The following is a 72,089-nucleotide window of genomic DNA, read 5'->3' as shown; positions in this document are numbered from 1 at the left end:
TAACTTAATAATTTGAAGATTTGATAAAGATTTTACGAGCAATAGATATTTCGAATTGATTTTTTGATAGGCGCATCTTTCTGCATTGTCTTTCAACCTCTCGCCGTAGTTTTCTGCAGTGACAGTACATTAAATATCCTCCAATTTAATTATTTCCAATGCAAATTTGGAACACCGAGGCATAAAATAAAAAATACTCATATCTATTGTTTCAGCGTCGAAAATATTGTCACAAATATTGACATTTTTATCAATAGCAACGTAAATTTTTACGTTTGATATTTCATAAATGCAAAGTACTGAAAACGATATTATGGCGTGAATAGCGTAGCCTCATCTGTCTATTTAAGTGGAATAATTATCCATGGCCCGTGACTGTGAATTACTGTCAAGCAAAGAATATCAATTCCAATATTTGTTTTATTTGAGGTTTCAAGTCGTGAGCTGTCGAGTGATAACTGTCCTCGCATGTTTAATTCCTGACGGTTCAGGTCAAGTTCTCCCGTTTTATTACGCTCAGAATCTGAAAATTTACAAAAACTTCGTTAGGAAAAAAGTTAAAACATTTTCTTACTCTATTTAGCCATTTTTAATAAAACGCATACCAAATAAAATTTCCTAAACACAAAAATGTGTTGTTAATAAGCCGTGTCATAAATATCGTCATTTGCGATATACTACAATTGAAACTCCATGTAAACGCAAAACTTTAAGCCCGAGAAAAGAACCAAAGAGAGTAATTTTGATGACTAGATATATAAAACTGTTATAAGAATGCTGCGAAATCCAAAGATGTGATTGTCAAAGATCTGAACATTTGATAGACGTAAATTAAGAACTGTTAAAAAAAAAGTGAAAGGTAATGGGATGTTGAAGGTTGTTATCAGCTGACGAATGCTTGGTAAATGGGGTTGAGGAACAAGAGCGGAGGTTTGCTAGATAAAATGAAGACAGGCAAAAGTTTCGAAGAAATTAATAAAGAAATAACGTAGGGCAAACAAGAGAAAGATCTCGGCAATCGAAATAGTCGTTGGCTACCGTCCGAAACCTACCTGTGATGGAAAGAAAATCTTGAATTTATCCTCACATATGAAGAAAAAATTTGGGATTATCTCTGTCAGTGGGTGAGTAATACAGGTTCAAAATCAAACCGAGTGATTAGAATTGCCTACATGAAGAAGGTCCCAGCTCGTTCTTTTTTTAACTCAAAACAACGCAATATGCTAATTATGTATTTTTGTTAGGGCGCCAAATGCAAGAATTAATTATTTTTGAAAAACAACTTCGGCCTTTAAATTTGAATGCAGCTTGAACCTGATGCCAGTAGTAGTAGTAGTTTTGAGGGGAGGCGACCGACAGCTAAGGTCATTTCGCCATAGGGGATGGACAGGAAAGGATGAAGGGTGGAGAGAAACCCGGCGTCGGCATTAGCCTACTCTTTACGAAAGGCGCCAAGGGGTCCGCAGTTTAACGTCCCATCCGACGGACGGCGTACTCCCTCAAAGTGCCCTCCACAAAGCACCTCAAGTAGGGATCGAGATACCTCTGAAAAATATTCAACACCGCCGGGATTTGAACCCGCGCCCTCAGGGTGGGAAGCCAGTACGTTAGCCCCCGCACCATCTCGATCCCCCTGATGCCAGCATCAAACTTATTACATGCTGACTTTGGATGGCCACTCTTTCGGTTTGAATTCTTGATGGTGTTGCTTTGGTCCTTTGTGAATGGAAAACATTTGAGCTATCCTTCAGTGCACTTGGAAATAAAAATAAGTTTCGTCAGCGAGTATTCCCTCATTCCTTCAACAGAAAGAGGACGGCCGACAGGGCGGGCAATTCAGCTGCATCAGTCGCAGGGGACAGAATGGGTCAGGATAAATTATGAATTTAAGTTTTTTGACGTATTCCTGAAACTTAAATGAACCGGAAGAACTCTACATCTACATCTAATTAATACCCCGCAAGCCGCCGCAAGGGCGTGTGGCGGGGAATCTCTAAAGGATGAACTTAAAATCACTTCGCTTAATTCATTGTGCTTGGAGATTTAATTGGTTTCACTTAATTGCGATCTCAGAACTGGAAAAGATGCGTAACAGCCATGATCAGAAACCATTAAGTTAGTTGAAGACACACATGAAATATAGTAACCCTGTTACCAAATGCCAATGTTTCCTTTATCAACATTACATTAAAATATACTCACTCAAATGCTTTTACTCTATGTGCATCATTTACGCAATCTTTAGCTTTCCGTTTGTTTGGACTCGATAGCTCAGCTCAAGGGTTGTCCGGGATAATATGGGGAACATCCTAACATCCTCAAGAACAAAGGCGAACCGATGCGATACCCCACTGTTCTTCTCGTTTTGAAAGCGAGATGAGTCCCGCTCTTGTTTGCAGTCTTTTGAGGAAAATGTCGAGGTTGCACACATCGCAAATGCAATTCCGCGACGGAGATGATGGCGCAATCGACGCCTCACCGAGGCGGTGCCTTCCTGGAGGCGCCAGTCAGGTACTCCGCGACAATCCCACCTCGGAAAGTCAGAGGACCACGTGACGTGACGGCGATATTTCTCTTCTAATTGGCGCTGTTCCCCCTTCCGCTCCTATTTAACGGAGGGCCCGCATCCCTAGGTGCTCGTATACATGGTCAAGTCTCCGATCGATTCAGTTCCTTCGGTTTCTCTTCAGCGGTGAATGGCACTCGAGATGGCTTCCGCCCGTCTAATCCTTCTGTTCCTGCTGGTGGCCCTGTTCAGGGCCGGGCCCTCCAAGGCCCAGGGTCTCGGCGATTTCCCTCCGATGCAGCCCAGGCAGCCGCATGATTTGATCCTTTGCGACAATAAGGTGAGGGAATGGAAACCGCTTTGCTTGCTCCAGAACGGCGCGGGGGAATTACGCCCAAGAGTTATGGCGATACAATGCACTGATTTCAGAGTGTAAAAATCAGTCGCCTTTACCGGAATTCGAACCCGGATCTCGCGATATCCGCCCGAGTGCTTTAGCCAGTTAAGCTATCGAGGCGTCCTCTGACACTCCAAGATTTAGGGGGCTCTTAAAGGAACGAGATGTTGTAACGAAATACCGCACATACGTACTATGTCACAGGCATTCGTAGTCGTGCGCGATGATCCACGAGGTTAAAGCCAACTTTTAAACGCTAGAGGTGCATTACCCTTGACAAATTTTAAGAAACTTCGGCAGATGTAACGTGACAGTAACTTTTAACAGATTCATCCGTAATATGCGCATTGCAATGCAACAATTTCGGAGTGTTCGTTGCGCTGTGATGCATATTAAGCGGATGACTCCGTTTGAAGATATTGTCACGACATCTCTCGCCAGTTCTTGAAATTTTTCTCTACAAAAACATTTACAAATCCCGCATTTTATTTTTTGTTTATTTAATTAAAAGTCTTCCCTACAGTTTCAATTTAAAGATATGGCAGCGGCCCCAATAAAAAATTCGAAAACAAATGAGATTCTAGAAGGCATTATTAAAGTCCATGCATTTATGAGCAAAATCAATTGAAAGCCTTATTACATTCATTTTTTTTCCCGGGCAAGTCTCTGGGCGCCTGCAGCTCCACCCAAGCTTAAGTGATTTTTCGGGTACCAGATCTTCCTGGGAAACCATAACCGGCACAGGGAAAGGAACTGCCCCCCCCCCTACCCTGATGTGTGAATTTTCATACGCCGCATAGGGCTTAGTACTGGGCGAACTCTACCATCACCTACCAAACCGAGCTTCGGGTTGATTACTCGGATTACTTCGGGTCGGTTCCTCTTTGTCTCCGTGTTTAAAAATAGGTGGTACGTCAGCTGTTTTCCAATCTCCGGGAACCTTGTGATCTACCAGCGACTTCTTAAATATGATTCCTAGATAAGGCGCAATTTCCGAAGCTAGATCCTCTAATACACGACCGGGTATTTCATCGGGCCCGGAGGATTTATTAGGCTTAATATTTTTCAGCTAACGTTCTCTAACATTATATGAGATTTCAATGTTGGCATCGGTTGACCGGCACGATTTGGTAAACTATCGGGGGTATTCTATGAGATATTAGTGAAGACGCTTTGAAAGAAGGAATTTAATAATATACAGGGTTCGTCCGGAAAATAAGTGTACTGAGCTCAGGAAAACAAATTTATTACACTTTTACATATCTTAAGCTAATATTCCTCAAAATAGGACCCTTGTGAGTCGATACACTTGTTCCAGCGGCGTTCCCATTCCTGGAACGCTCCCGCGAAGGCATCATCGGGAACCTCTCGAAGACTCGTCGTCGACCTCTTCTCTGCCCTCCACGAACATCTTGTGCCACCGAAAGATCATGTTTCTGGACATGGCTGACTCCCCGTAAGCTTGGTTAATCATACCGACAGTTTCGGTAGACGATTTCCCAAGCTTTACCGCAAATTTGATGGAATAACGCTGCTCCAAAAACTTCGGCATCGCGTTCCGTGACGTGGGTCGAAGCGTGGAGGTTCGCGTTAACAGAGCTCCTCACTACACCACAGCTCAGAGCCGACTGTCTTTTTCAGCGTCGCTTGCCAACATACCCCCCTCCAAACGCAGCCCGTCAGAGCGGTGCTGGGCGCGCCTGGAGCGGCGGGAAAAAATCAGTAGTCAGTACACTTATTTTCCGGACGAACCCTGTAGCTTAATTTAATAATGACGCACCCGCGCGCACGTTCTAATGTCACGTTTCCCTCTTCGTTTTCCCCAGCCAGGAGACTTGCTGCTGACGAGGACCCAGGTTAAGCAGAAGGGACAGTTTCTGTCTTACTTGGACATGGACTTCATGTACCCGCCAGTGGCCGGATACGAGTTCACCGAGGTCATACATTGCATCAGAGTCATGGACAAGGTGAGCGTGTGGTCTCCGAACATGGGGTTCGCCTTTTGACCTGTCAAGGAAGGTCATGGCAGTAATCATTCTACAAATGCATCTTCCCGTGAAAACCACCGCGAGGGTGTGTGGCAGGCGATGTTAATTCACCAGCCAATTAGGGCAATTGGCAGTGGTACACCCTCCGGCTCCTACGCTGGTTACCCGGTTCCGGAGGGGACAAGTGGAACAAGACTCCATACTTCCCATCCCTCCCTCCTATCCCGCATCCCTTCCAATCCTGCCCCCCCCCTTTCCGACCGTCACCTCTATATTGCCATGGACACTGACTGACATACCGTATAAGGTGTCGGCCGTATCAATTGCTCTTACCATCTTTATTAGTTTGGCAATTATGACTACCGGCATCTAAATGCTCTGTAAACTTTTATGCAATATGAAGATTGAACTAAACGGTCTCTGAAATAACTTAAGATTTTGCGTACCGTGCATACGTAACTGTGGCACTTTGCAGAAAGGTGTACTTAAATCCATCCCAATCCTTGCTCAGCGAAGCATCTTCCTCTAGTCGTGAAGAAACCATCCAACGAACTACTATTCATACAGGAATCGTAAGTTTTCCTAGAGCTAAACCTGTTTCACAGTCCTGGCTGGCCTTTAAAGTCTATCACGACTTAAATTAGTTTTGTCAGTGTTATACTTGCGATATTTAATTTTAGTAAAGGTGATTCTTGGTTTGTATTATTATTATTTTAACTGCTTCCGGTGCTTAATCGAACTTCTTTATTCTTTTCCTGCATTTCATTTTCTTATGACAAATTTGAAAATGACTGTTTATGCGAAGGAAAGTTCAGAAAAAGGTCACCTAGCGCTATTGAAAATACTGGAATTAATTATTATCTGAAGAACATTATTTTATCTTTCATCTTAATCCTCACCAACATTTAAACACTTCCTACTACCATCCCTTCATCAATTTCATACCAATATGTATACACTTATCCCGTCACTTTGCTTCCCCAAAAACTTGCTTCATAAAAGTGTTTCTGTTGTCGTCGTTATCCGCACGTTCAAAATCGCCGCCATCCACGAAATGTTTGCCATTAAGCTAAGTTTTCAGCGGACCAAATAGATGGATGATCAATCGTGAGACTAAGAGAGGTGTCCAAGAGGTTGTCACCAATCAATCACGCCATCAATTCTCCCCCGGGTTGACCGAGCCGTGCCTCTAAAGGGTCTACTGAGCCAACGTGCCCTCCTTGTCTGCAATTATCATTGTTGACTTGACTGAGAATAAGCAACTGAGAGTTGGACTCTGGGTAGTTTGTTACTCTCCGTCATCCTAATGTATTGTATAGGTAACTGTAGTTTAGTTCAAGTCAGTAAGAATACATGCACGCGTTCTTGTCGGGCAATTCTTTCTGAGGGGCCTCTCTTTGTCGACAGGTGAGTGACAACAATGGCGGATACGCGACCATCAAGAGCGGCGGACTGAACCAGAACGCTGTGACCATCAACCTCCGCTCGCAGCTGGGCAAGGGCATCGAGTTCATCATTGAGATCTACGGCCAGGACCCGACGGCGTCAGCCGCGACCACCAGCGGACCCTGAAGGCCCCACAAGGGAAAAGAAAGGAAGACGGCATCACGAACGGCTTATTTCACACATTCTTTGTATCCGTTGCAATTAAAAAAAGGAATTGCATACAGTATCTATGTATTTTTAGAGTTGGATGGAGATTCCTTTCATCACAGGTTATCCACATATTCAAAGATAGGGTTCGGACGTCGCCTAGCAACTTACGAGGTGTTCAGAAAAAAACTGGTATTTTTAAATTTCACGGGGTTGGAGAGAACGATTGTCAAAATGTTTTTATCATGTTGGTATACATGCCCCTAAATTATGATAAAATTTTCAGCTTTATTCATTGTTTACTTTGTCTATGACTGCCGCTAAGGTTAGACGTGTTTTTTATCAGCTCGGCGATTTGCGTTTGCTAAAAAAATATGGATCAAAGAATTTGTATCAAATTTTACGTATAAAATTGAATAAAATGTAACAAAGTGTGTGATATGTTAACATAGGCCAAAATAGTGAGTCTGCTTTGAGTAAAACAAGAGTTTACGAGAGGCGTTTTCCACAAGATGGCCAGGAAGACGTTGAAGATGAGGAACGCCCCAGCACATCAACAACCGATGAAAACGTGAAAGAAAAAGTGAGAGAAATGGATACGAAATGGATCGCCGAATCACAATCAGAGAATTCTCTGATGATGTTGGTACGTATGTTGATTGGATCATGCCATGAAATGTTGAATAATCGAATGTTTTGGGTATGACAAGTGTGACAGCAAGATTTTTTCCAAAATTGTTGAATTTTGAACAGCGGCGAATGGAAGTTGCTCAATTGAGTCACTAAATGAAGTTAACGACGATGCAGAATCACTGAAACGTATTATAACAGGTGAGGAAACATGGGTTCATGGATATGACGTCGAAACTAACGCTTGATATAAATTATTCGATCCATTTCTTTTGACAAACGGAAATCGCCGAGCTCATAAAAACACGTCTAACTTAAACGCGGCTGCCAAAGACGAAGTAAACAATGAATACAGCTGAAAATTGAACCACACTTTAGAGACATGTATATCAACGTAATTAAAAATATTTTGGCGACTGTACTCTCCAAACCCGTGAACTTTGAAAATTCCCGTTATTTTCTGAACACCCCTAGTAAACGTTTTCTGTTTACTCAGTTGTGTACTACCTCCAAGTTATGCTAAACTTTGGTTTCACCGAAATTATTTTTTCGTCAATTCCTCATTTCTTAGTCATAGTGTCAAATAAAAACCTCTTCTCTTCATTCTTCCCTTTACATACGTATCTAGCCTTCCCGACAAGGAGTTCTCAACTCCATTTAGAATTAAGGTGGATCATCCCACCCAATTGGAATATTGAAGTTACATTTTCCCGTGTGCCGCTCTGCCTGCAGATCTTTGGTTGCTAAGTTTATCTGGCCAGATCTCTCAAATTGAAATCCACCATGCGCACTCCGAGATTCAAAAGAACGTAAGACCGACGCGCGAAATGGATATAGTTCGATTATTTAACTTCATCTCTCTTCTTACATCGTTCCCTAATGGAATTTAAGTTCAACGGTTGAAAAAATTCATTCAGGAAAACTACCGCCACTTCAACATTTTTCGGGAGAAATCTGTATCTGTAATCTATCATTCATCTGTATTTTATTTTAAGTCGTGTGAATTGATTTTAGTCGTAATGATGAGCGTAATAATATATTTACAGGTATGATTACATCGAAGTACCGCGCAATTCATCAAAACTTGGTCGTCACATAGCGATAAACTTCCTACTGATCATCGTAAAAACCCTTTTCGGGCGTAGATTATATCAAGTTAATGAGAAAGTTGCGTTTGAATGATGAAACCTTCATTCCAACGAATCGCACGTGATCGAAGCTACCCCGAAGGAAATTAATTTGATGAAGGAGTTTTCACACAGTGCAGAACGTAAAAGTATGAATACACGTACAATTATGGTGGATGAGGAAAGAACTATGTATAGTCGAACAGAGCAGAGTGAAAGAAATAACCAAGAGAGAGTGAGTAATTGTTTATGAATGATTGCTACTCTCTTCTCGAAAGAGTCTCCCTCGAAAGGGAACGGCCTGATGGACATTTACGACGTGCATGCATGAAAACATAAAACAGAATTTCGCAGTTTTACGATAAATTTGAATGGACATATATACTCATATTTCTTCCATTATTCCATTACTGTGTTCCATTATTTCTTCCTCCATTTACAAAGACGTTCCCTATTTCTTCCGACGAGGGTGGAGAAACTGCGGCTATTGGGCTGTCGATCGTACACTTATCGTATACCTCCGTAACTTGGCAATTTGTTTGCTACGACTGCAATCATCATTCCAGAAAACACAACAACAACGATGAGACAGCGTTTCTTATGCAGACAAATTCTCCCTAATGGAAGGAAAATAAACAAAGAAAAAAGTACCAAATTTATATGGAAAATATGAAGGTATCTATAGTTATTAAATTGACAAAAAATACGAAATAATTTAGCGGAAATGCCATAAATAACTGAATTCTATACGTGTATGAGACATAAGTTTGACTAGGAATACGCCTAACAGACTGATAAATCAAAAGTTCAGATGTTCAGACACAAAATTCAATATTTATGCAAGAATAATACACGTAGATGTAACTTCTACATAGAGTGCTTCAGGGAAGCGTTCCCGGGCCACAATTTTCAATGATAAGAAATCAGGACCAAAGTTTAGACGCTAACAGAAACCTTCAATTATTTGCAAACGACTCAGGATGGTATAGATGAAAATAAGAACAATGGTTGACGGTGGGCTCTGACGATTTAGACAAAATATCGGAGTGGTGGAGGAATGGGGGTTAGAATTAAATATCAAATACTGTTGTGCACCAAAGTTTTGGAACAAAATAAAAGATAAACCAGACGAAAATAATAAAACAGATGGAATGGAATTAAGCATCTCAGGACAGGTGGAAATACTTGGTCGTTACACCTACTTGAAACGCCTTAAATGAAGTACACACATCAGGAGAATACGCGGGTTAGCCTTAAAGAAACTAAGTTTTATCAGACAAGTTGTAGGAATAAAAATGTTAGAGAGAGAGGTAAAAAGGAATGCAAGCCAAGTGTTTGGGACCCATGATGAGATGGTTAATTAAGATTTTGAAAATGTTTAGAGAAATTCCGCTTTATTTGTTAAAAATCACCACGAGAAGATGGTAAGCATGGCTGGCATGTTTGGGGGTTTTGGGCGGAGATTGATTCGCAAAGAGAGCAGCCTAGATTGAGATCTTTAGATACATGGTTTGTATGAAAAGTATCGGGAAAATTTTCGGAAAAATAGAGTTATTTAAGATGTTACGCATTTAATGCCTCAAATTTCTTCAAAGTGTATCATTTGAGCGTCGAAACACTCTTGCCATGGTGGTGGTGTCCTCTGAGGGAGGATTTCACTTTTTGGGAATTGGACATAGTCTACTGATGCCACGCTGTGACTGTAATGGGGTTGGGGAATCGTCGCGATGCCGTTGCAGAAGGTCTTCGCAAGCAGATTTTGGTCGTCCGTCCAAATCTTACGTCGTCCGTACAATCTTCGGGGCGAGTTTAGAGCAGACCTTTCTTATCGCCCCCTTGTCAGTGACAATTGAGTGAACTGTCATCTTATCAATGCCAATATACAATATCTGCGATCATGGGCGCACTTGACCGACAGTCTGAATTCTGCACTTCACGCACATGTCAGGAAAAAAGTGTTACCGGTACTTTTTATACAAACCTTGCAGGTTTATTTGGGCTTCAAATCATATCTACATCTACTTAATACTCCGCAAGCCGCCGCAAGGGCGTGTGGCGGGGGGTGTTAGGATACCACCCGTAATTTAGAAAAGAAAAGAAAAAAAACCGCATGCAAGAACCACAAAATCATATATCCACAAAAAAACATGGCATACATTCATGCATGAACACTTACACCCCACGCACATGCAAACACTCAATCTACATCTTACATACACATGCACCTGAAAGTATACCTAACAGCTTTGCAATGTTTAACTTTGCTCCGACTTGTAAATTCAATGTTTTCAATATTTCTAAAGTGACTTCGGTTTCTTACTATTATCATTTCTGATTGTTCGGGGGAAGAATGAGTATTTGTATCCATCTGTACTGGAATCTATCTCCCTTAGTTTATCTTTGTGGTCTGATCTACCTAAGTAGTGTGGGGCCATTATAATTCCTTCGGTGTCATAGTTAAACTCGTTTGTTCTGAACCGTTCTAAAAGTCTAAGCCTCGCTTTTTCTCTCCGCACTTCAAGTGGTTCCCAGCCTAAATCCCCCAAGAGACCTGTCACACTTGTGTTCTTATCATAACAATTTTTAACAAATCTATCGGATTTTCTCTGGACTTTATCTAATTCTTTTTGCCAAATTTTCTCCCACAGATCCCAAATACTTGCGGCATATTCCAAATGAGGTTGATCGACAATAAAAGAGATATCGGTTGATTCGACAATAAAAGAATGCAATAAGAGAGATAGACGATGTCAAAGACTTTCTAATACTCCTTAGCTTGCATAAACATCTACATAATACCCCGCAAGCCGCCGCAAGGGTGTGTGGCGGGGGGTGTTTGATCACCACCCGTAAAAGGGAACAAAACCACATTCAAAACCAACACATACATGCAAACCCATGCCCACAGTGGCGTGTAGATTCATCCAAAAGTCATTTCATTGTACACGCATGCAAACCTTAGGAAGCAGTAAGAAATGTATCCAATAACATGTAAACTAGAAATATGAAAAGCATGAAGGCGAAATTCCACTACCACGTGACTCTGCATAAAGACTAGAAAATCGAACCCAAGCACCCGAATACATTTACTCAAAAGAGGGCAATTCTTTTTGAACTAGTAAAAACAGTAATTTTTGCATAGTGTTTACAGCAATATATATTTACATGTTTTCGAGAGTTTTTGCTTCTGAGCAAGTGTACGTATATCCAGATTCATGTTTGAACTAATATTTTTGAATGACTGGTGCACTAAAACGCTCCCATCCCGATATGCCCTGGCGGCGGCTTGCGGAATATTGCTTTTGTGTGAAATAATTGTTTGACCACCGAATGAGAAGTGATCGGAATAATTGAAAAAAAACGACTAGGCTAAGGGAAAAATGTCTTCCTTCATGCTAAGTAGCATAGGTAGATGAGAATGTTGCAAAGATTTAAACTAAGCCTTTACTTTCTTGTCACTAGCTGCTCGTTTCTCACGTGCAGAGATTTAAATTCACACTTAGATAACGTAGTGCATATACCTGCAGTTACTATGATCTACATCATGAAAAATATTTTGCATATTTACGGGTAACCATCGATTACTCAAAAGTTTATTTTCGCAGTTAATATTCATGTCTGGCACTGAACCACGCCCGGTCACATTGCTTACCGGTAGCTCGGAGTGTATAGAAGTAGAAAATTCGGGTCTTGACTTGAAGCACCTTACCTCAGCCCTCTCCTTTGTGCAAATCTTACTGACGCAATTATTCTCTTTACGGCATATTATTTCCTACCGGCATTATTTCCACTTTCCGCCCGATTTCCTCCAAAATACTATCACCATATGCCCAATAATTCAGCTTGACTGGTAACAATTTCTCCCCCTGAAATGTATAAGGAATCATTCTCAATGATTGTGAATCTAACATGAAGCAGTACTGATTTTTAAATCATTCTTAGTAGGTATAGTATAGATTCACAACCCTAAAGTATTGCATCGCCTACACTTCAGCGTGCAAGCTCTGGGGTTTTTGCATAACTCAGCATCCCCTATTCTTGAGAATCTACGTATACATCTTCAAGGGAGCCTACAATTTACCCCCGGGGTCTTTGACAGGGGGCAAGTAAGTCCAGGCATATAGCATCACAATTAAATATTGCTCACGAGTGCCTTGCAAGCCACCCCACCCTCTCGATCGACATAACAATATGGTAAATGTCATTTCCAAATTATGGAAATGACTTTTATAACGATTAACAAATACCCAAAAACATAAATTTCCACCGTCGTAGTCATAAACTGATGAATTAGAAATGAAACATCAAGTAGTAGACGCACTAGAAACTGAGTCAGGCCGCAAAAAACGTCGTCTCGCCTATCGCCCGGCGTGTGCACTCTCCAATGGCCTTCCGCGAAGAGAGAGAGGGAGGGGGGCGCTCCACGCTCTTCCATTGTTTTTGTTGACATGGCGACCTCCCTCGAAGAGAGACCGTGGCCCTCGTCCCTAAAAGCCCTCTCGCGGCGACAGGGAGCGAGCCCCTGCCACGCACCCCGGGGTGGGAGGGAGAACACGATCGAATAAAGGGTCCCTCCCCCCGTACGCGCCTTCGTGCTTTCCACGTTAAAAAAAGATCCTCCTCTCCCCCCCCCAACTTCCCTCCCACTCTCCAAGCACGCCGCCCTTCCCTGTCTCCTCCCGCCGCCCGAACGTCGTCCACTCCCGTCCAAGGCGTCCGTCCCCTCGCGTATATAAGGGGCGTCGCGACGGTGGGTAAGTGTCCACAGTGTTTCCCGCACCGCTGAGGCTCGGGAGGACAATCATTCCCGTCATCGTGGTCGTTCGTCTCTCTCTCCTTCTCTCTGTCCCGCATTCCCGGGTGACAACCCCGAGGGCAGGGCCGGCACACAGGCACGAGCGCCCCTTCCGCCGCCGACCCGGGAGCTAGAGATCCCTCGAGGGAGGAGGCGAACAACAGGTATTCGTGCGTGGGTGTGACGCGGGAATGTTCTCCATTCCCGTTCGTCACGATTTCCCGTGATTTTTTGAGGTGAAAACTTCTTGTGCGAGGTCCGCTTCTCCGGCTTTTCTAAACGGGGAGTGATTTGGTGAGAGCTGCGTGACGTAAGACTCGGCTGCGTGATGTTACGCGGCTGTTATTATCCCCACCCCGTGGGCCAGATCATGTCAATATAATTGGTGAGATCAAATGTAGAACAGACAGACTTAAGATATCATTTTTCCCACGAACGATAAGGGATCAGAATAACATTGCGCGACCGCGGTAGGGTCATATTCGAGTTAAAATTAATCTTGTGTGTATTCACTCCCTGCCACACACCCTAGCGGTGGCTTGCTGGGCACTAAATTACCACCTTTGATATATATCAAAACGGCGGCGAGAGCGATAGCTTGGCTTGGTTCCGGAAACAAACATGGCATGCCGATATCTAATGTTGCTTAAATTAGCATGGATGGCAGTTAACATGAGGACCCTCGTGGGTATCACAAGAATATTACGAAGTCATTCCTAGTTCATGCGAGAATTCCCTTCCCCTTAATTCTCCACCATCAAAATGATTACAATCAAGTCTTAATGATAATGTTAAAAGGGTACGGATATTTTAAAGATTTAAGTGATCTATGTTCCCCTTGAGTAATGCAATAGTTACTATATGCGCGGAATAGAGTATTGATGACTCAAGGCGAAACTTCTGGACGAAACGTTTTCCCCTGAAACGAAAGCGTTTCATTCTTTCAAACGTGTGCACGTGTCACCGGTGTTTGTCGTGTTTTATGATTTTAATAAATTTAATTAATAATTATTTCCTGACGGACGGTGGCGTGGTAGCTCCAGTAGGTGCAAGGTCTTTCTTATGGATATCATGACCCGGGTTCAAATCTGGTTGAAGACACTGGAAATCAGTATAACGAGTATAATGGAGAATTAGGCTCTTTCTACTACATCCAATGAAAACTAAGACGGCGTGCGGACGGAGACGAGAGAGATTGTTGTCCCGCGAACACTGAACACATGGTATTGATTGAATAACGGGAAATGATCTCTGAGGGAAGGGAGGTGTTGGGGACATGGGGTCGTCGGCGTTACGTTGCCCGCCGATATTTGGAGCAATGCAAATTGAGGTTCATCGCACTCTCGTCTATTTTCCCTTTCCTTCCAAATGTATTTGAATACTTGCTTATATTTTTGTACACATTGATTTATATGAATGTGAAGGATGGATTGAGTTGATCTCATTAGCGAAGGAACTGTTTAGACAAAATAAAATTGAATGAAACAAAGGACTTTTTCGACAAGTTTCCGAACTTTTAAGAAGACGAAGATTAAATAGTAGTTAGGGCACTAGACAAGAACCGCTCTAGGACTAGGTCAAAGAAGATTGTATCATAAAGAGGATGAAGTTGATTTTTAAAATGTCTCAGTTGAATATGCAAAGAAAATTATTCTATGTAGCGGATTTTTTAAAATAGATTCAGAAAATTTGTCGATGAGCCAAGAAGAGGACAAGCCTAGATTGAAAACATTCAAATGTGGTGTGTAATGCCAATGGATCGGGCCAAATAATTGCTTAAACTCTCCGCGGATTTAAAAGTCAATTAAGTTTTTTACGACAGCTTAATTGATAGAGCAACGACATGAAAAGTCGAAAGTCCGTTCAAAGATTAAATTCTCTTTCAAAGACATAAACTTAGTTCGCTCGTGATCTGAACCTTCCCACCATCCCCTGCCATCATTACGCCTGTCTTTTATTTATGTTTATGGTGTCACTTCTCCTTGTATCTGAATAAATCGCGTTTCGCCACTTACAGGATGCATTCCGAAAGTAATGCAATTAAATTTCCTGCGCCATTACAATTAGTCGGATTGGGATCGAACCATTTGGAGTAGGTGGGGAGGGACGCTAAGCTTTGCCGCAAACCAGTCTTAGTGCTCTCCAAGCTGTGGAAGTGGCAAAATGTCAGTTATTGTAAACCGCTGCGCACCGACCCTGCCACGAAAAAAATGGAATCGAGCAACTTTACGCGATTACTACGTTTCTCCACATAGCCGCCATTTCATTTGACACGCAATATACGTATATATGTAAATATGTATCCATCCGCAATCCTATTCCTCCAACAGGTCACTCCAGACCACCTCTCCAGCCGGTCCATCCGCTCGCAAAATGCAGCGCTCCCGTCGCGAGCACCAGTCCGCCATTTCGTGCACCAGCATGCGAAGAGGTGGTGCGAGGACGGCCAGGTTCCTGGTGCTAGCGATGGCGGCGCTGTCGTCCTTGTGTGCCGCCAGCGGCCAGGAGACGCCAGGGCCTGGCGACGAGGCGTGCGAGACCCTGCCCTCCGAGATACACATCATCAAAGGCGAGTGAAAGGGGAGAGAAAGGGGACGACATAAGCCTCAAGTACACACCGAGTGTAAGGACCAAATCTCAATAAAAATAAAGTAAAAAAAGAACGCGACTCGACATGGATTTGAGCGCCAGGGAAGACGCGCTTAATCTAGAGCACCAGGCTGAGTAACTCGCGTGTTTCAGCGGAATGCCCTGGGGTGTATGGCGGGCGTTGTGGGGGTGCCGGGATTTGGAATAGAACTGCGTCGGCGAAAGGAGCATATGCGTGAGACGCAGTCAAGCTAGGTAAATGTTAGATTAGCAAAGTCTTTGCAGGTTAGCGCAGAGATATGGTAAATTGTTCACCGTAAAGAAGGCTAATAATCCTAAAGGAATATTCAAAGTGAATATCCACCAAGGTTTTAATATGAACCAAAGGCCAAAACTCTGATCTTTATGGCGAGAAGATAAGCGTAGGTTAGGGACTTTTGAGATATAGGTTTGGCGAAGGATGGAGAGAATGATGGAAATGCGATAAACAATGCTATTTGTACGAGAAAATCGATTTTTTTTCAAAGAAAATATTTTTCTTTCTAAGTTATTGAGCGAAAGAAGCATTTGTAAAAAAAGAATCAGTTGCGCCTGGGCAAAAGTGGAAAAAAAGATGAGCTCATGAAAACTAAAAAAGGTTAGGAATGACATTTTTTCACGAATTACTTTCCTCTAAATCTGTGGAAGGCACACTTGAGGATTTGATCGGATTAAATGGGAATAAGGAATATAGGAACAAAAACTGTCTCGGGTGGAAATTTCGCAATAAATTATGGACTGCGTCAAGGAAGATGAAGATTTTCTCGACAACGTCATTACCTCAAAGGGTAGCTCAGAAGGAGCTCAAAGGATATCGGTTCGACTCCATCGGTTCAAGCGACGACGACAAAGGCTCTCAACAGTATTCCGGAAACCGACTTCAAGCTGACTTTTGACAAGTGGTCGACGCGCCGAACTAAGCATGTATTGATGCAGGAGGAATGTATTTTGAAAATTATTAAGTAATTGTAATGATAACTGCAATACATTTTGGTTTTTGGAACCAGTCCCGATACATATTGTACGGACCCAGTAAATATCAGAAAATGTACAACGCTGAAGTTTTAGAATAAAGAGAAAGATAGATTAGATATAATCATAAAATGTGTGAGAGGCTGATTTAAGTATCTCAGATCAGGTCCAATACTTTTTGCCAGATCAGGTCCAGAGATTTTGTCCCCTTCAAAGCACTCTCCATTCGTAGGCTATGCACTACTTATTCCATCTTATTTTCCACTGTTTCAAGCACCCTTTCCATAGTCCTCGGCCGTTAGACTTTTTAGTTTTCTCGTCGTTTCTTGCTTCATTGTGTCCACATCTTCCCAGTGATGTCCCCTCATCATATTTGTGCATTTTGGGGAAGAGTAAAAAAGCTAACAGTTTCAGGCTTAACTTTGTGGAATTCTTTGATGGTGAGGGTGAAAGAAAGAGAAAAAAAACCAACTTTACACTTTCGTACACTTTTAATACAACACAGTTAGTGTCATATTAATAGTGAGTGGAAGTGCAAAGTTGGTTTTTTCCTCTTTCTTTCACCCCCTAAGAGTAAAAGGGCGCAGGGGGCGAGTTTTTCAGCACAATCAATGCTGAATGTGCAGGTGCATTGCCATGGTGAAGGATCCTTCGAATCAGGTTCGGCTAAATAGTGTGCGCTGTTGATTTTCCTAAATTCATTTCATCAGCTATCAATCGGACAGTTTTTTGAGTATCAGTAAGGACAAGGGACCGCACACGATCAATGTAGTCGTCAACACAGGTGGTTGAAGGTCGTCCCGGCCTCCTTGCATCATCCGTGGCCTCTTTGTCGGTCATCTTTAAAACGCTTAATTCCAATTGAAAACGGATGTTTCCTTCAGAGCATTATCACCGTAAACAACTGTCAAAATTTCAGTCATTTCTTCATAACTTTTACCGCACTTCACCAAAAAAACTTGATGTTGATTCGTTGCTCCGTGATTTCGTCAATTTCCATTTTCGGCAAAGAGTAAAAATAAGGACAACAGAAACTAACATAACTGGCACCATACGCACAGCTCGACGATCCGCCAAGTACAGACGGCTCATTAGATCACAGGCAACTAGCGCCGCTAGTGGTTGTAATAGGGCTATAGTCCCCGTCATGGCCGCCAGATTGCACCAGTTCGCGTATTCATTGCACAGATCACGTATGCTTGTAGATTCGATGACGGGTCAAAATAAGAGAGGGAGAGAGATATACACCATCACAGACAGGTTCTAGTACACGTAACTTTAATTACCTCATTGCCTTTATTTAGCATAAAACACGACCTATGACTCGTATAATATTTACATCATTACGATACACGTTAGTATGTAGATGTGCTACGAAACGTGTTGGGCCAAATGAATTGTATGCGGAAATCAAAGTTACTCGGTTCGTATTCAGTTCACTCTACTAATTCGTAAGTGCGTGATGATTATGAGGCTATGCTTGTCCATTTTGAGTAAGCGCTAAAGCGAGCGCCATTCATTCACGCAACGGCCGTGCATTGTACCCACTCCCCCCATCCCCTTGCCATCACCTCTCTCTTGTGCTCCCGACCGAGAATCGACGAGTGTTTCTTCGCCTGACCGCCTTCTTTTGTCTCCCCAGAGGAGTTCGATGAGCTGGGTCGCCTGCAGCGGACGTGCAATGGAGAGGTCGCGGTCAACAAGTGTGAGGGCGCGTGTTCGTCACAAGTGCAGCCGTCGGTCATCACGCCCACGGGGTTCCTCAAGGTAAGGAGGTCACGGCGGAGGGGGGGGGGCTTCGCCATAGACTTCGACATGCTGCCTTCATTGCAGTAGAAAGCATATCAGATGCTCCCCAAGGAAAAGCCATCGGACCTTCTTTATATTAACGACATTACAAGCCGTGGTGAATAGTTACACACTCTTATTTTTCGACGACGCAGTGGTTTACGGTGCTCTTCGCCATATCGAGGCCGGAGTAATATCAGCGGATGATCTTACAACACCGGTGTTATAAACAATAATTAGAATTAAACACAAATGTAGTGATGAATTTTTGGAATAGGAGTTGTTCCCTCCTGAACGTCTACTAAATCAAAAATGCCGAGATAGCAAGTACGAGGGTAGGATGAAACGTAATGTACACATGCCGGTGGAGCGCGAACAAAAACAAATAGCTAGATCGGGCAAATAGTACATCAAAGTACAGTCCTTAAGTTGCAAAATCATATATTTATTTTATTTCAACATAGTCACCGTTAAGGCTAACACATTTCTCCCAACGGGTCACGAGGTTTTTCATCCTGTCACTGAAAAACTCTTCCGACTTTTCTCGAATCCAGGACTTGACATCTGTCTTCACCCGATCGTCCGAGGTGTAATGATTATCCTTGAGGTGTCTCTGAGTTGAGAAAAAAAATGAAAACCGCAAGGCAAGGCAATCGCCAAGCTGCCTTTCACACGACAAACTCGAGTTGGTTTGCGATACGCTTTTGAGTGATTCGCCGGTCATTTTGAATCAAATCTTCGACGAGTATGCGATGTTTATCGTCTGTGGCGGTGATCGGACGTCCTCTGCGTGTTTCATCAACAATTATAGCTTTTTCAAGATCGCAACCACGAAATTTTACTACCCATCGATTTACAGTAGACCTATCAACAGCATTCTCACCATAAACAGCCTTTAAACGGCAAGGAATCTCAGTAGGAGTCACTTTTTCAGCAGTTAAAAATTCGATAGCGTCACGCTGTTTAACTCGCGTTGACATAGCACTAGAACACGTCTCACGTCAATAGTTCTCAGCCCACCCTCGATAAGATAGTATTTTATTTAGTAAAATACATCGCACTTATTCCCTCGGGAAACATAAATGGTGGAAACATTTTCGTGGAATCTGTGGTCAAAGTAGCAAAACATTAGAACTTATTAAAACAATACTGGAGAAATGTGACGCGGGGGTAAAAGAGCGGTACTATCCTTTACCACCCGAGCCTCATTTACAATATTCTGCAAGTGTGAATGAGGCTCCCGCTACATCGGTCTGTCAGCCGAACCCCGGATCGTGCGCAGCAAAGTGGAGCTAAGTTTGTAAAAATTTGATATCTCAGTTGAGTATCTAGAGCATCAGAGAAGCTAGATGTGAAATTGCTCATAGAGCGAAAGTTAAGTCACATCGAAAACTCTTGCATTAGTTGGAATCGGGTCTTCTTCACGGCGATGTAAAAAATGTATTACTGTCCTCATTGAACTACTGCAGGAGAGATCGTGGAAGTAAGAATAGAGATATAAACTACACGACCATCAGATTTTGATTATCATTTTCTCGTGAACGATAAGGCTTCAGAGAAACTGCAAGAGATGGAGCTGAGAATACAATTTTTATATTCTTCGTAGCCTGGTTTGTGCTCATTACTTCATCATATTGTTATTACATTTTTCATCTTGTTATCAGTTTGTCTTGCGTGCCAATGTTTTTTACACTTTGATGCCGTAAAGAAGTAACCTGCCGTAAAAATCATATCAATGATTGCAATTGTTAAATATTTATTCTGGCAAAAAGCATCCAGCAACATTTAACCTTGATGTTACATACGTGGTGTGGTATATTATTCTTATACACACCCTAGAAGTAGATAGCAAGGCATGTCTTTAATTAATTTGGTTAAAATTATGTTACGGATTTTTTAAAAGGGATACGGTAGCGCACGAAAGAACGATTTTATTTCATAATTTTCCGCATACCTATTTTGTACCATTTACACGTTCGAATCCTGTTTGCAATTTCAACCTTTGTGAAAAACTTGAAAAATGTGGAAAATAAATCTCTGATTTTTCTCTAGATCTCTCTCCTAATCTAATAATACGTACCGGCCCAAGTGCCGACGGCCGTTGCTCAATTGTTCGCGCGATGTAAACAAAATTCTAAACCGTTGTGTTGTTTACGGTCACGTGAACTGGGACCGGGAACCTCATCCAAACCATTGACGAGTAAAGTTCGGCGTGGTTTTGATTCGCGTATTAAACGCGGATGGCAGTCATTGTCCGCGGTGAGACATCGTCCTCGTTCTCATCCCAAATGACAACACCGACATACCATGATAATTGTCAGACATGCACCAAAAATCCCAAGAATGTTCACTTTCTTAATACTGACATACAGGGTTCGTCCGGAAAATAAGTGTACTGAGCTCGGGAAAAAAATTTATTACACTTTTACATATCTTAAGCTAATATTCCTCAAAATAGGACCCTTGTGAGTCGATACACTTGTTCCAGCGGCGTTCCCATTCCTGGAACGCTCCCGCGAAGGCATCATCGGGAACCTCTCGAAGACACGTCGTCACGGCCTCTTTGACGGCGTCCAAAGTCCCGTATCGCGTTCCTTTCAAACTCCTCTTTATCTTCGGGAACAGAAAGAAGTCCGGTGGTGCCAAGTCCGGGCTGTAGGGCGGGTGCGGCAGCGTTGCCACGCCGTGCTTGGCCAAGAAGTCCGACACGACAAGCGCGGTGTGAGACGGCGCATTGTCGTGATGCAGCCGCCAGATGTTTTTGATCGCTGGCCGGACGCGGGCGACTCGTTTTCGAAGCCTGTCGAGCACTTGGACGTAAAATGCAGCATTTACAGTTTGTCGTTCAGGTACAAATTCGTAGTGGACGACTCCCCTTTTGTCAAAAAAGAAAAAAATCAGTACACTTATTTTCCGGGCGAACCCTGTATTATGCTCTTAATCCACCTTCACAACACAGTCTATGCATGATTACAATGAATCCTAAGTCATTTTCTTTCCAGGCATAAAAATCTGAAAATACCTAAAAGACAACACCAGAGACTAGGTTTCCATCTGCGATAGAATTTACATTTTCTAAACGGAATACTATGGAAAGGAAGCTTTCATGAAGTAGTATGTACTACGAATCCATCTAGATCAGTAACCCACTGCCTACATGGCGATTCTAACGCCAACAGCCCAAATATCTCGAGGGAGGAAGGCGCACCCCTTTCGTTGTAAGCCCCTGCCCTTCCGATGGCGCCCTCTTCCTTGATGCGCCAAACCGGCCCGAGCAGTCCCGGACGCGTGTTTTGAGGGTAAGGACTAAGTGCTCTTCTTCGCCTCTGGTCCACGGAAGGGATCTTTCAATTCAAGACAAAGAGGTCTGACGATTATCGTAGCTTTTTTCTGTTACTCACAGTGCGATAATGTTCTTTTTCTTAAGGCTGTGTTCGCGAATGCATTCCAAAAGCACATTTTCTCTTTACTCTTTTCCGTATTATTGTCCTCCAGATTTGGACCTCGTCAATCATTTTCCAGGGTTCTTGGATGCCATTTTTGTAGCATGGGATTTCCAAGTATTGTATATACGATACATACACTATTCTCACTTTTCGTACATAGTAAAGCAGGTGCCAAAGAGGATTGGTACGACTGTTTCGTCCCTCTTCAACACCTGTTTTACTTTATACGGTCCATTAGGGTACGCGGCCCCAATTTCGACTTTTAAAGATTGTTTAAGTTAAAAAAAAATATTTCTTTGAATATTTTTCAAGTTCTGACTGTTCCTTCGAATATTCTCCGAGTGAGTTTTCTTTTCAGTCTTTAGCGAGTAGCGGGATTCATGGAGTTGGGTGGAATAAAATGCATGCTTAATATTGTCAAATGTTTTCCTCCTTCATTTCGCTCCTTCATACGCATTTCGTTTCTTGAATCAAATACGTGCGCGCGCAATCTGAATTATCTCTGCGCGATTGTTTTCCCATTGGAGATACGCTCGAAGTGTGAAGAATGCGATGGTTCAAAATGAAATCAAACAGGAAAGGAGATGGCATTGTTTTAAGAAAATGCCTGTGTTTGAAACAGGAGTTTGCACACAGGGCTATAGATTACTATAAATAGTATAGATTACTTATTTCTCTATTGTATTTTCTCATGTTCGCGGGGCTGTAGTCGCGATAAAAGTTATCAACTTCGAGACGTCTTCGAACTAGCTTCCTACACAGAGGGCCCGGGTTCGAATCCCGGCGGCGTCGAATATTTTTCAGTGGTATCCCGATCCCTACCTGAGGTGCTTTGTGGAGGGCACTTTGAGTGAGTACACCGCCCGTCGGATGGGACGTTAAGCTGCGGACCCCTTGGCGCCTTTCGTAAAGAGTAGGCTAATGCCGACGCCGGGTTTCTCTCCACCCTTTATCCTTTCCTGTCCATCCCTGATTGCGCAAATGGCCTCAACTGTCGGTCGCCTCTCCTAAATACTACAACTACATGGAGATGTATTCTTGACTTCATTTCGTCATCTTGGTTGCTTGAGGCTTTGATTCTTTTATTTCCTCGACGGCCAAAGAGCGTATTCCGTCGCAGGGCAAGTGACTGTGACACCAATCGCTACACCATATTTTTTCTCATAATTACACACACCCAAAGATTGGTTTGATAGATGAGTGTGGGGATTACTTAGTATAATCAAGAACTACGTATACTCATATGCGGAATTCACCCTGCAGGGTATTTAGGGGGGGGACTTCCTTTCTCTATGTCACCGTGGGTTTCCTAGGAAGAAGATGGTATCTAAAACACCAAAATACTTGGGTGAAGCTGAGAATGCCAGGGTCCCCTGGGTCAGTATCCCAGCTCTATACCCACTAGACTGCCGTATCCTATCTATGCATCTGGGCACGTATCTGGAGTATCTTCACGTAGGATATTAAGGGCAAGGCACCGAAAATTTTAAATCCCATCCAACGGGCGGCCTAAACGGGAATCGGAATACCAAAAATCCTACCACCACTGCGATTTGAACCCAAGACCTCGGGGTGAGAGGCAAGAACATTAGTCGCTGCACCATTCTGATCACCACCACATACACAGGCATTGATATTGCTGCTCTTAAAAGCTAAAAACGTTTAATGACGCCACGCGATTCCCACCCGTGCATCAAACTTGTTTGATGCACGGGAACTATCCCACATTGGGAAATGTATCTGGGCCATATAATTCACCCCAGTGACCTTGCGTCCACAGGAGTGTTACTGCTGCCGCGAGAGTTTCCTGAGGGAGCGGGTCATCACGCTGACCAACTGCTTCGACCCGGACGGCGGCAGACTGCGGGGGGGTGACTCCGAGACCATGAACGTCAAGCTTCGTGAGCCGGCTGAGTGCCGGTGCTTCAAGTGCGGCGAGTTCTCGCGCTGAGCCCCTGTCCAGGGGCGGCGGCGGTGGAGGGGGGGGGGAGTGGGAGGAGAGGGGGGGCATCGGGGAGATGGGGGCCGATCCCATTTCCCATCGGGGAGGAGGCATGTCTCTCCGGACATCAAGTGCACAAACATCACATTTTTGATTCATAACACGTACATGCGTCGTAAATAAAATGTTTTCATTTGTCGCCACACACGTGTCGCTCATTTCTCCTGCCCAACCGAAGTCTAATGCGCCAGCGCGTATACCTTACCTTTATCCGGCCCTGCAAGCCGCCACGAAGACGGGGGCGACATTGGGCACTCAAAAGACAAGGCCCTCGGGAGTAATTGGTGATCATTGGCGTGTAGTATCATTTCATTTTCCCACTGTTTGACGCCGATCGAGGTTTCTTTGAATGGGTCTACAAGGGCAGTCTAATGCCCTCGTGTCATCATTGTTCCTAACTAATGACACACCATCCCCTCGGGGTCAGCATTAAACCTTGCATGATTTTCATTAACCCTAGCCTTATTAATAATTCGAGGGGCTCAGGAACAGGCAAGTATCATATATAATTTAAGGTTGCTGGTAATTAGAAAATCAGTATCATTTATGCAAATGAGAAAAAAAGGAGACCTAATACTGTTCCTCGCCTACTTTCACAAAAATATGAACTGATGAAACACTTTATTTTAGCCGTTGATGAAGTAGTTTCATTGATAAATTTCTAGTGTGAATAGTTTTCCCAGCTTTCGGTTTTCATTAAAAAATGGGCGTTCCAACGACATTAGTTGTTATTGTGGGAACGGAAGTTGTTTCTCTCATCTTTTTTTTATTATTGTTTCCTATAATTTGCGGTGAGTGAACGCCCCTTAGATCCACGAGTCAGCGTCCTTTGATTGTCCCTCGTCGCACAACAGCGCTGAAGCTGGCAAACTCGAGAAGTATCCAGATTCGAGCAACCCCGACGACATACTTCGTTGGCTTCGTTCATTGTCCATTGCTAAAATCGACGAGAGCAGCTCACATCACTCCGCAGTAGCCCGCAAGTACGCATTTGGGTTAAGATAATTGCAATAAATGAGAGTTCAAACTCTAGTATGGAGAATAACAATGATTAGATGACAAGGTTAGCAATGTGAATGGTATCTGTTCCATTTCCACCATGCTTGTTTTTTCCCAAGAATGAGATAACAATATGAAGGTTGAAGACGAAGATTAAAGATAGACGAGAGTCCTTCAGATAAGTGGGGAATCCCACACTGGACCATATTGCGTAAGCCGACGTGCGAGATATCCGAACGTTGCAGATCGGAAAATTGGCGAGACTCATTTTCCGATTTATCGTCGACTGATGTTTGAGATGTATCGCCACATAAGTAATCAATCTAGTGGGCAATGAAGTGTGTATAGCACATTTGTGACGCTACAGTACAAGACTATACATACAATTATGTGCATGTTAGTATGTATATATATATGCATATATATACATAAATATATATATATATACATATATAATATATATACATACACATGTATAATATATATATATATATATATATATATATATATATATATATACCCTAAACACAGCAATCATCCCGAAGGTCGTTGATGGTAGAGTTCACCCAGTACTAAGCCCGACGGCGTGTGACATTCACACATCAGGGTAGGGGTGCCAGTTCCTTTCCCTGTGCCGGTTATGGTTTCCCAGGAAGACCTGGTACCCAAAAAATCACATAGCTAGGGTGTTTATATATAAAAAATCACATGGCTAGGCTACGTTTATATATATATATGTATATATATATACATATATATAAACATATATATATATATATATATGTATATATGTATGTATATATATATATATATATATATATATATATATATATATATGCGTATAAGCTAGTGATGGGTAGGTTTGATATTCTTAAAACACGCCAGAATTTGTGAACTGACCATCCAGATAAGTAAAATGGAAACAATTTCCATTTTTCACCTTACAGAGGGACTTATTTCAATAAAGAAAAAACATAAGAAAGTGAGGTGCGAAATTTTGCGTGATTGCATCGAACGCAGAAGGTTTCAAATAATCCTCACGGTCGCAAGGTCCCGTTGCTATAGGGCCGTTTTGCTGCGTGAATGATGCACGATCTCGCCTCAAAACCCCTTACGTGAAAGCAACAGAGTCATAATAGGATAGTTTCCTTCCATGTTTTATTATGCCTCAACCCAATAAGCATAGTATCTCAATGATAAATCTGAAACTGTTCCAGCTTTAAGGCGAGAGCAATATTTTTTTTAGAATCAAAGAAGGAATGAAAAAAGAAAATGGAGAACTGCTGCCGTGAGGGAACGTAAAGGGAAATCGAGGATTCTGAGAGGAGGCCGGAATGACAACATTAATGGATCAAATTCATTGGTGCGCCGCAGAGCTTCGGCCTTTTAAACCGTTGAAACGCACCCCAAATATTTTTAATTTCAGCCTTAAAAAATGGAAATTAAAAGATAATGCAACGAAGGTGCTGGCATGCTTTGATTTTTCATATGGTGTCATTTAGAAATTACGCAATCAACTCTACTTGTTCTCGTTCTATTTTAAAGTTTTCCTCCGCTTTCAATAACATTCAAATTTTTCCGCTCATTAACGGGAAAGTTTGAATTCTTTCAACCTATTAACATCCAATTGTCTTTACAAACACAAAACATAGTGTCTCAAGCCAATCGTTCACATGAAAGACTGCAATATATAATCGCTAAGACATGAAAGTTGTGACAGCGGAAGATACGAGACGACTCGCTAGATGTTCCATTGCAGCGCACATTTCAACAGTTCGCAGGGTGAGGAAAGTATAGGAACCACATGCATACTATACCACATCAGGATGCGTAGACTGAGTGTAGGGACGTTTCAACACCAAGATGATGGTGGCTCTAACCCTACCCACCGCCACGCTAGGCCGAAACGTAAGTTACTTTGTTGATAGTTCTCATATATCAATATTTGCAGTTGACTTGTATTGTTTGAAGCACCCTTTTTGCATGTCCTAGGTAAAATGGCAAAAATAACAACTCACCTGGGCAACTGCGTTGAAAGAACTGCACAACGAATGTTCCAGGAGAGGGGAAACTAGCACATACCTTCTGCAATGGTTCATCATTCGTAAGCGACCATTTCTTTCAGCAAATTAAGGTTCAATTGACTCTTCACAGCCCTCTTTTATTGCCTTAGGACTCCCTCCGTCCCCTCCTCCTATGCCACCACGGTACCGCCCAAACTTTTAGTTTCTCCTCGTCAGACCTCGTAGGTGATGCGGTCACCAGTACGAGTAATACAGGCCTGTATGGCCTGCCGAAAGCGGAGACCCAATTCTTCAATATTACCATAATTCAAATAGTGAATATCACCTACGCTGTCCATCCACTTTCCCATCAATTCATCTCCGGCGTTCGCCAAGCATAGAACTAACCCAATCCAACTTCATCTATCTCAAAAAGTCTTTAAGAAAAATATCTCTGGCAATGTTTGGATGCAGGGATTCGGACCGCGTTCAAGTAAAGAAAAAGAAACATCAAAGGCCGACCTTTGGCCTAATAAACGTAGTGGCACAGTCTTGACACGTCACCTTCGCCACCTCTGCTGGCCCATTGCATCGTGTTGCCGCGGGTTGAGACACTTTCTTCCGTGAAGATGAGGAAATGCGCATTTTATGAATGTTTTGTGCCGAGATGTCGCTCGTTAACCTGCAGCGAACCACGAAAATCGTGTCTACCCGTGGCAATTTATGTACGCACGAGCAAAGAAGAAATTTGTGACCATTATAAGAACTATCGGCTAATCAATCGAGATCCTCATTCTTAATCATGTTCAAACCATTTTGACTTCGGTGTCATCAGAACCTAAGTTCTTTAATCGTAAATATAGCAGCTATGTATTTAAGCAGTTTGAGCAGGTTGCAGCAGTTTGTATTTAAGAACTACGTTTAAGTGCATACAATTTCCGTTTCAGTTTGAAGATGGTTCCTGAAAATGCATTTCGTTTAAAAAATCTAACTCCATCATTACATGCATCTCCAAGAGAGACGAATTAAGATTTTCAGACGTTTCTATAACCAACACTGGAGACATTTAAATCGCTGCGGGAACATTTTGTGGAAAAATGACTGGCTATCATTGGAATATATAATGCTCGAATATATAAATTCGAATATATAATATAGTGGGCACAACATTACATTTCTTTTGGATTACCCTGGAAATGGCTTTTCTTCATTCATTCGAAAATTACATTTTCCGTTTTATATGCGTTAAATACATAGAATTTTGAAGTGCTTCATATCCAAAATAAATCAATTCAGTGTTCGCTGATAAGAACTGAGAATATCGGTGAATTAAAGGGAAGTTTTTGTTGGCTCATTGAGGAAATATTTTCTTCGTTTTCCTTCGATCAATTTCTTCCTCCATGGCCTTTTCAGGCAAAACATTAAATTCCAAGAAACTGCGGGAGATGCCGCAACAGTAACTTTTAACGGAGTCATCTGCTAATATGCATTTCAATGCAACGATTTCAGAGATTTTACTTCGTGGCACCACTACGAATGCCCGTGACATTGTATGTACGGTATTTCGTCACATCTTGCTCCTTTAAAGCCCCCACAATTTCTGAGTTCAAGAGGACGCCTCGATAGCTCAACTGGCTCGGGCAATCGGCCGGACATCGAAGGATCCGGGTTCGAATCCCAGTGAAGGCGAACGATTTAAGCACTCTTAAATTGTTGCATCGAAAGGCATTAAATGTATTGGAGTTCCTTGAAATAATTACGTCGTCCAAAAAGTACGCGAATATGTTTGAAAAAAGACTTCGAAATAAGTGTGCCAATGAATGCATTCCTCCTTATCGTTCTCCGAAGCCTTCGAATAGGCATCCCCGCGTCAACCTCGGTGTCCTCACCCACTCTTCGGAATTGTTTTCCTTAAAACACAGAAGCACCCACGAGTCTAGCAAGACGTTGAGGGGTGAGCGAGACAGCAGGGGGGGGAGGGGAACGGCAGCGTGCCTGTGACGTGAACGCCAAAGTGTCTGAAATAAACGCCGAGTCAATCGAAGTAATGCAAACGTATTGAATGAGAAATTTCGTTTATTTTACCAGTGCGATCACTAATTTGGAAATGGTCGCCAGAATATCACAGTCTTGCCGAGATGCAATGCCCGCGTCTGTTCCGCATGTCCATTCGTAAGTCATGCGTGGAGAAGAAATGCGCTGATTGAGTGAGATGGCCACGGATGATCGATCTTCCGCTCCTCTGGCTTCTCCACTTCCGGATGGCTCTTGGGTCGTCGAAATTGAAACAAGGGGTGTGGTGTGTTCGGCTGCCAAAGACCCTACGCCTTCCCCTTTTGGCCTAAAATCTTGATGGAGAACGAAAGACCCTTGGAGAAGACCGATTCAAGGTGAATGGTGACGTTGGTGCTGCCTAGGGTGCCCACTGCGATGTTGGCTGTAGCTTCCAGCTCAGGTTTCTGTAACGATAGGAGTGAGGCGTTAGTAATGCATTAACACGGGTATCCTCCTCCCTCTGAAGTACGACTGAACACTAGCGTTGCCTGACTGAACGCTGAACATTAAATTTTCCCTGAGGGGCAAAATAGCAAATAAAAATTTAAGATTAATGGAAAGGATACTTTGGAATTGTGTACAAGAGTGTATGGGATCCTCATGAAGTAGACTTAATTTTGGAGGCAGATCGAGTGCCACGCAAAGCAGCTGGGTTTGTTCAAAGTTGTTGTGAAAAGGGCAGCAGTGTCACGACACTATTGGAAAAATTACGATAGTAGACAATAGTTTACCGGAGGCTAAAATACAATTTATGTTTGCTGCAGAAATTTGAGGTTAATAAATTACAGGCCCCGACTCACAATAGTAGGTCATATCACCAACGTAAAATCAGGGAGATTTATTGTAGATACGGATATATTTAAAATTTCGTCTTTCCTTGATTCATTAGAGATCAAATTAGATATGATAGATTTCGCATGGAAGGTAACTAGAATTGGTAGTGCATATCTTTGACGATATCCTGCACGTTTCTCTCTGCATGTTATTTTTTTATTTGATTGACCCATCTCTTTAACACTTCTATGGAATTATTTGAATATACGCATCCTGTTATTGAAATTTGCTGCATTAAAGTACTTTCTTTCGAGTTAATAATTATTTTTGAGTGCATGAACAAATTATTATTTGTACGGCTTGCGGGTTATTGTGCAAATGTAGAATGATGGTCACTTCAGACTAAATATGGACAAGCTAATCAAAGGAAAAATTTAAAATGTACCATAAGCAGAATAATATTTGTACATGTGTGTGTGTGTTTGTGTACACACATATATATATACACAGATATATGTGTATATATATACATATATATATATATATATTTATATATATATATATATATATATATATATATGTGTGTATATATATATATTTATATATACACATATATCTGTGTATACATATATATATATATATATATATATATATATATATATATATATATATATATATATATATATATATGTGTGTGTATATATATATATATTTATATATACACATATATCTGTGTATACATATATATATATATATGTGTGTGTGTGTGTGTGTATATATACACATATATCTGTGAATACATATATATATATGTGTGTGTGTGTGAGTTGGGGTGGATCGCGGTAGTCCAGGGGGTAGAACGTTGGAATACTGATCTCGGGTTCGGATCCCCGGGCAAGTCTCTGGGCACCTGCAGCTCCACCCAAGCTATGTAATTTTTCGGGTACCAGATCTTCCTAGGAAACCATAACTAGCACAGGGAAAGGAACTGGGCCCCCTACCTTGATGTGTGAATTTTACTCGCCGTATAGGGCTTAGTACTGGGTGAACTCTACCATCACCTACTAAACCGACCTTCGGGTTGATTATTGTGTTTATGGTATAAATATAACTACATAAAAACACTGATATAGCTTTTTAAAACATAGAAATACAAAGAAAGGACACTCATATAAATAGTTTCGACGTTTCGACGGCACGGCCGAGTCGATCACGGCATCAGAACACGGCCGTCGACATTAATTATCATTCTGATGGTGATGGCCGTGCCGTCGAAACGTCAAAACTACATATGCGACCTTTCTTTGAGTTTCTATGTCTTAAAAATCTATATGCGTGTGTGTACCGTGGAGCGTAATGGATACATAGGAAAGTGATATGCACGTACATATAAGAGAAAACTGGAGGGGTAGGTCTTCATCGATTAGGACCAAAAGAAATAATCGCAATGAAATACTCATCAACTGTGAATAATTTGCTATATTTAAAGCTTGGATTTTCAGATTCGAATGTCATTTTATGCATGTAATTAATAAAACCATTAATATTTTTAATATTTAATTCATGTTGTTTCAAAAAGGCATGAAGCAGTTACAAGAAACATCGTGACGCATTCCATGGAATCAACAACACAGTTAAGTAAGTAAAGCAAAACAAAGAATGCAAACTTGAGAAATATCTAAATTATGGAAAATAGGCAAAGAGACACAAGGAGACGTTTAGAAATGAGAAGGATAGAGAGTTTTTTTAGAATAACATCCACATTCTAATGAACAAATATGAGAAACGGTCAGATGAATCGAATCGCACTTCACAGATAAACACGAATAGTTGGTAAGTGCAAGAGAACAAAAAAAAACCTCCAGTTGAGAGAAACATATGTCGACCACGCAAGAGATGATCCGATGTCCTTGTCATATGAAGAACGACAGGAAGATCTCTCTTCGGAGAAGAAGACATTTCATTTTTGTTCCACTATAAACATAAATTGGCTTGGAATATATGTCATCATGACGAACGTAGACACCTGAAGACATCTGAGGGAGTTCTTTCAAATTCTGCTTCCCGGCTAATTCTACGATTCAAGTGGTCGTTTATTCGCGCAATACTGACCAAAAGAACTTTTTAAGACAGCACAGCTATAAAAAAACAGTCGGGAAAAAACTTATCCTGTCTTTGCCTACCACTGGGCATGGCAATGATTGGGTGTATTTTACCTTGTCAAAGGTTTGCCCATGAGATAGAGGAAAGGTTTTTGGATGAAAGAATGATCAAATTAAAGCGATGCCAAATTTTCAAAGGCCAAGGAATTATCAAAGCGTAAGAAATTGAGGAAGGGAAGGTTTGTGAGGCCGCAATCAGGCAACGTTTGATTAATATACTGATTAATTAAAATCCCACGCGATATGAACTGAATAAGCTTTTAGTTCTTTCCCAAAGAGTGGTCGAGTAATCAGATGTTCAGGGTGCTTCGCTGACAAGAGTTTGTTGCACGAGATGTCGCACATTTCGTGCAAATTAAAAATGAAATGCATGTAAAGAGAAAATGAAATCAGGGGTGAATATGACCGTTGCATATCAAGAAGTGTGAAACGAAAAACCAGTCATAATACTCGTTCGGTTAAAAGAAAAGTACAATACGTGTAAAGAGCAGGTAAGGTCCGATGAAAAATCTTGAAGTGGCTGGCATTCAAACCTTGACATCATTCAAAGTCTCCCTCGTGGTCCATCCATCATTTTCCGCAGCCGCTACCACCTTGTAGCCTTTCAATATTTAATTTTTCCACCCCGAAGAGGAGTTTATCCTAAAACGGGGTTTCCGTATTGTTATGTTATGTTTCAATCATGTATTTTATGCATTTCTTGTACGCTGTCTCTATACGGAAATAAAGACCTATAAAACTAAAATAACTAAACTAACCATCCATCATTCGGTGCACACCATTAGCAAGCACTTCCCGTCGAGATGTCTCACGCTGATTGGATGAGGGTCGTACGGCAGCTTCCTAAACCCAAGCCAGATTTGGCGACCTCTTCCCTTCGACTATTCACGAGAGCCTCGCTGACAACACCATGTCACGGAGCTATCAACGCTTGTACATTAAGTATCGGTATTAATTTTTTCCCAACGTGTGCGTGAAGTGCTGAATTCAGACTGTTAGTTAAGTGTACGCATGATCGCAGATTGTACTGGCATTGATAATATGACAGTGCACACACCATTGTCACTGAAAATTTGGCGATGCAAAAGATCTGCGCTTAACTTATCCTTCCGAAGGCCTTTGGACGGACGACCAAAAGAGCAGAGTCGAGTTGCTTGCGAAGACCTTCTGCAACGGCCTCGCGACGATTCCCCAACCCCATTACAGTATAGATACCTTGCAATCAGACTTGGCAACAGCAGGCTATTTTTTGATCCCAAATAGTGAAATAATCCCTCAAAGGACACCACCACCATTGGACCATAAGTGCCGTCAAAGAAGCTTGCGCGCGTACCCTTAAGGACCTTCCGGAATCCGCCAACCAGGGAGCCTTCGATTCGTAGATAAACCGCTTTGACAAGACTGTGAGTTCGACGCTCAAGGGATGTACTCTGAGAGTTTCGAGGCATTGCAGCAATATCTGATATGAATCTATTTTTCTGAAACTTTTTCCGATATTGTTTATAGAAACCTTGTACTATTACTTGTTGTAGCCCATGATCCCTTCGATAGCTCCTCTTGGTCTGCGCTTCGTGAGGTAGTCCTGAAGTATTCGACGGGTACCAACTATGGCCCTGGAGTTGGTCATCTCCGCCGTTGAGTCAGATCTTATCGCTTCCCGTAATTTTGCGATGTCCACAGAAAACCACACAAGGGTCCCTCCTATCTCGTTAAGATATACATATACTCCGAGAACAACATCCATTATCCACGGCGCAGCATGGGGTATTGCAATTGAGTAGTCTTCCTCGTTCCTTCTTGCAGCTGCCGAAGTTCCGCATCGAAACCATGCCACCCAATGCCGAAAGGGAAAAAAGGGGTTACTCACCAAGTCCTTCACGAGGATGCAGTTGATGACATTATTCTCCGGCTCGCCCTCCGGTGGGAAGACAACATCGAGGCTGGCCAAGCCCAGGTAGTGACCTTCGTCAGAGATCTGCATAAAGCTCAGGACCTTGTCACCGGGCTGAGAACGAAAGGAAGTCACAAAAGATTAGTAGATAAGTTAACACTTCGATTACCAAGATGCCAGTTTTTAATGGTAGGATAGTCGTGTCTATTCGAGCGCATATTCCAGTCACCATAGCCAAATATCGTCTAAACTGTATTTTCCCTAGCAGGAGAAAATTGATTCATATTCAGAGAAACAGTAAGATTATAATACACCATTTAGAAGTAATCATAAATGTTAATATGTTCATGCTTTATTCATAATAAGCGACTCTATCAATTCCTATTTTGTGCCATGGAGGGAGAATTATTCAGGTAGTAACACATGCCGTGATACTTTAAGTACGATAACATTACACGTTAAATTTTCGAAAAATTTTTCAATGTAATGCACTTGCGTCATTTTAATAAAATCAAAACGTGTGATATTTTGATTCGATTATTATTTTATCGAGGTTTCTAAAGAATATTGAATTTTGAATATATGTTTTCGGCTGAAAGGAAGAATTTGGTCATAAAATTTCGGTCCAATAGTCCTTAAAAGTTCGTTTCCTTCATAGAAATGATGAGGTATGTCAGTTAGTTTGGTTCTTAGTACATTTTTTTAAAGTTTTTGAATGACAGTTTTTTTATCCGTAAAAGTTTATTTCTAGTTCCAGTATTTAATAGTAGGAATAATAAAAAGTTTCCAAAATAGGAATTAGAGATCACATATCTGCTCAAATTCACCTTTAAAATACTAAATGTTCAACTTCTATAAAGATATGATATATGCCTTGATATTTTTCCAACAGTATAGTAGGTATTTATGAAGCACTTGGAGTGGTGTGTCTCTATTTTAACGAGATGTTTTGCGTGAGGAATTCAAATTTTATTATTAAATTGAAGTGTATTTTATAAAAAGTCTGTCCCGTAGTTGAGATGATTATTTAGATGGAAAAGAGGAGGAAATGGATGAATTTCAGCACGGGATTATGGAGAAGGAAGTACCTTCCTTTTAAATTGATTGCATCCCCTCTTTAAGCATTTAAACCTCCTCCTAGCAATGCCATTGGAAGAACAGACTCTCCGTAAGACTCCCGTATTATTATGACATAGGCATCGGCCACCGATTGGTTCGGGCGAAAGCAACAATTTCAATGTAGTTCGCCAGGTGTTACCTCAATCGTCGCCTTCGACGTACTGAACGTCCTACAAGTTTAAATAATTATGAATTCTATAGTTTTCGGCCCAACTTGATGAAACTTTATGATTAAAAGTGAATAATAATAACTTTGTGAGTTCCATCTTACAAAGTCTTCTTAGTCCATCAAAATATAAATCAGTGGAACCCACAAAGTTATTGTTATTCACTTTTTAAAAGATTTTATATTCCAGCAAACTTATTTTGCAAATTAAAAATTTATGACCAACTCTTTATGGAACAGTCTCTTAGGAATACTTATCTCGCGATTGTCTCCTACTTACACGCTCAAGTTGTTCCGGAAACTAGTAATATTCTTTGCCATGAGTCTCCTCGACCACATTCTTGCAGATGACTTCCCCCAATAAAAGATTCCCTCTCTCTTAAAATATTTCCTTTTTTGTCATGTCCGTTTGGTCATATGATAAGTTCCTTCTTTCTATCAGCATTAACAAACCAGCGAGGCACACATTTTACACACACGACTATTACCAGAGCATCAAATCCTCATTCATAACTTACTTGTTTCAAAACCTATCTTTCGCACCTCATTCGCCCAATACACGCTCCACAATCAACATCTCTGATCTTTTAATAAAAACACTCCTCAAGTACCCTTAACAATGCACTTGGTCGACATTTATGCTTATCCTGGTGCACGCGGTGCTCGCCATTTGGATACCTTGGAGGCGCAGAAGGTCACGTCCTGCTTGGGCTGCTTGCTGACATCCTCTCCTTCGATCGTTCCTCCCGATGCGACCGACAGCACCACCAAGAAGGCACTCAACGCAACCAGTCGGAACATCATGGACTCGGTGGGACTCTGGGATTTCAGTTCTCAACGTTGACAAGCGTTCTACCTCTCTTGTTACCATGTATATATACACACAAACACACACGCTAATCATGGCAAAGGTTTCGTCATGACGTCCAACCCAGATAGAGCAGGCATTCATCTCCTTATCTCCTCATTTCATTGACACTAATTCCTTTTATCATGCATCACGAAGTGTGGGACACCCTCCTCGCCTACCGGAGGGTGTCCCAAATGTCTCTCCTTGGATATCCGCGGTACTTTTTCAGTGACTCTTGGACTTGGACTCCCTCTTGGAATCAATTCGTCACCGATTACCCGTGAAATTTTAATGCATCAAATATATTGTCTTCCACTTCACGAAAAAGAAGTTGGAGATAAAAAAAAAGATAACTTCAGGACAAAAGGCGATTTTAATAAAAAAACACTTCTAAGTGGGAAAAGAAGAATGTTCAAACCAGTTTCACCACCATTAGAAATTAGTAATAATTGCTTGTAATTGTTACTGTAAGTGACCAGGCGGCGGCATTCATATCAAGTATTCTATATTTTTTATCTCTTTCAGGAGAAAATGTCCGATCCCCTTAATTGTTACTCGTGGCAAATTGATACTCGATGACGTCTCGTGATTTAACCGTCGCGCAATTTGTTTGCCTCGTAAGTTTTGAACAAAGCGTAGGATTGAATAAACATGTTTCGCGATTCACTCAGGACGTTTGTTTCCGAGGATTATTTTCCGTTTGAAATTCTCGGCGTTTCGCGATTCCCATTACAGGGTGTGCACGGGGGCTAATGACATCTTTAAATCAGCGGGACTATTTTTTCTCCCGGGAGAAATTAGACGTTCTTGTAGTCGACATGCGAAGGATGGCTGAAAACTAATACACATATACTGGTGGACTACAAACCAAAAGACCTTCAGAAGCACTCCTGGTGGCTTGTGGAAGTAACATTCCCCCTCAACACGCATGCGCAGGTTTGAAGTCGTCACATTCATCCAGTGTATTTTGAGAATCCGAAGATTTTACCCTTGAAACATCATATAGTATGGCTTAAACATCCTGTAACTTGTATCTTTTGAAAGTATGTCCTTTGTGCGACTGCTGTTTCATTAAATATACATTTAATGAGTAAAGTTCAAGTTTTCATGCACCCTGACCCCTCTATCGAAAAAGTGATCATGCTCCCATTTACATCGAAGGTTTTTAAATCTCTTTGTGCAGGTGCGTCGAGAGCCGGTCATTTTTCACACCCTCAAGTGTTACTCATAGCCATTATTAATTACTTTCCAATAAATCACAGCCTCTGCGAGTACAAAATTATCAAGACGTAATAGTGCCCTGAGTGGCTCTACTTTTTCAAATTCATCTTAAATGAAAATCCATACTAAAAGTATGTTGTACCCTTTCATAGATTTTTATCATGAGGTGCAACGCGTTTTTTTAAGAAAATTTGCACCTGATGATGCCGCAAGTCGGTGAAACGCGTTGCTCCTTGTAATGAAAATCTGTGGAAAGATACAAAGTCTTGTTAGTATGGATAATAAATACTACCACGAAGTGAAGCCTGGAACAGTGGAATACATCAAATGTAAACGTTTTGCTTTCTTCATGAAACAAAATCCTATTATTCATTTAAGTCAATTAAAGTATGTGGGTCGCGGTAGTCTAGTGGGTAGAGCGTTGGGCTGCTGTTCCCGGGTTCGATTCCCGGGCAAGGCACTCTGGACACCTAAAGCTCCATCCAAGCTATGTAATTTTTCGGGTACCAGATATTCCTGGGAAACCATAACCGGCACAGGGAAAGGAACTGGCCTCCCTACCCTTATGTGTGAATTTCACACGCCGTATAGGGGGCTTAGTACTGGGTGAACTCTACCATCACCTACCAAACCGACCTTCGGGTTGATTACTGTGTTTATGGTTTTTTTTAATTATAGTATTTTAGTATTTGGGCGAAATTTAGGCTCTATAGTGTCTTCTCCCAACTAATCCCTGTTAGGGTGGTCCCGAAACATACACCCGCCCACATTCAGTTCATACGGATATCATCACATATAACAGACACTCCCACACTAATGCGTATGTTTCACCGATGAGTGGAAGGCGCAGTGACCACAGAGCATTGGCTCGTTCCTCACCGTGGAGAGGAAGCCCGGAAGGTCAGTCCGGTCAGAGCTCCAAGTCCTACCTACCCTGGGCCTCGCAATGACTAGTTCTCCCTGCCTCTCTCCACCTCTCAAGCGAAGAGGGCCAGCGTTTAACTTCAGGTTTGATTTCACGCAGCTTATAAACAGAAATACTCAACGGTTCACCTATCTTCGCCCAACGATTCGCCAACGGTCAGCCTATCTAGTACTAATTGCTTTGTTTTTAGCCATAGATTTCATTTCAGAATTTGGAACGATGTCTATGAGAAATTCCTTCTGGAAAACAGAATCTTCAACGACTGAGCCTTGTCATTTTCTAGGATAACAAATTGAAGGAAAACTCTGAAAAGCCGTAATAAGTCAGCTCCACTCGTCCCGCAAAGTAAAATAAATTTGTTGTGATGGTTTGCGGAAGAAGAAATTCCTCGATAGTGACCAATTACATCCTCTCCGCCAGAATACCCTTCTGTAGTAGTTTGCGGGAATGTTACTTCCTCGTACTAGCTTCCCATCCAAAGGACCCGGGTTCGGACCCCGGTGGCGGCAGATAGTTTTCAGTGGTATCACGAACCTCTACTTGAGGTGCTTTGTGGAGGGCACTTTGAGTGAGTACGCCGTCCGTCGGATGGGACGTTAAGCTGTGGACCCCTTGGCGCCTTTCATAAAGAGTAGGCTAATGTCGATGCAGGGTTTCTCTCCGCCCCTCACCCTTTCCTTTCCATTCCCAATGGCGCAAATGACCACAGCTGTCGGTCGGTCGTCTCTCATAAAAACTACTACCACTGTGTTACTTCCTCATCTCGTCGCAATTCCTTGTCTAAAGTTTGTCCGTTTCCAGATCCACTTCTTGTTGCTAGTGCCTGTTTTCCTTCAGTTCGCTGAAGAGGGCCACCTTGTGGCCGAAATATGCGTATCCGAGGCACACCCTCGTCTTTCCTTGTTCGTTGTTTATTCCTTTACGTTTCTCAATTTGAGTAATATTCTCCCCAGTAGTGAGGCCCCCTTTTTGAATGTGAGTGAGTGGGTGCTTTCCTGACTGCTCGTGAATGTATCAGCTCTGTAGTTTTCCCTGACGCGGAATTCATTCCTTATAAACAGTCACGGATAGTGAGTATATCTGTTCATTAACTCGGGTATCCTTAGCGGAGTCCCTTTAACCCTGTGAATGATGCCAAATTGGGTTTGAGTGTTTGGCTATGTAGTTGGTCACTGACAAGGGAGTAACATTCCCGCAAACTACTGCAGAAGGGTGTTCTGTTGGTGAGAGGTTGTGGTTGGTCAGTGTCGTGCTCATTCTTTCTTTTCCCACAAACCATCACAGCAAAAATTTAGTTTTCATTATGGGACGAGTGGCACTTATTTATTACGGCCTTTCGGAGTATTCCTTTAATTTTTTTATTTTGCGAAGCCTCGAGAGCTCAAGTTTCCTAGATTTCCTTGGATACCCGCAACTCCTGGGGTACATGCAAGCGTTGGCGTGCTGCATCGGCCCTGCAATTTTAAAGTCTACGAACCTTCTGGGCAACAGGATTCAATTGAATTATGCGAGCAATTTATTGCACAGCACTCATGAAATCGGTGGATAATATGAGTTAGTGAAAGAATAAAATACGTTTCTAACAGTTCACAACTCCACGATGCAAACATGACGAGGCGGATTTAGTTTACCTAAATTCCTAATTCAATTCCTAAATGTATTACGCTACGAAACCTTCTATAGAGTCGATTTCCAATATTATAATGATTAAAGGCAGATCAATATTAAAGAAAAATCTTATGCGATTGCATTGTTATTGATATTCTACCGAGTAACATAGGTTTTTTGATACACTCATTATACAACGGCACAACGATACATTTCCTTGCCTCTCTTATAAAATACAATCTGACATTCAACATTACAAAGAGTCCCTCTTCGATTCCGCATACTTCCTTCGTCCCTTTATTCTGCCCGACATACTAGTGCCTCCTTAACTCCTCTCCAGTTGTCTTGACTTGTCATTAGTCCTCCCCTCGATCACAGTCTTCAACATTCCAGTGCCAATCAAAACGCCCTTTATCCATCTGTTCTGCCTCCTTTGGATTTCTCCCAACAACCCTCGCCGGCGGCGGGGCGACGTCCTCGTCTGCCGACCCAGAGGTCCCGGGTACGATTCCCGCATAGGTGGATTTCTCCTCCACCTAAGGCTTGTTTGTAATTCTCTGTAATGTAATACGTAGAGGTTTGTTGGAAAAAAGAGGGATTGATAACCCTCAATATCGCCCCAATAAAGTCGTTAAATACTCACTTTGCCTAGCACTTCCTCGTTTGTTTTCCTTTTGTGTCCACTTCACCTTCTCCATACCCATGTTTCGAAAAGGCTTACGACCATTACGCCTAGCATCTTGTTTCGATGACCATGTTTCCGCGCTGTACAAAAATATCAAAGTTTTGGCGAGCCTTTTGTTAACATTCATACTCAAAGTTCCAGGCACCAATTCCCTCCTCCGAAAATCTTCTTTGCGAAACGAAATTCTCTTTCCTATGTCCTTATTACTTTGACCATTTTGGTCCCAAACACTTCCGAAATAGGTAAACTGTTTAGATTAAACACTCTAGTTTATGAGCTCACATTTGTATAGTTAACTTAGCTTTCTTATTCCTCGATAACTGAATAACAATCTTGTTTACATTCATTATCATCCCATTTCAATCGCACAATGTCCTCTACAATTCTTGCTTCCTCTTGGGTAACTGAAAAATAAAGCTTGATCTGTCGCATATTTAAATGATTTTATGAATTTCCCGCCGACTTTCATTCCTGCCTCCAGTTCTTCCCATGCCTCTATAATTATTTCCTTCGCATGTGCGTTGAATAGCATAGGCGATAGTGGACACTCCTGTCTTAGCTCTTGCTCATGCAACCTATCCGGACTCTCCATCCGCCACTCGCGTCTAAGCACTCTGAGACATGTACAGGTTGATTGGTCCATTCCACCCATTCCTATTTAGTGCAATAAATACGTTAATTTTACCCAATTTACTATATCGAAATCCTCCTGGAAATCTACGAAAAAAAACAAATACAATCTATTTGTATTCTATGTTCCTCTCGATTAGTGACCAGAGTTACAATATACTGCAGTGGAATCACGCGTGCCTCTTCCCTTCCCAAACTGATTTTCCTGCTCTCAACCTCTCTTCTTACTGATGATCCTGAGAATCACTTTCATTGCATGCAAAATCAAACTTATTGTTCTGCAGTCGTCACACACGCCTGCGTTCACCTTTTTGTAATGGAAACTAACACGGATCTAGGAAATTGTTTCGGGCGTGATTTTGTGGAACTGCACTCTTTAGGAGAGCCCTAAAACTTTGATAATTCCAGATAAAAACTTTTTAATTTAATTTTACTGCGAAATTAACAAATGTTTTGAGCCAATTATTAAATTTATAGTTTTACCGACTTTATTTAAAACACGACCCAGGTTTCGACGTTGAACGTCATCATCAGGACGATGGTTTTAAAGGAAGTGTGCGGAAATACAATGTCAAAAATTTCATTTAATCTGAATATGTTACGTGAATTTCATAAAGTTACGTCGGAGACAAAAATTTTTGTTTGAATTGAGTTTTAAATTACACTTATCTGGCAAAATATTTGGGCCAAGTTTCTCCCTCGTAAATGCTACAGGGGGAAAATTTGGCCGAACGCATTATTTCCATGAAACTCTTTCCTTCTAGTTCTCCTAAACCTTTAATTTATTCTACTGGAATGTTTTGTACCCCCACGGCCTTTTCTCAATTCAATTCCCTAAATGTCCTTAATATCTTAACATCGAGTAATCCTGAACCTTAACTATCCTCATCTACGCCATGCTCTATTTCTATATCTAAGCTTGCTGATTTAATTTTTTTATCGCTCAGTTCCTCCATTTTACTACCTTCTTACTCCCTAACAGTGCTGACTACTTTCGGCATAGGGCACCAATTTCAACCTCTCTTTTTCAACTTTCCATATCCTCGTATTTCGTCTTCGCCCTCACTTCTTTCAGTCCATAAGTTCCTCATCTTAGTTTATCATTACAATATTCATATTTATTTTATTAATATTTATGTTATATTTAATACTTCTTTCTACCAGACTTTACATTCTTCCATTCCCTTCTTTCGTCTAATTTCTTATCATCTATGGTCTGCTCGTACTCTCCCTAATTACTGTTCATATTTTTTCGTTTGTTGCTTTCGATATCCCTTTTTTATATGTTCCCATTGATATTCTATCTCATACAGTATCCAGTTACCTTCCTCAGCCATGATTCTCTGTACAACCTACTGATATTCTTCATCTACATCTACATCTACATCTACTCAATACCCCGCAAGCCGCCGCAAGGGCGTGTGGCGGGGGGTGCTAGGACACCACCCATAATTTAGAAAAGAAAAATAATTAAAAAAAAAAAAATCGCATGCAATAACGACAAAATCATATATAAAAAAAAAACATGGCATACATTGAGGTTACACTTCCGCGTATACTGAGATTACATTTCCGCGGGAATTGTAACCTCAGATCCCCGATCGTTTATTCCATCGTGATAGGTTAGGACAGTGGAGAGAAAATAGAAAAAAATGATTTTTTAAAGCAATTTACAAAGTAAATTTTTAGTACTTTGGATATTTGTGAATTGACCATAGATCTTTAAAAGTCTGCAAGTATATATGGCCACTATTATTTTGGTTTATTGTTAGCATAGAAATCTCTAAATGCATAAAGGCACCAGTATTGAAATCACTGGAACCTCGCGTATGTATCATATTTTCGTGGAGCAAATCTTTATGGCCCATATTGTACACTGCCACTTCCTTGATTGTTTTACGTTCTACCCGAAAATTATGCCTGGACGAGAGGCCCAATGAAAAATGTCCAGATGGAAATGCATAATGGGACGGGGATCAGGAAAATTATCTCACTTGAAATCAAAATAACGGTACCAAACGCATAGTTCACACTAATAGATACAGCTCTGGGTTGTGTATTCTTCTAGTAGTGTGCAATGCTATGCATTATTAATAAAAAGGTGCATGCTTCTATAACTGATAAAATAAATTTACTCCACAGTTCTGAGGAAACGTATATTTTGGTTGCATTTCTTCATAGAGCTGAAGACATCATCGCGCATTTTAATTATTCACAAAATAAATTAATTTTACCGAAAGATGGCCCAAGAATAGAATAGTATTAAAATAATGGACTTAGATGCAATTTATGACTTCATGAGAATTTCACGAAAACACGGGCCACAAACATGCGTAATGGAAACGATTTAATTACGTATCATACTCCTTGGAATAGATTGCGTGGTTTTCTTCCACTTATAAACCTGATTTATGCACCCAATATACCCTCTTTCCCCCTTCCCCTTTCCCATACTTTGGAAAAGGAACTGTAGAGGGAAAATAGTCCCACAGCAATAAACAACATCCTCTCAAAGGAAAAAAAACAGGTATTTGACAATTTAAGGACTCCTTGATTCAGTGAATAATTAGTATGGATTTTCCTCCACGGGATGCGTTCAAATGATCCAAAAAATAAAATCCTGACACCTAAACATTTCCGGAAATTTCAAGCGTTCCGGTTTACCAATTAATCCGCAATCTACGGTAGGAGCTACATCATCAACTACGCTTTGTCCTGATGATATCATACGGGCTTTTGGAAGGGTTTGCATAATACCATAAGTCAATAAAATGGTCATAAAATGCCAAGTAGCGAAGCAATGGCAAAACCAAGCGAGCGACTTTGAGCAAGAGAACAGTTTGACAAATAAATCGCCCAAAAACAACTTACTCCGTCAAGACCACCTATCGGGCTTATGAAAGTGGTTCAATCTACATCTACATCAACACAATAACCCGCCAACCGTCGCAAGGACGATTGACAGGGAATGGTAGGTCGCCAGCCATTCTGCATATATCTCCTCTATTTCCTCATGAAACTGGCATCCCGCGATCCACCAAAAACCGCGTGGAAAGGGGGCGACCGAACACCAATCATGCAATATGCCTACATTCATTACGATTGTTAAATGGTTTGCAGCTATTCCTATGCCTGCACAAAGAGGGCAAGGAAATATGTTTAAAGAGGGCGGGCACACATTCAATTGAGACACTTATTCCCGGTTACTATTCTACACATTCCGGACGGACAATTCACAAATACAATAGACTTTATATTCATTCACCTACACCCTACCTAGCACAAGGGCGCACGGCGGGAGCCAGACTTGGAGAGAGTTTTGTGGGAATTTAATCTTGTATACCTCTATTTTCGACAGCGCTTACCTGTTATATAGGTAAACTCATTCATAAATTAAAGGTCGCGGGTATAAACAAGGGCGCCATAAGTTGGGTTAAAGATTTTCTTTCAGAGCGGGAACAGAGGGTAGTCCTTGATGGCGCTAGTTCCGACAGCGTTCGAGTCACGTCGGGGGTACCTCAGGGAAGTGTGATCGGGCCGTTGCTTTTCTTGATTTTTGTTAACGATTTGAACCGCGAAGTGAAAAGTAAAATTAGGATGTTCGCGGATGACACGGTGATCTATCGGGAGATATCTGGGGATGAGGATCGTTTTATTCTAGAGCAGGATTTAGGTTGCATTACTAAATGGTGTTCTAACTGGGGATTGACTCTAAATTATAATAAATGTTCAGTGGTAAATTTCTTTAAAAGATCAACGGGATTTGCTTACAAATTAGCTGGAGGTGACCTGGCAGTAGTTGATACGGTAAAATACCTAGGTGTCACATTCACAAAAGACTTAACTTGGGGGACTCACATACGTAAAGTCTGCGGTCAAGCATATAAAAGATTGGGATTCATTAGACGCATTGTCGGCAAAAGTGACTCGAAGGTCAAGGAACGTTGTTACCACGCTCTTGTAAGGCCTCATTTAGAATACGCATGCAGCGTGTGGGATCCGAGTGAAAAAGGCCTCATTCGGGAAATTGAGAAGGTTCAACGCCGGGCAGCCCGTTTTGTAAAAAATTCCTACGATAAAACGCAAAGCGTCACCGAAATGCTCATGGATTTGGGGTGGGAATCATTGGCTGAGAGACGATTCAATGCAAGATTGAAATTATTAAATAAATTTAGATCCGCATGTTTCAGCACCGAGGTCTCGCAAATTATTCGTACTCCTACATACATTGGTCGCTTGGATCATGCATATAAAATTCGGGAAATAGATGCCAGAACTAGCCGACTCAAGGACTCCTTCTTCCCACGGACAATACGGGATAGCAACTGCAGGGTTATAGATAGCAAAATTCCACTTGCCACCCTCAGCGTCTAAAAAATAATTAGTTGTATTTAAATGCATGCTCTTCCACTAACCTTATGTGTTTTGTTATATTAACACATTCTTCCCGAATGACCTCATTCGTGTTCTGTTCATCTGTTTTTAAGTTTCCCTTTCAATCCCTCGTCCCTCTCCGCGGGGGGAAATTCCTGCTACCTGCAACGTTGGGTCGCATTTCCTGCCTTTTACAGACTCTTGGGGATAGAGTGTTTCGTGGTGCATTTTCATGTGGTGTTTCAATTTCTTGCTTGTTTTGTCCTGGCTTGCGTGTTGTTGGATGGCTTTCGTGCTGCATCATGAGGTGCAGTTTTTTAGTTGTTTTGCGGTATATGTGTTTGCATGAGTATTGGATAAAGGGATTTTTGCATGAGTGTGTGCGCTGCTGTGGGTGTAATTTTCCGTGTTGTTTTTTTGCATGTGGTATTTTTCTTTTTTACGGTTGGTGACCTAACACCCCCCGCCACACGCCCTTGCGGCGGCTTGCGGGGTATTATGTAGATGTAGATGTAGATGTTATTTTGCTAGGTGTTCCCCCTATTATTTTTGTAGCGAATAGTGCGCGGGAAAAACGGATACTTAAATATATTAGTTCGACAGTCTAACTTTCTAATTTTGTGGCAATTATCGGCTCTGCCAATGTCATTAGGGGGCCTAATTATCCCTCCAATGTCGGATGCAAATCCACACGCTTTATATCTTAGTAATAAATTTAATCTAACCCCGATTCTTCGCATATCTAAAGTTTCTCACTTTTATGCACATGTCGAGGAACACAATAAGAGAGAGAGGGAGATCCGAGCATTTTACCAGATATTCACAAATGAGCATTACACAAGTCTTTATTAGGACGAAATGTCTAGCAATGAAAATTATCTTGTTTACACAAAGGCAAGCAAGGTTTTCTATCTGATAAATTTTCTTGTTGCCGTCGTGATGCGACTAATTGTATGCAAGAGTACGGTAATCTTCGCTTGCTGTGTTTCCCTGCACTGCAGGTGATCCAACCTCAGTCTCGACCTTCGCCAATACTCATCTAAGACACCGTTTTGTTTCACCAGCTTGGCACCACTGCTTTTCTTTTGCCCACAAAGAAACTCGCTCGGCGTCCCTCATAACGGGGCGTCCTTTCATTAGCATCACTTTCACTCTCCACTCCTTCACGTCCGCCATCCCTTCCCGCTCCCATTCTTCTTCTGGATATCATTCTCTTTGGCTAATTCTCTCTCCCTGCCCTCCTTCCTTCCAACACAAGTCTCCCGTCTCCGCCCTTCTGTTTTCTTCCACTCCGCACCACACACCCACGAGGCAGCCAGCCGCCCCTCTCTCTCTCTCGACGCCACCCTACCCTTTCTCTCCCTCCCCCTTCACAAACACACCTCCCCGCCCCCGCCGCCCCTTTCGGCCGGGGGAGTAGGCAGGCCCTTCGCTCCCCTTAAACCCTCATCTCACTCAACTCACTCTTCTTCGCCATACCTGTAAATTCTTGTACATTCCGTTTCTCAAACCGTCTTCCCTATTTTATCTTCTTGAATCTGACGTAATACTTCATTACCACTAAAATAAGAGAATGATCTGCATCCACATCTGCTCCCGGGAGACAGAAATAATCACGTTGTTCCTAAATCTACGCCTAACCACAATACAGTCTTAACAGATATCTTCCTTATTCCCGGGAAATTTTCCATGTATAACTCCGGCTTTGGTGGTGTCAAAACCAAGTGTTGGTGATGACTAAGCCCTGTCTCCTGCAGAACTCGATCGCTTTCTCCCGGCGGTCATTCGTCGTGCTTAAGCCGTTGACCCTCACATCATCACCCTCGCACTCCGATCCCCCATCACTATCAAATGCATCCATCCAGAAGCACCCGTAATTATTTCCCTTGTTAGATCGTATACCCTATTTCCCTACTTTTGCACGTAGACCTGAATAATGATCAAGTTCGTTGACAACAATATTCCACCCTCCACCTTCTCCAAGTTCAGTACACTTCTTCAAAGACGTGATAGTTTTTATAGTACAAATATAATATTAGTAAGTCTACTGCTATTATGTTTCTAACACTATAACACTGATTTCGCAACATGTATGGATACAATAAACATCCTTTCTGGCATAATTTTTAATTCACTCAAATATAAAAAAGTAAAAATTAACCATGCAATTGTTTTGGTGAGGGTACGGGTGGACTACTTAGTTTGTTGATTGGGACGGATCGTGGATTGAGGGTTTGGAGCGACCAGCCCTTCTTTTAATGACTTTTCATCGGGTGGCCACAGTTTGGAAATAAAGACACGGGTTTGGATGTTGGCCGCATCGAATAATTTATTGTCTCATTGTACATAGTCCATCCAGATACAGTAATGTCATATTTTCTTCCACGGTCGACAGGCGACCTCCCGCCCCAGTTGGGTGCTTACTGCCCCAGGAGTTTGATGGAGAAGGAGAACCCCTTCGTGAAACCCGACTCCAGGTGAATGCTCACCCTGGTGCTTCCGATGGTGCCGTTGGTGATGGAAGCCGTTGCTCCGATCTCTGGTTTCTGTAAAAAAAGGAATGATTTCATCATTTAACCGGTTTGCTGGCCCCGGTGGCGGCGGGGTAACTTCCTCGTCTGGCAACCCAGAGGTTGCGGGTTCGATTCCCGCCTAGGTAGTTTTTCCTCCAACTAGGGCTTGGGTGAATGTACGTAATTGTCAGATTGTCATAGTAATGTTCAAAGTGCGATATAAAGGTCGAAATGCTGTTTTCGGAATTGTGCAAAAAAAATAAATTAATTGGTGTTAGTCGCTGTGAGATTACATGTTGGGCAGCTATTGTCGTCGGACTCACGAAACGAGAAAGAACAAGAAAAATGATACCCTTTTAATGAGGAATAAGTGATCACCGATCTCAAATGAGATAATGTCAATTAAATTGGAGAGGTTAAATGTAGGACAGATAGATTTAAATATGTCATTTTTTCCACGAGCAATAAGGGATCAGAATGGTATTGTCCGACCGCAGTAGGGGTAAAAACATTCGGATCAAATTTATTTTGATGTGTATTCACCCCCTACCACAAACCCTAGCGGTGGCTTGTAGGGTACTAAAAAATAAACCAAACATAATAAAACATCGCGAGCGCTCTTTTTTCACAGATACAGAAAATGATTCAGAGAAGTTCTCGCGCCCAACTGATAGATTTTTCTTTTTGAGGATTCCTCGCAGATGAAGGGAAAATACATATTAATTGTAATTTCATTTCCTTGGGATAACAGAGACATGAAAACTCTTTCAATTATACACTTAATAGAGATTTATTATCGACTATTTTTGATGTACCACATCATTGTCAAGTGAATCTTTCAATTAACAGAGTGAAAGCTTCCCTTGAAAATGATTCAGAACATCGAGACTAGTCGACTATAAATCTCCATTAAGTGTCAAATTGAAAGAGTTCTCGTGTCTCTGTCATTGTGAAATGGTTCCACCAAATCACACCTGAATTTATAATATTTATTTCTGTTGGAATTCGGAAGAAATAGCTCGTGACGTAATGGAAAACCAACCACTGAAAATCCAGGATGTGGCTAAAAATTACGACCCTTTTCCAAGGTGGTATTCCGACCCGTGACCTTTTGCTAAGCCAGAGTATCACGCCAACGGATCGGGCTCCGAGCTGTGTAAATAAAAATCAAGGAACAAATTTCGAAAGAATACTAGTAAACCCATTCTATGCTTAATCAATAGGAGACATATCGACGGTGATGGTAAACGAAGTCCATTTCTCTGGGCCAAAAATGAGGTAGTGACAATGAAACATGTAGATACACGCGGATATCATACCCTCATTTTGGTGAAGCAATCTTAACCGAGGAACTCATTTCAAGTTAAGTCTCCCACAGCTCGTATGAAAGGTATTGTTATAATTTGAATATGGGAGGGGGCGGAGGGGAGAATGGTTAAATCTATTTCAATTAGGAGAGGCATTCCGGTAACTAGGCAACGTAAGATGTGACATTTGGCCTAAACACGTCGTAGCAAACGGGTCGGTCCCAGGAATGCAAAATTATTTTATAAAAGGCTCGAAATTTCTCAACCTGAAATTAGGGAGGGCTGTGGATACATACGAATGATGAGGTCTCAGGCGTGATATGGTGGAAGCGTAACATATTAAAACCACAGGTATTGCAATTTTCCACTGGATATTTTATTTCAACACTACCGGTTTCGATGTTTTCACATCATCATCAGGTGTGAGCACAAGTGCGTATCTTCTCCACATATATAGTTGCATACAAGGGGTGGGGGTTTAAGGGGGGAAAAGGAGGTGAAAAAAGGGGACAGGGGAATTCCATGAGGGGAAAGGATGAAAGGAGGGGTCAAAGAGGCGGGGAGGAACAGTGGGAATTCCATGGGGTGGGGGGTTTTTTGGGGGCAATACTGAGAATTAACAATACGACAGCCGGATTGGCACAGGTAATAAAATAAAGACATTGAGCTGTAGAGGGCCCCGCAGCAATGAAGGGCCGGAACAATCTGCCGGTGGGCCTCGCGAGTGATGTCCCGTGGCGAGGGTCGTTGCTCTGCTGGCTGGATGACGTCCTTAGGACGCCTGCGATGCGTCGGGGGATCAGTGGTGTTGTCCGTCGAGTCCATCCGGGGAACCGGAGGAACGGGGAGGGGAAAGGGGTGGTCGTTAACGGGGAGGAAGTAGGGGGGGGGGCAGGAGAAGAGGAGGGTTAAAATTGGGGAAAACTATTGGGGAAATTGATGGCTAGAAGGGGGGAATGTGAAGTGACAAACACATCATTAAGGAGATGTCCCAGGACAACTGGGACCGTGAAGTAAACATCATAAAAACCATTGCTGTCAACAACGGGTATAACGCCAACCTCATTGATACGCTCCTTAAGAAGAAAATAAGAAAACAAGCCACCTCTATCTGCACTACACTCACACAGGACACGAACACGTTAGATCGGAAATGGTGCAAAATTCCGTTCGTGAACCATCTTTCATACAATATATCCAAAGCCATCCCCAAGGACAATTTCCGAATTTCATTCTATATTCCATCAACACTATCCAAGTGTTTAAGCCAGATTAAGGACCCGATCGACAGGAATAAAAGGAGTGGGGTGTATATGCTTGAGTGCGAGTGTCAGGCCAGTTACATTGGTCAAACAGGGAGGAGTTTTGACAATCGGATCAAGGAACACCGTAGAGGAATTTATGCAGATAACACGAATTCTAATCTCGCTAAACACATAATCGAAACAGGCCATCACTGCAACTTCGAATTTAAAGTGCTACATCTACAAACGAAAGGGCGCAAGTTGGACGCACTCGAACAGTGTGAAATAATACAACACACAAAAAAAGGAATTCCCCTCCTTAATGATGTGTTTGTCACTTCACATTCCCCCCTTCTAGCCATCAATTTCCCCAATAGTTTTCCCCAATTTTAACCCTCCTCTTCTCCTGCCCCCCCCCCTACTTCCTCCCCGTTAACGACCACCCCTTTCCCCTCCCCGTTCCTCCGGTTCCCCGGATGGACTCGACGGACAACACCACTGATCCCCCGACGCATCGCAGGCGTCCTAAGGACGTCATCCAGCCAGCAGAGCAACGACCCTCGCCACGGGACATCACTCGCGAGGCCCACCGGCAGATTGTTCCGGCCCTTCATTGCTGCGGGGCCCTCTACAGCTCAATGTCTTTATTTTATTACCTGTGCCAATCCGGCTGTCGTATTGTTAATTCTCAGTATTGCCCCCAAAAAACCCCCCACCCCATGGAATTCCCACTGTTCCTCCCCGCCTCTTTGACCCCTCCTTTCATCCTTTCCCCTCATGGAATTCCCCTGTCCCCTTTTTTCACCTCCTTTTCCCCCCTTAAACCCCCACCCCTTGTATGCAACTATATATGTGGAGAAGATACGCACTTGTGCTCACACCTGATGATGATGTGAAAACATCGAAACCGGTAGTGTTGAAATAAAATATCCAGTGGAAAATTGCAATACCTGTGGTTTTAATTAATAACTGTGGATACATTCATCAAAATATGTTAAAGTTGATTCCTTTCGTTTTTTCTTTCTAAAACCCAAAACCCCGTCTGCTTTGACCATTCCAACAATCCATGAATAGTTATCAGAGACTGCGTCGTTGCTGCGCTTAATCTGGAGGACCTACAATAAATGGCGAGGTCATTTAAAAAAAGGGACTCCATAATTGGAGGTCGATTGGAATCCACCTAGTCGTCCAATGCAATTGGAAAGAGCGTACTCTTAATAGAAACCCCTTGAGGTAATCTTCTCTCGTGAACCTACAGGGTGCGGCAACATAGTTTCCTTTTCTATGAGGCAAAACCTCAGCATTTCTGTGACAAGGCGGGCATTGCCAATTCTCACTCCGTAAACTCGGTTGTTCAACGCGTTTTGTTAATAAAAATTGGCACAATGCCTGATGTAACATGGTAAATACCCTTCATGATGAAAGAAGACACTTTGATTTTCCTCATGGAGTATTTTTATTACGACCTAGGAGTCAGCGTAACACGAAGATAGGACACGCTGTGTCACCCCTCCATTCAACCCCTGTAAACATTCAACCGCGTCGTACGCAAAGCCACTCGAAGAGAGAATAGAGAAAGCAGTTCATACGACCTCTAACTTCCATTGATTAATAATAAACATAAGCTCTTAAAAATATTTGTTTTAACTTTGCCTTTTAGTAAGTATAATCTAGGGTGCTGAGAACTGAATTCTCCACAAAAAGAAGCCTGATACTCCTTTTGAGTTTAGAAAGTTTTTTTTATATCACGAGAAACATTTGTTAGACAAAAAACACGAGGGAAGTGATGCAATTGAGCTCCAATCAAAGTCCTTGCTCGAAGATTACTCGTTATTGCTTCTGATTATGGCCACCTTTTATCGTTTTTAAATTTGAAAGCAAAAGTTAGCAACTTTCAAAAAATAAAATGAAGAAATAGGAAAATCTACGTAGGTATTTCATCAAGGGAAATCGAGATTTTGAACCGAATCTAACAGAAAAAATAAATAATAATCAGAAGTACTTTTAGTTAAACTATTAAGAACGCTTTAGAAACGCTGTTGTGGAGTCTATAAATCACTTGATCAAGAAATTGAGTGAGGGTAAAAAAGAAACTTTACGCTTCCACAATAAAGATTTAATATTTCGCGACCATGGTTTCGATGCTGCGTATCATCATCAGGTAGCATACGTCAACATTTTTCAACCTTTATAGTCTGGCTCTACGAGGGGAGTAAGGGAGAGGAGAGGGGGTAAGGTAGGGGGAGTAAGGGAGAGGGGGTAAGTTGAGTTTAGGTGCAGTAACCTATTAGTAGGCTAGGGGAGGGGGAGGGTATGTATTGGAAGGTTACTGGCTCAAATTTGTGAAAATGTATGTTAATTAAATGAAGAACAAAATGTAACACTCCTCCGTTCTTAGAAATAGCGGCGGAAAAAAACAAACACAGATATTAATAGTTCCACAACCAAGTATAAGGATTGAAGCCTCCATTTATCCTTTTTTTTAGGTGCGTGAAAGCTTTGTTCGAGCATCTGAATTCCGCGTCTCGGGTTCGATTCTGGCAGGAGCACCACGCAGATTGGCCATGACAAGAGTCGAGGCGCACTTGGGAGGGAAGGGAGCACCGTGAGAGTACTGCAGTCACAGCTGATTGGCTGGTGAAATCAAATAAAAATAAAAGCACGTTGCCAGGGTAACCCGCGCAAATGACTCAATTCGACTTAATAAGTGACTCAATTTGTCAAAGAAAAAAGGATAAGGGAAAAACAAAAACTTAAGACGACCAATATTTCGAAACTGTCATCAAACTGGCATCGGATTTGTTAACTTTTCGAATCGATAGGGGGCAGCAGCACGTGTGCAATTAATGTCTGCGGCATTAATTGCAAGATTGCAGGCTTACTTACCAGATCCTTGATCATAATGCAGTTAATCACGGCGTTCTCCGGCTCGCCCTCCGGGGGATAGACCACGTCAAGGCTGCCCTTGCCTAGGTTGTGACCTCCATCCTTGATCTGGAGGAAGCTCAGCACTTGGTCACCAGGCTGACCGAAAAGACATGACAGAACTGATTGTATTACATATTTTCTTGAATTGTTTTGAAAGCATAAAGCTAAAATAACGGCATTTTATACTCATTCATACGTTAAGAGTCGTTTAAGAAAGGTCCGGCAAAAAGCAATTGAGCAAAATTAATGCCTAATATCGTACTTTCTGCTGAATTCGGATAAGCATCAAAGGAATTTTTCAATTTACAAATGCAAACCGCTTTCTAATTTTGTCACGACAACTTGTCAGTATTTTACTTTGCTTTCTCAAAAATGTCTATCTTAAAATTTCTCTTCTTGATCTTCTTTCTCAAATAAAAGCTTTTGGAAGAAATGAAACCCTACCAGGATGTGCCAACCTAATTGGGAAAAAATCCTAGTTTTCCGGTTAATTATAGCATTGATGAAGTTCAAATCTCTAACTTTCTCCGCAAAGGGCTTGGGTGTACATATGCAATTGTCAAATTGTCATAGCAATGTTTTAAGTCCGATGCAAAGGTTGAAGTGCTGTTTCCGGACTAATGCAAAATAAATAGAACATATAAATAGAGGTATATCATTTATTAAAGTGAGAGAAGTAGGGTAATAAGAGTAGTATTACTACGCATAGTTCTCCATAAAGAGTAAATTTTGAGCGAATTAATATTTTAAATGGAAACAGATGAGCATAGCAAGTGAAAGGTTTCAAAACTTTGTGAAAATTTTCGGACCTAAATCATAATTTTAATAATAATTTTGACGCTCCAAAAATGAAGATTAATGATTCGTGAAAAGTAGAGGTATTCAAAAAAGGGCCGCAAAATGAACGTCACAACACCATCTTTTGACCATTACACTCGGCTTGGGAGACGATGCAACACTGTGAAACGTTGGATTTCTTAATTGCATGCGTCACATCGCCATTTCGACAGCTTCTATCGATCTGTCGCCCCTTGCTGTCAAACTCGATAACACGCCTCTGATACACTTGTTCAATAATTTCTAATGTATTCCCCTTGCTGCGGCTACTTTCTTTCGTGGTTTCATGTGTTTCCACCGGCTTCAGGAATAGTTACCGTAACATCTCGAAATCTAGACTTTGCCGAGAGTTTACACAGTTACGTACTTTTTCAAGATGATGGCTGTAACAAGATTGATTTTCAATGTCACATTTCTCAATCCATACTAAAGAAAGTATATCCATAATCCACTTCGTTTTGAGACAAAGCTGGCGAGGGAGATTAAATTTCCTTTGAGATAATTTATCTAATATTTGAAATGTGTCACAATTCACAATCCACTTATCATCTAAGCCACCTCAGGCATTTGCTTATTATCTTGCATAGTGTTAAAGAGGTTAGGAATGAGGAGTCTTGCACCGGATTCAAGACAAGTAATCCATTGGCGATAAGGAGAAATTATTAGAAAAACGCGGACAGACACGGCTAATCTTCATGACAGCAAAGTTTAAAATCCAGTATTGTATTATTTCCAAATGATCAGCCTTCTAGTTTTTTTCTGAGCACCCAAATATTAATATAATGCCCTGTTGATGTTTTCTTTCCCGCTCGGGGAAAATTCACCAATATAACAAGATTTTCTTCTGGTTAGTTCTTATTTCCCAAGCATCGAACTTCCTAACAGAAATCTTTGGCAATTTTTGTGGCACTATGGTGGAAATCTTTTGCACCAGAGATCAAGTACGTTCCTATTAAGTGACTATTTTCAAACTGGTACCAACTTCCAAGAAACTGCGTGAGATGCCGCAGCAGTAACCTTTTTAAACGGAGTCATCCTCAAATAAGCATTTTTAAATGCGGCATTTCTAGAGCGTAAAAATCATTCGCCTTGATCGGGATTCGAACTCGGATCCCTCGATATTCGCCCGAGTACTTTAGCCAGTTAAGCGTCGATCGAGGCGTCCTCTTTAACTCCTCGGTCAAGGTGAATGATTTTAACTCTGTGAAATTGTCGCATTGGTACCAACTTGATTTATTGTTATACAATGCAATTGTTTGCATTTTTCATTTTACCATATGCATTTACAGGCTTTTTTAATTAAGTATAATATGTGTTTTGTGATTCCGTTTTTTTTGGTTGGCAATAGTAAGCATCAAGAGCAATAAGTTCTACTTTATAACAGAATGATCAGTTCAGGCGAAATTAAAAACGTAAAAACACACTAATAAAATGTTTCTCCTCTGACAAAATGAAGTTTCTCTAATGGTAAGACGACTGTTTTGCATCCAGAGATTTCATTCTCCACTCATAGCTACGTAGAGCTACCACCACCACTCTCCGGTAGAATCAGAACAAGGCCTCTGGCCTGAGGTTCGACTCTCTGTTTCCGCATCATTCATTCGGCGTTGGAGGCAATCGATGGAATCGGTCTCCATCGCATAAGCCTCAGAGGATCGTTTCATTTAATAGGTCGCTGCATGTTTGAGGCGGCTTAGCTGTATGCATAGAAATTCCATTTCGGCCTCTTTCAACTATAAACTAGACGTGAGGGTATCGGACATCCTAACTCACACAATCAATGAATCCCTTTCTGCATTAGAAGAGAAATTCAAGCTCATTTCAAATAAAGGAATATCAGAATTTTAAAGCGGAATTACGGCGTCGGTAAAGAAAGAGAACCGGTGCTGGCTTATGGTGATCGACAGTGATACATGGTCCATTATGAAAGCAATGCGCTTGGTTTTATTGTGCCATGGTATCCATGGTAACGCGTGAAAACCGTTCGGGAAATGTGGTGGGAGGTGTCTGCCCTTCCAACCAGCCGGTCGCTGGTTAGCTACAAGCAGTCTGAGCGGAAAGACGTGTCTCCACGTGAAGTGCGCTTTTCGACTTAGTAACGCGGCGCGATGGTGCGCCCGGCCACACGCCGCATGTCCCGAGCCACACGTACTTCATCGTTACCAACGTCCTTGCCCGAAGCACCCCCAGGAGTGGTCCCCCAGACCCCTTATAGACCCGACTTGGCTCCGTGCGACTTTTTTTTGCTTCCCCGACTTAAGAGAGAGCTGAAAGGAAAGCATAGGGAGGCCGTGGAAGGCATCCAAAAGAATGTTACTCAACGTTCCTGAAAGAGACATTCCCGTCTTGAGGAGTTTCAGGGTGTCTTCCAGGCGTGACAGACACGTCTCCGCAACTGTATTGATGCAGCGGGAGAGCATTTTGAAGCATTTCAACCATTTGTACAAGTACGATCGACAAATCTATTTTTCCCACAGAATGCGCATAACTCTTATAGAGGTCCATATTAATGATCCACGGGATCGGGCAAATCATCGAAATAATCGCCCTATCCGACGCGATGCGCACTGACCACACCATAGCTATTTCCTGCAAACGTCAAAACCGAGACGGCATTGGGCGATTAGAAATCTTCCTAATATGGTGACCGCTCCCCATATGCACTTAAACACAGCACGTGTCCTCTCCTGCCACATCTACGCAAATCTAAAATCCTTCCAAAATCGTACTTTAGTATAGGATACCTTTGTGGCGCAGGCGATGACGTCTTCCTGTGTTTTGATATCGGGTTCCCCGGAGACCACGGACAGCGCCACCAACACGGCCACGGCACACAACGTCAATCGAGACATCTTGGAGATCAAACGGTTGGATGGAGTCGACTCAGAATTGGACTGGTACTTGAAGGCGCAATGGGCACTCCATTTATACATTAGTCTGGACAACTATGACGATTAACACATCACGTGTTTCACCATACCCCCCCTCTCTTCCCATATGTGTTCATTCTTTTTTTATCTCCTCATTCCGATAGCACTCTGAATGGCACTCGGCCATTTTTTTCGGAACCAGAAGATACCTTGTCGACCTCTATTGTGCCGTTATCCCGTCTAAACCGCCTCGGATTCAAACAGGCATACTCGATAAATTTTCAAATCACCCTCGTAAATTATTTTTTTATGGCTAAATAATGTTTGGGTGTTAATGTTATCTTCAGACATAAAATTATAAATAAAAAGAAGGGATAATCACCAAAAAGTCCGTTCCTCCTTGGCAATGTCAATGGCCAAAGAATACCCAATATTTACGAGGGTAGGCTGAAAACTATTGCTCATATATAATCTTGAAGGTTTATTTATGCATTTTTAATGGCAGAAGTATAAGTTAGGATCATTACATCGCTGTTGTACTGAAGACATTTATTTAAAGTATTTAACATAATATGCATGTTTATGTAGACCATGCAATGAACTGCAAAGGAGAAAAATGAGACAGGGCGTATGCATTCTACCTGTATTTTATATGTTTCAGGCCATTTTTTCATCGTTTGCAGAAAACTCATCAAAATACGAGGGTAGGCTCAAGAGTAATGCACACATGCTTGTACACCACAAACAAAATGGCCTTTAGAAGCACTCCTGGTGGCATGAGGAAGTAACATTCCCCCTTAACATGCAATTTGCAGGTTTGAGGTCTTTACATTCACTCAGTGTATTTTGAGAAGCGGAAGTATGGAGACGTTTTCTAGTGTTATGTCAACGCGAGTTAAACAGCGTGCTGATATCGAATTTTTAGCTGCTGAAAAAGTGACTCTTTCTGATATTCATCGTGGTCATTTAAAGGCTGTTTATGGTGAATATACTGTTGATAGGTCTACTTTAAATCGATGGCTAGTAAAATTTCGTGGTAGCGAGCCTGGAAAAGTCATAATTGTTGATGACTGTTTTGGGATTCTCACCGAGTTTATATGATTGATTTTCTGGAACGAGGGGCCACGGTAAATTCTTCTCAGTATATAAAGACTCTAAAACATCTTCGACGTCGAGTTTGTCGTGTTAAAGGCAGCCTGGCGCCAAAAAACTTGCAACATGACAACGCTCGTCCAAACACCTCGCACTCAAATGGAGAGGCTCTGCGAAACACGAAATTTGAACCGATTCCACACCCTCCTTATTACCTCGATTTTTTCCTCAACTCAAGAGACACCTCAAGGGTAAGCATCATTACACCTCGGATGATGAGGTGAAGGCGGTGGAAGGCGAGGTGTCAATTCCTGGATTCGAGAAAAGTCGGAAGAGTTTTTCAGTGACGGAATGAAAAAACTTGTTACACGTTGGGAGAAATGTGCTAGCTTTAATGGTGACTATGTTGAAATAAAATAAATATACGATTTTGAAACTTAAGAATTGTACTTGTTGCCTGATATTGCCATTTGTTTTTGTTTGTGGGCTACAAGCATGTGTGCATTACTTTTCAGCCTACCCTGGTAGTTTTTGTCTCTCTAGTGAATTCATACAGCTGTATATCTAATTCCAATCTTTAACTCAACCCTTTTTTGCGGAATATATGGTTGGAACTGAGTAGCCATGGAGAGAGTTTCTTAGAGAGTCCATTTGAGAAAAAACTGAAATGGAAATGATTAAGTGTAAACTGATTAAGATTGAATATCAAATATTAAATCCCATAGAGCAGTAACTTGCAGAGCAAAATAAATATCCCACTACACTAATCCCAAATTTCAAACAGTGGTTCGACCCCAAAAAAAAACCCCAATTGTTCCCCAAAAAATAGAAGAAATTCCAAAAACAATGAACGACTATAGTGAAACCTCGCTTAACGAGCACCTTGCACAGCGAGTAACTCAGATGAAGAGCAAATACGAGGGCGATTCGAAAAGTAAGGTCTCCTATATTTTTCATGAAAAATCAAATTTATTCTCAACTTTCTGTGCATCGTAGGAAAGGCTGAGCATTTAGCTATTTTTCTACATGGTCACCTTGACGATAAATCACTTTTTGCATCCTTGTAAGTCAGTATCCACTCTCTTCATTAAGACCTTCCTTTATCTCATAAAGGGTAATTCTCCAGTTATTGCGCACCATCTCGTCAATTGAAGCCACCGTTGATTCCGGCAAACGCTGCTCACCGTGGACGTTTTTCCGACCATCAAAATACTCCCTGCACCACTTCCGCACGTTTTTGATGTCCATACACTTCTCATCGTACTTCCACTAAATGGCGATGAATTTATAACGGAGAAGCAGTCGTCAGTTGGCTTCGCGACGCGGTGGGAGAAAGGTACCACGCCGGTATTAAAAAGCTGTTTATAAGGATGCAAAAACTGATTGATCGTCAAGGCGACTATGTAGAAAAATATCTAAATGCTCAACGTTTCCAAATATGTACGCAAAGTTGATAATACATTTGATTTTTCATGAAAAAAATTGCAGATCTTACTTTTCGAATCGCCCTCGTATAATGGACCCAAAAGAGACTTGTTTAACGAGCGAATTTTCTCATAACGAGTAACGAAGAGAGGGGAATTCCCGGATTCATTGCACGCCTGCTACTGCAGTTTGTCTCCAGCAATCGTTCCGCTTGGTTCTTTGCGTCGCTTATGATCACACATTTTTCGAAACATATTGCCAGTGACTTTTTTGTGCAAAAATTAATTTTATTTTGTGTATAGTTTTAAAAATAACTCCGAAGAAAAATCCTTTAAAAGGAAGCCATAGGAGAATAAAAATAAAAAAGTTACAGTAGAAATGGAAAGTAAAATCATTGAAAATCGGGAATAAAAGTGTGAGCTTGGCTGATCTAGTCCACACATCAACAATAGGTCGACGTCAACGTTTGGTCTTTGCTTCAAGAACACATGCTTCAAATATCGGCAAAAGAAAAAATGTAACGATTACGTATTCTGAACGATGTTGAAAGATTTCTTCTCGTAGTAATAGTATTTAGGGGTAGCGACCGACAGCTATGGTCACTTGAGCCACCAGGCATGGACAGGAAAGAGTGAAGGGCGGAGAGAAACCCGGCGTCGGTATATTCCTACTCTTTACGAAAGGCGCCAACGGGTCCCCAGTTTAACGTCCCATAAGATGGATGGCAATCTCACTCAAAGTGCCCTTTACAAACAACCCCTACTAAGGATAGGAATAACACTGAAAAGTATCCACCGTCTCTGGGATTTGAACCCGGGTCCTCATGGTGGGAAGCCAGTGCGTCATCCACCGCAACATCCCGATCCCCAGGTTGCTTATCATACGGTTAAACCAAAAACAATTGCAATGTGATACTATTAACAAGAATATACCGTATTGTCCCATCGATAACGCGCGCGTTTATCGATGGGACAATGTTCAGATAATCGAAAAAAATGACGATGCCCGTTATGTAAAATGAAAATTGAAAAAAATCCAAACATTTACAAACCTATGCACACAATTTAAAGAAAAGTCTCGCAAAAATAAATTAGTCTGGAAGCATGCCTTTCTAATTGCATTCTATTTTATACAGATCTGCTACTGTTACAGTTATTTCATCTGATAAATCCATGATAAAAAAAGCATATAATTTCTATACTTCATTTATTCTAATACGTAGTAATTCTTTACTCTAATAAATAGTATTTCACGTATGCGTAGAGTATGTCGTATTATATACATGTGCGTATAAATAATGATAGGATACGTAGATCACTAGAATTGAATTGAGCGCCGAAACTAACAAAGCGAAGTAAAGCAAACAAAAAAAATTCAGTCTATTGTTTCAGGCTTCACTTCGTGGAAGTATTTAATATCCATACTAAAAAGAAAGACTCGTACTTTTCCACAGATTATCTGTGGAAAAGTACGAGTCTTTCTTTTTAGTATGTATAAAAAAAATTCATTTCATTCATTCTCTTTTCCTTATATTTGATTTGCTGAGAGTTAATTTACACAGCAAATTAAAGGGCACACATACCAACATACACATACCTGTATGTCTCGTTTCGACTTACGAATCATAGCGAAAACGCAATAAGGCGGCATATTGTGTTAGCTTGTATATTGGTTTATTTTTTGATGCTTCTGTTGTTTGCAGATACTTTCAATCACCTGGCTCTAATCTTCTGTATACTTGCGGTAGATATAGCCTGTACATATATAATAGATATATAGAAGAACTGTATAGTAAAGAACTTTGACCAGCAAAGTTAGACATAGAAAAGGAACATGACGTAGAGGAAGACAACTTAGCTCCAGGCATACTAGACAATGAGATAGAAAGGGGCATTCAGGGAGATGAAACTAAATAAGGCCGTGGGGGTGGATAACATTCCCGCGGAGCTATTGAAATGTTTAGGAAAATGTGGGAGGAAGAGGCTTTATAGGCTGATTCGTAGTATTTATGAGGAAGGAATCTGGCCGGAAGGCTTTGTGAGATCAGTTTTAGTTCCTATTCCGAGAAATGTAAAGGCTACATCATGTGAGGACTACAGAAAGATACTTTTGATATCCCACGAAGCTAAAGTTGTTCTCAGGATCATAAACAAAAGGATAGAGAGTAGAGCAAATGATTACTTAGGGGATGATCTGTTTGGGTTTAGGTAGGGGAGAGGTACTCTTGATGCCATTGCAGTCATGAGATTATTAATCGATGTTTTAATGTGTAATGAATGGATTAATTGGTTTATGACTCGTAATCATGAACATTACCACCAGGCTATCGCCTACTTGTAATGCTGGTTGTTAAATAAATAGTCGCGAGGAATATAGAATACAACCAGGAAGTATTTGCCTGTCTCGTAGATTTCGTAATAGCGTTTGATAGAGTGGATTGGGAAAACTAATGAGTATATTGAAGAAAATTGGAATAGATTGGAGGGACAGGAGGCTAATCCGCAATCTATACATGTCTAAGACTGTTCAGGCTGTGTGGCCGAATATTTAATGGAAGCCGTGTGTGGTTCGAGTAGTTAACGAGATGAACCGTCATCCACAGCGTTGTAAGGCATGGTGAAGCAGCAAACTCTGAGTCAAAGGCAGGAGAGAACTTCTTTGGTGACTCCTAAAATTTCTTACATTCTCAGGGCTACGTGCCACAACATTTTTTTAATTGTGACGAGACGGTTCTCTTTGGGAAGAAGATGCTCAAGCAAACCTATATTTATTTCTTCATACAACGGTTGAAGAGAATGCACTGCGTGACCACGAGGCAATGAAAGGCTGTCTCATTCTGCTATTTTGCACAAATGCGAGCGGCGATTTGAAAATCAAACCCATGCTTGTTTACCATACAGAAACTGCACGAGCCTTCAAGAAGCGTTAAGTCCAAAACAGCAGTCTTAATTAGATGTGGAGGTCACGGGAAACTTTTGCATTGTACCAAGCGTACCAGGCCCTAATTAGGTAGTGACGATGCGTGCCATAAATTCAATTAACGATCATCCTGAGTCGCATTTTTACCAAATTTTGAAGCGTCAGCGAAAACAAATGTCTCGGGACAACTTTCTAATAAAAAGGCATTAGTAAATATCATAAATAATGAATCATTTAATTTGATTATTTTTTCCATTTAACATATCGAGTTTGCATTTCCAATTGCGTCATTCCACAATAGAAGAAAAGATAATCATGATCCACGGTCCTACACAATTTATGCATGATTTACTTTGAATGAACCTTGTACATAATTTTTTTTTCGGCATGGAACGTATTATTGCATTTTGAAGTCATTTAATACGCAAACATTTGTTTCACTAAACGAGTGTTTCGCTTTACGAGAAAGATCGCGAAACGGATTAAGCTTGCTTGTTGAGGATCCGCTGTACTTTGATGATGAATAAGAAGCACATGCTTTTAGATTTATAGCCTCACAAAACCATGTTAATAAAATTAAAATGGTAATAAATATATAAATATTCATTCAAACATTATGCTTCCATGCTTCCCAGTCGGAGAGGAGTCTTCAAAACTTAGGTACTATGGAGAATGATGTTCTGAATCTTCTGAGAATTATGCTACAATGCCAAACACAAGGAGCACTTGCATATCTAAATTTATGATGCAATCTTATGAATCTCCTGTTCGTGCTTGCATGAGTTCCATCCTCCCCTCTTCTTCTTAGAACTGATGCTTACCCAGGAGCCTCCCCTTTTCCTTAGAATTGGAACATACGTATACAACCTATTATCTTGTAAGTCAATGCAAGAGCTGAGAACATTTTCTCCCACTTCTAAGAAATGACTGCATTTGTCTTTTCTCTTTCACACTTTTTCTCATTTCCCCCAGTCAACACCTCAGGGATCTCGATCAATAATCAAAAAATCACAATACAATCCAACGCAGCACAAGAAAATTCACTTTAGCTCTCATTGTTTTGTGCTTAGAGAAGAATTTTCCAGTTCTTGCCAACAAAATGACTAAATGGTGCCCGTGAAACCAGAAAACTTTTTAAGGAAGATTGACCAAGGGCTTGATGTGGAAATAACAACAGAAGAACCCACGGCACAGAAGTATGTACATGAAGAAAAGATCAGCTAATCTGGACGGACATAATAATAATAATATTTATTCGTCCAAGAGACACAGTGCATAGTAATAATACTGGCAAGTGCATAGGATTTGTCAAGTACAAGATTTACAAAAATAGAAATTATTACAAAAATAAGAAATATTACAAAATTAGAAAATGCTAAAAATTTATAAATTAGGCCTCAGGTATTCTTTGACACTATAATAACACTTTTCAATGAGCAATTCACGAATTATTTTCTTAAACACAGGTACACGTCCTTCTCTTTTTATACATTCAGGTAGATTATTATATAGTTTTATATTCATAGACTTGGGGCCATTTGTAGCCAAGGTTAAATTAGTTGACCCCACATGTAGGTTGTAGTTTTGTCTCGTATTATATAAGTGGATGCTGTTATTAGTTTCAAAGTCAGCATTATGCAATTTAACAAGTATTACACATTGATAAATATATACACAAGGTACAGTTAACAATTTTAACCTTTTAAAAAGAGGTTGACAGTGAGCATAATATTTTTCATCACACACAACTCTCACCATATTTTTCTGTAACTTCAGGATACTGAGAAGGTGAGATGGTAGTCCCCACGGTACAATTCCATATGAAATTCTTGAGTGGAATAATCCATTATATAATGTCATCAGTACATTTTGGCTTACAGAGTACTTATACCAACTATGAACAAAAAATAAGAACAGCCGGAAAAAATTAAAGCAAGTCCAACTTTTCAACATTCCTTCTCTGATATAGACCAGGAAAATAAAAATGTAAATGAAGGATTCAATATGCTGGATTATTCTGTTCATCTAACACAAAGACTTGTTAGGGTAAAGGGACTTTAAGCTGAACCAGACCCTAGATGATTAAAGAAACTGAATCAAGAAACAGTAGTTTTTTTAGGTGGTTGTAGGTAGACATAGAAACTAAAACTATCAGAGTGAATGATTGATTTAATGTAATGTAAATGAATTATAATAAAATTTACATGGCAGGATTCTGATGTTAAAATATTCCAAAGTGCAATATTCCTTGTAGCTAAAATGGCATGCTTTGGCATATTCCAGTGGCACGTACACCATTCACAAGTCACCAGAATGTTATAAACCTTATTCATGCAGCAAAAATGGAAAGCAACTCACGGTACTTGCTTAGTTTGTACTTAGCTGGCAGCACAGAGATGCTGACACACTGAAATCAACACACCTCAAGAAAATTCTAGCGAGTTTCTGGGAATTAAAATTTGAAGAATAAAATGGACGTCACCTTTTTGACTATTACCAGTGAGTTTCAACACATAGGGAAGGAATGATAACAGGTTTATTCACAATTTATGATTTGCTTGAAGATTTAGCTAACAGTCTAGAAAAATTGATTCCAGGCACTTTCATGGACAAATCAGAGCGGTCATATTTGAAAACTCAGAAATAATTGCACCATTTGGATGAAAAAATAATTTGAATCAACTTTGGCAAGAACTACTCTTAAAATCTGAAATAATGCCCAGGGTTATTGCTGGACATCCCATAGCACATGTAATACACTGCAGAGATATTGATGGAGAAAGAATAGCAACCATGCATTGAGTTATTCCTGAGCACTAGACACATGATTTACAAAACCAAACACACAGCTGTTGGGGTCCCAAAAGAAACTTGAGTGTGCATGGAAGATATTATTTATTATACGGAAGGGTGCACTCCACAGTACAAATAATAAGTATCACTTGCATAAACAGTGTCTAAATGATGACAATTTCCAACTAAAAGAGCATGGTGGTAATTTTTGACAACTAGTTATGGCACATCAAAATGTGATGTAATTGGGAACCTAGCCAAATGATTGGCTCAAAATAGGACCCACTTAGGACATTGTCGGACATATTTATAACAAAAGAATCTGAGTTTTTCAATTTTTAAGAAACAGGGTTAGCAAAATTCAATCACCACTCTATCGCAAAAGACCTTGGATTCAACATATTTGATAATATTTTAAAAGACATGCCAAAACTTACTGATACCAGAAGTTTCAATAACTTTACACATTTAAATACATAAGGTACAGTGACGATCAGTGATTAGTATTGATGCCAAACCCTCCATCATACACAACTTAAAAAATAAAAAAACAGTTGTCAAAGCTGCCAACTTGTACCCAGCATGTTATATACCATGTAAGTATGATAACTAATGGTGCATTGGAAGGGTGACCAAAGTAGACAACGATGAGCGAGACATTATTCCTCAAGTTTCCACACCCTCGCAGACCATTGTCCTCAATTTACAGGCCCAGGCAGGAAGATTACTCTCCAATATCATTCCTCACATACTTATGGTTGTAGACCACTACAGTCCACATCTGGAAGTTCATACCACTTCTCAACTGAATATATGATATTACAGAGGAAAAAATGTTCCAAATCAAAGTTGGGGGAGTAGTAGTAGTAGTAGTTTTGAGGGGAGGCGACCGACAGCTAAGGTCATTTGCGTCATAGGGGATGGACAGGAAAGGATGAAGGGTGGAGAGAAACCTGGCATCGGCATTAGCCTACTCTTTACGAAAGGCGCCAAGGGGTCCGCAGCTTAACGTCCCATCCGACGGACGGCGTACTCCCTCAAAGTGCCCTCCACGAAGCACCTCAAGTAGGGATCGAGATACCTCTGAAAAATATTAAACACCGCCGGGATTTGAACCAACGCCCTCAGGGTGGGAAGCCAGTACGTTAGCCCCTGCACCATCTCGATCCCCCTCAAAGTTGGGTCAATGCCAAACTGAATTTGTAGACCATGCAGGTAAAAATATATCATATAAATAGTAAAAATATAATTTCTTATACATAGGATTTTAAAAATAGCCATGCTCATTTCATAAGACTTTTTAAACCTCTAATATAGTTATAATTACTCAATTTCTCCATAGACCTCATACAATATATTGGCAGAAAGTCTATAACAGTTACTCCAAAATTCACTCCAGACAAAAAAACAAATTGCTCTACTCAAATAAAAATTAGACTTATAATATTTAAAATTTCAAGCTCTACAGTTTTATTCAGGCAATATTTTTACAGGATTCTAATGTTTTGATATTATTACCATAGTATCTGATCCGGCAGCCATTTTGTGAAAACGGCACAAAAATGTCAATAGTTTTCCCAGAAGAGATAAAACTATTTTAATGCCCGAGGATGAAAGTATATTTCTTTGGGATCATTAAAATAAATGAGATGCAAGGATTACCTAATTCCCTTTTGATCACCCAGGGACACCATTTAAATTAACAGTGAACAATGTATTCATGAAGTTTTCTCGGGTCTTCCACTGGGTCAGGGGTTCCATCTTGGCCAATGTTTCGTTGCCCGACCTGTGCATCGTCCTCAGGGTAGTTAACAATATATTTTCCCAAAAAATGTTACTTGGGCATTATGAAGGAATTTTTGGTTGCTAAATAAAAATTTTTATGGATCCATGCATATTTTTTCAGTGACCTTCATTTTCTAATTGATCTAGCACCATAATTTATTGAATTTCTGTTGATTATTGAGTCAGACACGTTATATTTACTAAGAAAGTGCACCTTGCTTAACATGCCTAGGAATTTGTAGGTTTTCAGAATTTGCCTAACTTTTGAGTGACTATAAAATAAAAAATATTACCGTTAAATAAATAAAATTTGGCATGGTTATTTAAATTGATTGGAAAATAAAACACACTGAACTTAAAATTAGACCACTTAGCTTTTCCACATAGAAAAATTTTTATTTACGACCTAGGTTCCGTTATGGTATAACATCATCAGGTAAAAATGCAAGTCAAACACAATATATATAGCTCTGGATGGAAGTGAACGGATACGGTCTTGACTTGTATTTTTACCTGATGATGTTATATCATAACAACACCTACATCGTAAATAAAAATATTTCTATGTGGAAAAGCCAAGTGGTTTAATTTTAAGTTCAATATGAAGAATTTATAATAACAAGAAGCAGTACCATTATAGATAATCCACCAGTTAATGTAGGTTTTGGATGGACACCACTACCAAATATTTCTTTTGTCTCATGTAGCAAAACACAAACCAATATCCCACTCCACAACCAAGTCCCCTTCATCCCCATATACTTCCTCCTTTCATTCTATCCAACTTCCCTATCCTATTCCTGTCCCTTCATCGTTTGCCTAATATTCTCCCCTTTATTACAATCTTCAACATCCCACTGCCAATCAATATGCTTTTCATCCATTTTCCCCATCTCCTCATGATTTCTCTCATCAATCCCTTCTCCCACCCCACCTTACCTGGTACTTCATCTGTTTTCTTCTCTGACCATTTCACCTTCTCCACACGCACATTACAGAAGTCTCCAATTGACACTTATCATCCTGCTTCAATGACCATGTTTCCATGCTGTACATAACCACCCACCATATCAAAGTTTTAAGGGGCCTTTTCTTTATATCCTTACTCGAATAAGCAATACTTACAGCAGAATTAAAATCATTGATAAGCCAACTAATACTTAAATTATGGAAATCATCTTATGGCCATTTATTTAATGTTGGGTGCAAAACTACAGAATATCACATTTTCAGTCAAAGCTTATCGGGGAAATTTTCAAATTTTATGATAGCTCTTTAAAATATCCCCTCTTCTTCCTGGTAAGGAAAATTTCCTTACCTTTCCCTAGTAGGGCTAACTGGCCAACCTGCAATACTGCCCTTATGATAATGCCCTCAATGAAAAAGTATCAAGAGTTATTTAAAGAATAGTTAAAAAAAAGGTCTATTGAAAAGTACAGGCCCAAGACCTGTAGTTATACAGAGTGGTTTATTTTCTGGAACAGATTTGCAGACATTTTCAATTGTGCTCCAGCTTTTCCATGTTATTCTCGTGTTGCCATAAAGGAAATTTGGTGTAGTCACTGGTAACTCATTTTATTATTAACCCACCAGGAACAACACCCTTGCCAACATTCTTGCTTACTCTGTTGCAAATGTTTAGCAAGAAGAAAAAAAACATTAACAAAATATTGAAATATAGGTGCTGCTAGAAGGACATCCCAAGAAAATATATGTCATAACACAAATAATTATTGCTGCGTGAATTCATCCACAGAGTGGAAAATGTATTATTTCATCTTGTTATTTTACAATGGTAAAATATAAGATATGTCATAAAAAACAAAAAATGTATCCAAAAACTTTGAAAAATGGTTATAACAAATTATTAAATTAATGAAGTTTTCTCGGGTCTTCCACCGGGTCAGGGGTTCTATATTGGCCAGCGTTTCAATGTCCAACTTGTACATTGTCCTCAGGGCAGATGAGTGCCTCTCTGCATTTGGCCGTCTTATATGTATACTTGAGTCCAGGGGTCAGGTGACTCACGATTGGTCCATGATGGAGGAGCCTCCTGGTTGCTCATATGGCATTGTGTTGCGTTCCTTCCTCTTCTAACCTTCATCAGCACTGGTTTCCACGAGTTGTTGAGGGAAAAGCTGGAGTCCCTATTGAAATTACATCTCGCCATTCTTATTGCAATTGCTTCTTTAATTATTCGGCCCCAGTAACCACTAGCGCCAGCAAGTAACTTCATCCCATTGAAGTTAATGCAATGATCCATCTCGATGCTGTGCTCAGCAATGGCTGATTTCTCCAACTGCACCAACCGTAGGGGTCTTTAGTGTTCTTTTAACTTGGTCCTAATGGTCCACCCTGCCTATCCAATGACGATGTCTCTGTAGGCAGTACTGCCAGTAACCTTGACAAAAAATATTAATAGGTCATTAAAAAAATTCTTCATTAAAAAATATGTAAACTCAGATTTAAACGTATAACATGAGTTGGTATCTTTCATGCCTGCTGGTAAATGATTATAAAAGTTGAATTCCAGAATAAACGGGTCCTTTTTGAAACAATGAAGTGCTCTGTTGCATGCACCTTCTATCTTTGTCTTGTGGCATAACAATGGGCACTCCCATTTTTTTTAAAGAGAGACATGTATTCTCGAACATACACACACACACACACATGATATACGTACAAACATGTTACAGGCAAGATTTCAAGATTTATAAAATGAGGTCAACATGATTCTCTATTTGGAATTCTGGCCATATATCTATTAACTCGTTCTTTCATTGTGAGTACTTTCTTAACACCCATAGCAGAGCCCCAAAAGATCATTCCATAACACTCCCATGATTATAAATTACCAAAGTAGGCTGTTTTCAAAATTGCTTCATCCACAATCTTTGCTTGGTTTCTTAGGGCATAGGAAATTCTGGAAATATTACAGCATAAATGCTGTAATATTTCCAGAATTTCAAAAACCAATTTTCACTTGTCAACCAATTTTCAAAACCAAATTTCAAAAACCAATACCTGCATACAAATTTTATGAACCACATAAGAGCCTGGTCGCAGGCTATTGCCTTAGTAAGTGTGCAAGAAATATTATGCCACATTGCTGGAACTGTTTACCAGAGAGTCCCCATGTTCAACATGCACCTCTGATGGGATCAAGCTGGTGAGATGCCAGGCCTCATCAGATGGACCCACCACCGTTAGGAAGGCGGGAGGGGTTTTGGAGATGGAAGTCCTCTGTGCAGACGTAGGTGGGACCCACTGCTTCCATTAGTGCTGCCTGGAGCCCTTGCACAAGACTTATAAGTGGCTTGGCCAAGTTACCACCAGGTAGCCCTAGAGGACCAATGGCAGGAATTAAACCAAGCAATGCTCAAATGAGACATGGAAATAAACATTTAGAAAAATGCACATCAGTGGTTCTTTAGAAAACAACACTTCACAAGTCATCAGTTGTTCAATTGTTTACATCATGGTGCATGGGGGAATGTATACAGAGTTCCTCTAGAACTAATAGAACATACTTATTGAATCCACCATTTCCCTGGTCTGTCTTTGATGTTGTGGAAGGCCTAGTGCATGCAGTTAGATGACTCTCAAGCTGTGGCGGTAGGAGCAAGGATAATGGATACTCATTTAAGTAGGAGAGAAACAGCCAGGCAGAAGCTGGTCTGTGCAGCCTTGAAGAAATTATTTCCTGCCGTCAAATGTAGAAGGCCAGAATAGGATTCATATGAGTATGTAATGGATTCACAGTGGTTGTTCTAAGAATATCAGTATCGAATAGCAATTCTTAAAAGTAAGTTTCTTGTGCCCACAGGCAATTTTAGTGCACCTTTTTCTAATTAAATCATCACCATGCCTTTATGCATGAGAAACAATTTGAGATTTTTTTTAGATGCAGAAAAAATTGAAACCATAACATTATCACAACAAAATTACCCCAAGTAAACTTATTATCGAGTGTCAATGGCATGTTTGATTTGTTTAGGAAGCAATTCTTCAAACATGCTTTTTTGTCCAATTTTCCCAATTCCAAATTGCATTGTAACTTCTGTGGATGTTAACAAGTGTTTAAATTTTAATTGAATAATTATTTGACTTATATATGGATAAAAACAATAAAAAATTAAGGCCATGGAGCAACAAACATTTTTTTACAATTTTATGAATGAATAATATACATATACATTGCTAATGCTGACATTCACAATCACATTACCTGCTATATAAACAATCTACACGTCAATTTTGTGCCCACAAGATGCACTTACCGAGGGCTCTAGAACATGGGACTTATTTTGTACAATAAACTTCCTTCTTTTCTCAAATCTAATGTGTGCTTAGTAACTTTTAAGAGTAAATTAAGATATTTTTTATTTGAAAGGATGTTTTAGTGTGTGGATAAAATACCTGTCTTATAATCAATGAATGTGTCTGAATTCAGCTTGAATTTTATCCTCATAATTCTTTTGTTTTACACACATATATAATCTCCTTCGACGAAACCTATACCCACATGGTCTGCTGGTGAATAAATGATGATATGATATAAACAGTACTGTGTTGAGTCCTTGTTTTGTGGTTCAGGTTCCAAAAGATGTTTCCTCATATGAATAAAATGTTATTCAGGTCTTCACTTTACTTCAGTTTTCATGTTTTTTACCTTTATCCTCGTCTGGAGTGCCTATTGAAATAGGATTTTCACGATTTCCAGAGATGCCGACAAAAAGCATTAAAAAGTACCACAGGAACAGTAAAACCCTCATTGTATTTGCTAATCTCCCTTTGCCTAAAATTTAAGATTGTATTTACTATATTTAGAGCGATAATTATTTTATTTTACAACTTTTAATTGGTGTTGCAAGGCAATTTTTTATCAAAGTGAAATGCACTCTTTAAAGTTAAAATAAAATAGACATGAATAAAAGTTAGAAAATGAAATAAAAATAAATTTCGTGTAACTCTATCTAAGTGCAGCAGTTGATATTTTGAGCACAGCATTGTGATTCCCACTTCACCAGTTTATGCCCCTT

The 72,089-nt window shown here is 40.9% G+C and overlaps 4 protein-coding genes and 1 long non-coding RNA gene across 5 annotated transcripts in view; 2 read left to right on the top strand and 3 right to left on the bottom strand.

The window, feature by feature from the left end:
- The first annotated feature begins 2,663 nt into the window (after positions 1-2,663).
- Positions 2,664-6,486, top strand: LOC139696812 (probable salivary secreted peptide). Its single transcript, XM_071595677.1, has 3 exons — positions 2,664-2,846; positions 4,730-4,870; positions 6,299-6,486. Exons 1-3 carry the CDS (start codon positions 2,697-2,699, stop codon positions 6,461-6,463), a joined length of 456 nt encoding a protein of 151 aa, XP_071451778.1. The 5' UTR covers positions 2,664-2,696; the 3' UTR covers positions 6,464-6,486.
- Positions 6,487-15,457: 8,971 nt separating this feature from the next.
- Pburs (Partner of Bursicon) lies at positions 15,458-23,821 on the top strand. The gene is made up of 3 exons (XM_071595773.1): positions 15,458-15,605; positions 18,279-18,403; positions 23,651-23,821. Exons 1-3 carry the CDS (start codon positions 15,458-15,460, stop codon positions 23,819-23,821), a joined length of 444 nt encoding a protein of 147 aa, XP_071451874.1.
- Positions 23,822-29,195: 5,374 nt separating this feature from the next.
- LOC139696891 (uncharacterized) lies at positions 29,196-35,842 on the bottom strand. Its single transcript, XM_071595771.1, has 3 exons — positions 35,720-35,842; positions 33,733-33,870; positions 29,196-29,333 (listed from the first exon to the last, which is right to left on the bottom strand). The coding sequence occupies exons 1-3, from the start codon at positions 35,840-35,842 to the stop codon at positions 29,196-29,198; spliced, it is 399 nt and encodes a 132-aa protein (XP_071451872.1).
- An 11,912-nt stretch (positions 35,843-47,754) lies between these two features.
- LOC139696890 (uncharacterized) lies at positions 47,755-57,015 on the bottom strand. The gene is made up of 3 exons (XM_071595770.1): positions 56,908-57,015; positions 53,285-53,422; positions 47,755-47,880 (listed from the first exon to the last, which is right to left on the bottom strand). Exons 1-3 carry the CDS (start codon positions 57,013-57,015, stop codon positions 47,755-47,757), a joined length of 372 nt encoding a protein of 123 aa, XP_071451871.1.
- Positions 57,016-68,584: 11,569 nt separating this feature from the next.
- The window catches only part of LOC139696380 (uncharacterized), a 7,415-nt gene continuing 3,910 nt past the window's right edge, over positions 68,585-72,089 (bottom strand). Inside the window, exons 3-4 of the long non-coding RNA XR_011702612.1 lie at positions 70,171-70,389; positions 68,585-69,448 (exon numbers count right to left, since the gene is read on the bottom strand). This is a non-coding gene — a long non-coding RNA (uncharacterized lncRNA). The remainder of the gene's footprint in view (positions 69,449-70,170; positions 70,390-72,089) is intronic.

This window comes from Hetaerina americana, unplaced genomic scaffold, assembly GCF_022747635.1.
Source record: "Hetaerina americana unplaced genomic scaffold, ioHetAmer1.1.p SCAF_7, whole genome shotgun sequence".
In the NCBI taxonomy this organism is placed as follows: domain Eukaryota; kingdom Metazoa; phylum Arthropoda; class Insecta; order Odonata; family Calopterygidae; genus Hetaerina; species Hetaerina americana.
The sequence above is the reverse complement of the archived record's forward strand: the minus strand, read 5'-3'. Positions and strand labels throughout refer to the sequence as shown.

Bases quoted from the DNA above. Each gene is read 5' to 3' on its own strand.
- LOC139696812 (XM_071595677.1), top strand. From the start codon at position 2,697: ATGGCACTCGAGATGGCTTCCGCCCGTCTAATCCTTCTGTTCCTGCTG. The intron at 2,847-4,729 runs GTGAGGGAATGG...CGTTTTCCCCAG, and splicing joins TGATCCTTTGCGACAATAAG to CCAGGAGACTTGCTGCTGAC. The intron at 4,871-6,298 runs GTGAGCGTGTGG...CTTTGTCGACAG, and splicing joins GCATCAGAGTCATGGACAAG to GTGAGTGACAACAATGGCGG.
- Pburs (XM_071595773.1), top strand. From the start codon at position 15,458: ATGCGAAGAGGTGGTGCGAGGACGGCCAGGTTCCTGGTGCTAGCGATG. The intron at 15,606-18,278 runs GCGAGTGAAAGG...TTGTCTCCCCAG, and splicing joins CGAGATACACATCATCAAAG to AGGAGTTCGATGAGCTGGGT. The intron at 18,404-23,650 runs GTAAGGAGGTCA...TTGCGTCCACAG, and splicing joins CGCCCACGGGGTTCCTCAAG to GAGTGTTACTGCTGCCGCGA.
- LOC139696891 (XM_071595771.1), bottom strand. From the start codon at position 35,842: ATGTTCCGACTGGTTGCGTTGAGTGCCTTCTTGGTGGTGCTGTCGGTC. The intron at 33,871-35,719 runs GTATCCAAATGG...TTTCGTTCTCAG, and splicing joins TGACCTTCTGCGCCTCCAAG to CCCGGTGACAAGGTCCTGAG. The intron at 29,334-33,732 runs GTGAGTAACCCC...CTATCGTTACAG, and splicing joins GCATCCTCGTGAAGGACTTG to AAACCTGAGCTGGAAGCTAC.
- LOC139696890 (XM_071595770.1), bottom strand. From the start codon at position 57,015: ATGTCTCGATTGACGTTGTGTGCCGTGGCCGTGTTGGTGGCGCTGTCC. The intron at 53,423-56,907 runs GTATCCTATACT...CTTTTCGGTCAG, and splicing joins TCATCGCCTGCGCCACAAAG to CCTGGTGACCAAGTGCTGAG. The intron at 47,881-53,284 runs GTAAGTAAGCCT...CTTTTTTTACAG, and splicing joins GCATTATGATCAAGGATCTG to AAACCAGAGATCGGAGCAAC.